Here is a 60,948-nt window from a genome sequence, read left to right as displayed (position 1 = left end):
TCTAGCAAACTTCAGACGGGCCTGGACATGTACTGGCTTAAGCAGGGGGACACGTCTGGCACTGCAGGATTTGAGTCCCTGGCGGCGTAGTGTGTTACTGATGGTAGGCTTTGTTACTTTGGTCCCAGCTCTCTGCAGGTCATTCACTAGGTCCCCCCGTGTGGTTCTGGGATTTTTGCTCACCGTTCTTGTGATCATTTTGATCATCTTGCGTGGAGCCCCAGATCGAGGGAGATTATCAGTGGTCTTGTATGTCTTCCATTTCCTAATAATTGCTCCCACAGTTGATTTATTCAAACCAAGCTGCTTACCTATTGCAGATTCAGTCTTCCCAGCCTGGTGCAGGTCTACAATTTTGTTTCTGGTGTCCTTTGACAGCTCTTTGGTCTTGGCCATAGTGGAGTTTGGAGTGTGACTGTTTGAGGTTGCGGACAGGTGTCTTTTATACTGATAACAAGTTCAAACAGGTGCCATTAATACAGGTAACAAGTGGAGGACAGAGGAGCCTCTTAAAGAAGAAGTTACAGGTCTGTGAGAGCCAGAATTCTTGCTTGTTTGTCGGTGACCAAATACTTATTTTCCACCATAATTTGCAAATAAATTCATTAAAAATCCTACAATGTGATTTTCTGGAATTTTTTTCTCTCAATTTGTCTGTCATAGTTGACGTGTACCTATGATGAAAATTACAGGCCTTTTTAAGTGGGAGAACTTGCACAATTGGTGGCTGACTAAATACTTTTTTCCCCCACTGTATGTATTAAGAATTCAATATTATTTTATAAATTAACCACAACAATTTGGTGCTGTGACCCAGATGAGAGCGACTTTACTTTTTGACCCGTTTCGCTTGGCTTGGACACAGACATCCCTCTGGCCACAATTAAGAAGGGAAGAGACATTCAAAAATATCTGTGAGGGACTGCCTGTTTTCCAGCCAAGCCTAAATGGTAAAATATCTCTTGTCCTCCTCATCCACAACATTTTGGGGTTCAATTTGGCAGAGCTATTTTCCTATAATACTGAATCTGGATGGTTAACATCGATCAATGGGAGCACAGTGGTGTCTCCAATAGTAGGGATTGGAATCACGTGAAATGTACTGGTAGACAAGAATATTAGCAGGAATTGGATAGCCTGCAAGTAGGAATTGGATAGCCTACATTTGAACACTGCGGTAGAAGGAACTAGATAACCTGCAAGTAGGAATTGGATAGCCTACAACTAAATAATTAAACATACAGTACCAGTCATAAGTTTGGACACACCTACTCATTCAAGGGTTTTTCTTTATTTTTATGATTTTCTACATTGTATAATAATAGTGAAGACATCCAAACTATGAAATAACACATATGGAATTATGTAGTAACCAAAAAAGTGTTAGACAAATCAAAATATATTTTATATTTGAGATTCTTCAAAGTAGCCACCCTTTGCCTTGATGACAGCTTTGCACACTCTTGGCATTCTCTCAACCAGCTTCATGAGGTAGTCACCTGGAATGCATTTCAATTAACAGGTTTGCCTTGTTAAAAGTTAATTTGTGGAATTTCTTTCACCGCCGTGTCTTTGTGAGACGCAGAGTAGGTGAATGGATGATCTCCGCATGTGTGGTTCCCACCGTGAAGCATGGAGGAGGAGGTGTGATGGTGTGGGGGTGCTTTGCTGGTGACACTGTCTGTGATTTATTCAGAATTCAAGGCTTTACACCATCCCATCTGGTTTGCGCTTAGTGGGACCATAATTTGTTTTTAAACAGGACAATGACCCAACATACCTCCAGGCTGTGTGAGGGCTATTTGACCAAGAAGGAGAGATGACCTGGCCTCCACAATCACCCGACCTCAACCCAATTGAGATGGTTTGGGATGAGTTAGACCGCAGAGTGAAGGAAAAGCAGCCAACAAGTGCTCAGCATATGTGGGAACTTCAGGACTGTTGGAAAAGCATTCCAAAGTTGTCATCAAGGCAAAGGTTGGCTACTTTGAAGAAACTAAAATATAAAATATAGTTTGATTTGTTTAACACTTTTTTTGGTTACTACATGATACCATATGTGTTATTTCATAGTTGTGATGTCTTCACTATTATTCTACAATGTAGATGATAGTAAAAATAAAGAAAAACCCTTGAATGAGGAGGTGTGTCCAAACTTTTGACTGGTACTGTATACATATATACACAGCGCAGTCTGAGGTCCTCAGCGCTCTGGAGCAGGTTTTCATCAAGGATCGCTCTGTACTTTGCTCCGTTCATCTTTCCCTCGGCCCTGACTAGTCTCCCAGTCCCTGCCGCTGAAAAACATCCCCACAGCATGATGCTGCCACCACCATGCTTCACCGTAGGGATGGTGCAAGGTTTCCTCCAGACGTGACGGTTGGCATTCAGGCCAAAGAGTTCAATCTTGGTTTCATCAGACCAGAGATTCTTGTTTCTTATGGTCTGAGAGTCTTTTAGGTGCTTTTTGGCAAACTCCAAGCGGGCTGTCATGTGCCTTTTACTGAGGAGTGGCTTCCGTCTGGCCACTCTACCATAAAGGCATGATTGGTTCTCCCATCTCCACAGAGGAACTCTGGAGCTCTGTCAAAGTGACCATCGGGTTCTTGGTCACCTCCCTGACCAAGGCCCTTCTCCCTCGATTGCTCAGTTTGGCTGGGCGGCCAGCTCTAGGAAGAGTCTTGGTGGTTCCAAACTTCTTCCATTGAAGAATGTTGGAGGCCGCTATGTTCTTCGGGACCTTCAATGCTGCAGAAATATTTTGGTACCCATCCCCAGATCTGTGTGTTCTTGGAGTCATAGGCAGCATTCCTCCTCCTCCAAACACGGCGAGTTGAGTTGATGCCAAAGAGCTCGATTTTGGTCTCATCTGACCACAACACTTTCACCCAGTTCTCCTCTGAATCATTCGGATGTTCAATGGCAAACTTCAGACGGGCCTGTATATGTGCTTTCTTGAGCAGGGGGACCTTGCGGGCGCTGCAGGATTTCAGTCCCTCACGGCATAATGTGTTACCAATTGTTTTCTTGGTGACTATGGTCCCAGCTGCCTTGAGATCATTGACAAGATCCTCCTGTGTAGTTCTGGGCTGATTCCTCACCGTTCTCATGATCATTGCAACTCCACGAGGTGAGATCTTGCATGGAGCCCCAGGCCGAGGGAGATTGACAGTTATTTTGTGTTTCTTCCATTTGCGAATAATCGCACCAACTGTTGTCACCTTCTCACCAAGCTGCTTGGCGATGGTCTTGTAGCCCATTCCAGCCTTGTGTAGGTCTACAATCTTGTCCCTGACATCCTTGGAGAGCTCTTTGGTCTTGGCCATGGTGGAAAGTTTGGAATCTGATTGATTGATTGCTTCTGTGGACAGGTGTCTTTTATACAGGTAACAAGCTGAGATTAGGAGCGCTCCCTTTAAGAGTGTGCTCCTAATCTCAGCTCGTTACCTGTATAAAAGACACCTGGGAGCCAGAAATCTTTCTGATTGAGAGGGGGTCAAATACTTATTTCCCTCATTAAAATGCAAATACATTTATAACATTTTTGACATGCGTTTTTCTGGATTTTTTTGTTGTTATTCTGTCTCTCACTGTTCAAATAAACCTACCATTAAAATTATAGACTGATAATTTCTTTGTCAGTGGGCAAACGTACAAAATCAGCAGGGGATCAAATACTTTTTTCCCTCACTGTATAGCGGACCACTAGATTGAGTACCCTAGCCTGTAGACTAATAGTACGTTACAGTGGGCAAGTGAAAGTAAATCATAGGCCTATCCAACAACGACTGCGGGAGGAATGAAGCAGGTATTTTACACAAACATGTCTATGGGAGGAGGCAACGCAAGAACCACTCCTGCATGCATAAAGCAGCTCATCTTAAGCGCTGTTTGAATATATTCATGGATGGATTCTCCCTTTTTAAAATAATAATTGATCTAAATATAGGCCTATTAGATCAATGATCATAGGAAATAATAAATAAATAATCACTGATCTGACATGACTTGGTTGGTAGCTTAGCGTAATATCGCCTTTCACTATCCATCTACCGGTAACGTCTTCAAGGATGGGAGGCATGAAGGAAGCATAATTTATCCCAAAACAATTATAGGCTATTTGACTCAGCTACCACTTGCTCACCTTATAGAGGCTAGTGGCTGGAGCTGTTAGGTCATAATAATGAACCGTATAATTGCTGTATCAGACGGGGCTTTAACCAAACCCCTGCCCCCCTGCCGTGGCTATGCAAGGTCAATGACAGGGGTTTTGGGGGCAGCCTTTGATCCCGACGGGGACACGCAATTCTTCTCCACACAATCCGTAATTTACATTCACAAGAAGCCTAGGCCTATGAGGCTACTTCATTGGAAGTGGCCGAACGGTTACTCTCTAAAATACTATGCAAGGTGTTGGCATATGCAGGGGATTGAGGATAACATTATTTGCGAATTTGAAGGGCACCAGGGACTGATGCACGCAACTCCATTTCTCTTCGCAGTCAGTGACTGCGAAGGTTAACTACTTTCAGTGTCCTGACAATGCACCATGGCCATTAGAATTGTATTGTTTTGGGGATACCGTGTGTGTGCGGGCGCAGCTTTATTGAAATATTGCCACTTTATTCACGAAATGTAATTTAGTCTTTATTCTCAACAGTACATTTAAACTTTATTCTCTAAGTATTTCAAGTAAAGGTATTATCTGTGCATAAAACATTCAAATTACCAACATCACTGTTTTATAATTTTTTCTCTTCACTTGGACCTAATACTCTTCCGTAGGTTTTAAGGTTCCATGGATTTAAACTAGCGAAAAAACATATATTCATAGAATTTAAATCAGAAAAATAGATTTCATACATACTGTACGTTTTATTTTGGCAATGACAAGTTTTGCCTGACACCTCAAATAACCTCAAATAACAAAAAGCCTAACATTAAACTATTTGAAAGGACAGCAAATAATTAACAATAATCAACATTGCTTGTCAATGAAGGCATAGCAACTGATCTAAACAAGGCAGACCAGTGTGAATGACTCGATTACCAGAACATCAGATAAGAGCATGTAACTAGGAGCAGAATGTAAAATCCATGTCTCTTGAAATATGCTCACATTATGTGATGAATCAATGACAATACATTCTACACTCCACAAATTTTTAGGCTGGTTCAGCGTTTTGCATAATACTGTATCAAATGGAGAGTGATTAATTATGTGTGTGAATCAATTATGTACAGTGCATTCGGAAAGTATTCAGACCCCTTGACCTTCTCCATATTTTGTTACGTTACAGCCTTATTCTAAAATGGATTAAATAAAACATTTTCCTCGATCTACACACAATACCCCAGGTTATTTTATTTTTTGCAAATGTATTAAAAATAAAAAAACGGAAATACCTTATCTACATAAGTATTCAGACCCTTTGCTATGAGACTCGAAATTGTGCTCAAGTGCATCCTGTTTCTATTGATCATCCTTGAGATGTTTCTACAACTTGATTGGAGTCCACCTGTGGTAAATTCAATTGATTGGACATGATTTGGAAAGGCACACACCTGTCTATACAAGGTCCCACAGTTGACACTGCATGTCAGAGCAGAAACCAAGCCATGAGGTGGAAGGAATTGTCCGTAGAGCTCCGAGACAGAATTGTGTCGAGGCACAGATCTGGGGAAGGGTACCAAAAAATGACTGCAGGTCCCCAAGAACACAGTGGCCTCCATCATTCTTAAATGGAAGAAATGTAGAACCACCAAGACTCTTCTTAGAGCTGGCCACCCGGCCAAACTGAGCAATCGGAAGGGCCTTGGTCAGGGAGGTGACCAAGAACCCAATGGTCACTCTGACAGAGCTCCAGAGTTCCTCTGTGGAGATGGGAGAACCTTCCAGAAGGACAACCATCTCTGCAGCACTCCACAAACAAGGCCTTTATGGTAGAGTGGCCAGATGGAAGCTACTCCTCAATAAAAGGCACATGACAGCCCGCTTGGAGTTTGCTTAAACTCCAATATTCGCAGACCAAGATTCTCTGGTCTGATGAAACCAAGATTGAACTCTTTGGCCTGAATGCCAAGCATCACGTCTGGAGGAAACCTGGCACCATACGGTGAAGCATGGTGGTGGCAGCATCATGCTGTGGGGATGTCAAGATCGAGGGAAAGATGAACGGAGCAAAGTACAGAGAGATCCTTGATGAAAACCTGCTCCAGAGCGCTCAGGACCTCAGACTGCGACGAAGGTTCCCCTTCCAACAGGACAACGACCGTAAGCACACAGCCAAATAACGCAGGAGTGGCTTCGGGACAATTCTCTGAATGTCCTTGAGTGGCCCAGCCAGAACCCGGACTTGAACCCGATCGAACATCTCTGGAGAGACCTGAAAATAGCTGTGCAGCGACGCTCCCCATACAACCTGACAGAGCTTGAGAGGATCTGCAGAGAATGGGAGAAACTCCCAAAATACAGGTGTGCCAAGCTTGTAGTGTCATACCCAAGAAGACTCTAGGCTGTAAACGCTGCCAAGGTGCTTCAACAAAGTACTGAGTAAAGGGTCTGAATACTAATGTAAATGTAATATTTCAGTGTTTTATTTTTTAATACATTTGCAAAAATATCTAAAAACCTGTTTTTGCTTTGTCATTATGGGGTATTGTGTGTAGATTGATGAGGGAAAAAAACAATTGAATCCATTTTAGAATAAGGCTGTAACGTAACAAAATGTAGAAAAAGTCAACGGGTCTGAATACTTTCCGAATGCACTGTATATAAACACATACAGTGTACAAAACATTAGGAACACCTGCTCTTTCCATGCCATAGACTGATCCCTTATTGATGTCACTTGTTAAATCCACTTCAATCAGTGTAGATGAAGGGGAGGAGACAGGTTAAAGAATACTTTTCAAGCCTTGAGACATGGATTGTGTATGTGTGCCATTCAGAGGATGAAAGGGCAAGACAAAATACTTAAGTACCTTTGAACGGGGTAGTAGGTGCAAGGCGCACCGGTTCGAGTGTGTCAAGAACTGCAACACTGCTGGGTTTTTCACGCTCAACAGTTTCCAGTGTGTATCAAGAATTGTCCACCACCCAAAGGATATCCAGCCAACTTGACACAACTGTGGGAGGCATTGGCGTCAACATGGGCCAGCATCCCTGTGGAACGCTTTCGATACCTTGTAGGGTCCATGCCCCAACGAAATATGGGGATTAGTTTGAACATTAAGAGTAGTCAACCGATTGCAAAAAGACATTCAGATCATGTCACAATTCAAGTGTATGCTGAGGGGTACAGTATCTCAAATAGGCTGGACATAGGCTGAGGTGTCCATCTGTAGCTAATCACTGATATGCTTCAGGACCCCCAAGGCTGGGGTCAATTCCAATTAAACTCCAGTCAAGTTAGAAAACACAATGACTTGGAAAAATCCTCACAGAAATTCTTGTTCAAGTTGTTCAAGTAATTTTCAAGTCAATTGTTTAAGTGCATTTTTAGCCTTCACTGAAACTGAAGTGGACTTGATCCAGGCTTTAAATGGGCCACAACTCAAATGAAATCAACATTGAGGTTGAATTAGGCCCTGGGAGGACCACTGGTCATCATGGGGAAGTGCTGTAAGACGCCTCCTCTCTTCTTCGCACTCCCTTTTGCCAGATAATCTGATGACACTCCAGGCTCTGCTGGCACCGGGAGGGGTGGGATGGGAGCACAGCTGGACATCTGTCTCTCTTACACAAGTGACTTAAGACACTCAGTCCTGGTCCAAGTCCAGCTTAAGCAGAGTGTCCTGAGGAGAAGATGGCAGTTTACTAAGCATAGAGATCACATTCACCACTTAAGCATTTTAACAGAGGGCAGTCTGTCAGGTGAGGCATGGTTATAAGACACTAGGGTCCTTGGAGTCAATGAGTACGGTTACATGCACACAATAATACATTTATTGTGAATAGTCCGATTCATATAATAGTTTGATTTAAACGTTTACATGCTTTGAAAGAAAAATGATTTCCCTAATAATCTGGTTTACATGGACACATCTGAAATCAGGCTAACTGATGGGATTTGACAAATGCAGAAAATGGCCAATCAAAGTATATTTGATTCTGAGTTCGGACATATACAGTGGGGAGAATAAGTATTTGATACACTGCCGATTTTGCAGGTTTTCCTACTTACAAAGCATGTAGAGGTCTGTAATTTTTTTCATAGGTACACTTCAACTGTGAGAGACGGAATCTAAAACAAAAATCCAAAAAATCACATTGTATGATTTTTAAGTTATTAATTTGCATTTTATTGCATGACATAAGTATTTGATCACCTACCAACCAGTAAGAATTCCGGCTCTCACAGACCTGTTAGTTTTTCTTTAAGAAGCCCTCCTGTTCTCCACTCATTACCTGTATTAACTGCACCTGTTTGAACTCGTTACCTGTATAAAATACACCTGTCCACACACTCAATCAAACAGACTCCAACCTCTCCACAATGGCCAAGACCAGAGAGCTGTGTAAGGACATCAGTGATAAAATTGTAGACCTGCACAAGGCTGGGATGGGCTACAGGACAATAGGCAAGCAGCTTGGTGAGAAGGCAACAACTGTTGGCGCAATTATTAGAAAATGGAAGAAGTTCAAGATGAAGGTCAATCATCCTCGGTCTGGGGCTCCATGCAAGATCTCACCTCGTGGGGCATCAATGATCATGAGGAAGGTGAGGGATCAGCCCAGAACTACACGGCAGGACCTGGTCAATGACCTGAAGAGAGCTGGGACCACAGTCTCAAAGAAAACCATTAGTAACACACTACGCCGTCATGGATTAAAATCCTGCAGCGCACGCAAGGTCCCCCTGCTCAAGCCAGCGCATGTCCAGGCCCATCTGAAGTTTGCCAATGACCATCTGGATGATCCAGAGGAGGAATGGGAGAAGGTCATGTGGTCTGATGAGACAAAAATAGAGCTTTTTGGTCTAAACTCCACTCGCCGTGTTTGGAAGAAGAAGGATGAGTACAACCCCAAGAACACCATCCCAACCGTGAAGCATGGAGGTGGAAACATCATTCTTTGGGGATGCTTTTCTGCAAAGGGGACAGGACAACTGCACCGTATTGAGGGGAGGATGGATGGGGCCATGTATCGCGGGATCTTGGCCAACAACCTCCTTCCCTCAGTAAGAGCATTGAAGATGGGTCGTGGCTGGGTCTTCCAGCATGACAACGACCCGAAACACACAGCCAGGGCAACTAAGGAGTGGCTCCGTAAGAAGCATCTCAAGGTCCTGGAGTGGCCTAGCCAGTCTCCAGACCTGAACCCAATAGAAAATCTTTGGCGGGAGCTGAAGGTCCGTATTGCCCAGCGACAGCCCCGAAACCTGAAGGATCTGGAGAAGGTCTGTATGGAGGAGTGGGCCAAAATCCCTGCTGCAGTGTGTGCAAACCTGGTCAAGACCTACAGGAAACGTATGATCTCTGTAATTGCAAACAAAGGTTTCTGTACCAAATATTAAGTTCTGCTTTTCTGATGTATCAAACACTTTTCTGATGTATCAAACACACAAATCATACAATGTGATTTTCTGGATTTTTGTTTTAGATTCCGTTTCTCACAGCTGAAGTGTACCTATGATAAAAATTACAGACCTCTACATGCTTTGTAAGTAGGAAAACCTGCAAAATCGGCAGTGTATCAAATACTTGTTCTCCCCACTGTATGCACACTCAAGTTTTCTGTTTTTTTGTCTTATTTCTTGTTTGTTTCACAATAAAAAATATTTTGCATCTTCAAAGTGGTAGGCATGTTGTGTAAATCAAATGATACAAACTCCCCCAAAATCCATTTTAATTCCAGGTTGTAAGGCAACAAAATAGGAAAAATGCCAACGGGGGTGAAATCTTTCGCAAGCCACTGTATCTTTCATTCTTATTGACATCTATATCCGTTTTACCAGGAATCCCTTGAAATAGGAGTTAAACTGAACCCTATTAGACGCGTCACTGAGGAAACTGTCCCCCTTCATACTGTTGTGAACAAAGCCCACACACTCGTCCTGCTCATTGGCAGGGCTTACCTTGACAGGACAAACCTCAGGGCCCCTGGCTGGTGCCTGGATGAGGGGGTCCTGGGACTCCTTCAGGGAGAAGTCTTGGAGGGTGAGTGTCCTGGAAGGCCTGAACTCCTCCCTCCACCACCACAACACCACCCCTGCCAATAGCACACTCAGGACCACTGGGCAGAACATATACAGTACCATTCAAAAGTTTGGACACACATACTCATTCCAAGGTTTTTCTTTATTTGTACTATTTTCTACATTGTATAATAATAGTGAAGACATCAAAACTATTAAATAACACACATGGAATCATGTAGTAACCAAATAAGTGTTAAACAAATCAAAATATATTTTATATTTGAGATTCTTCAAAGTAGCCACCCTTTGCCTTGATGAAAGCTTTGCACACTCTTGGCATTCTCTCAACCAGCTTCACCTGGAATGCTTTTCCAACAGTCTTGAAGGAGTTTCCACATATGCTGAGCACTTGTTGGCTGCTTTTCCTTCACTCTGCGGTCCAACTCATCCCAAACCATCTCAATTGGGTTGAGGCCAGGTGATTGTGGAGGCCAGGTCATCTGATGCAGCACTCCATCACTCTCCTTCTTGGTCAAATAGCCCTTACACAGCCTGGTGGTGTGTTGGGTCATTGTCCTGTTGAAAAACAAATGATATTCCCACTAAGCCCAAGCCAGATGGGATGGTGTATCGCTGCAGAATGCTGTGGCAGCCTTAGTGTGCCTTGAATTCTAAATAAATCAATGACTGTGTCACCAGCAAAAGCACCACCACACAATCACACCTCCTCCTCTATGCTTCACGGTGGGAACCACACATATGGAGATCATCCGTTCACCTACTCTGCATCTCACAAAGACACAGCGGTTGGAACCAAAAATCTCAAATTTGGACTCATCAGACCAAAGGACAGATTTCCACGGTCTAATGTCCATTGCTCGTGTTTCTTGGCCTAAGCAAGTCTCTTCTTCTTATTGGTGTCCTTTAGTAGTGGTTTCTTTGCAGCAATTCGACCATGAAGGCCTGATTCACACAGTCTCCTCTGAACAGTTGATGTTGAGATGTGTCTGTTACTTGAACTCTGTGAAGCATTTATTTGGGCTGCAATTTCTGAGGCTGGTAACTCTAATGAACTTATCCTCTGCAGCAGAGGTAACTCTGGGTCTTCCTTTCCTGTGGCGGTCCTCATGAGAGCCAGTTTCATCATTGTGCTTGATGTTTTTTGCGACTGCACTTGAAGAAACTTTCAAAGTTCTTTAAGTTTTCCGGATTGACTGACCTTCATGTCTTAAAGTAATGATGGACTGTCGTTTCTCTTTGCTTATTTGAGCTGTTCTTGCCATAATATGGACTTGGTCTTTTACCAAATAGGGCTATCTTCTGTATACCACCCCTACCTTGTCACAACACAACTGATTGGCTCAAATGCATTAAGAAGGAAATAATTTTCACAAATTAACTTTTAACAAGGCACACCTGTTAATTGAAATGCATTCCAGGTGACTACCTCATGAAGCTGGTTGAGAGAATGCCAAGAGTTTGCAAAGCTGTCATCAAGGCAAAGGGTGGCTATTTGAAGAATCTCAAATATAAAAAATATTTTGATTTGTTTAACACTTTTTGGTTACTACATGATTCCATATGTGTTATTTCATAGTTTTGATGTCTTCACTATTATTCTACAATGTAGAAAATAGTAAAAAAGAAAATAAAAACCCTGGAATGAGTAGGTGTGTTCAAACTTTTGACTGGTACTGTAGAGTGGTTAGTTTTGCACTTTATTTTAAAAGGTACACATACTACCCACTAATGTATAGTTTATAAGCATGTATATAAGTAAGGTAATAAGTAATATGTATGTCTTGTTAGCCATATATTAGGCCTTAATTAAGTGTATTCTTATTCAAAGTCATATGTTAAAAAGCCAATCCTTAATAACCTAATTGTTACTCATAATAAAGGTATTAGTATTTAAAGCCCCAGTGCAGTCAAAAACATGATTTTCCTGTGGTTTATGTACATTTCCACAAGGAGGTTTGAAATAATACTGTGAAATTGTGAAAATTATGATAATGCCCTTTTAGTGTAAGAGCTGTTTGAAATTATGGCCTGACATTTTAGCCTGTTTTGGTGGGATGGAGGTTTGGCCTGCTTGGTGGCATCACCAGGTGGTAAATTAGTTAATAGGACCAATAAGAAAGAGTTCCAAACCTCTTCCAATATCAGCTAGTTTTCAGTTTCCCCCTCCCCACTCAGATGACTCCCAGACAGTGCTAGCAAAATTCTTGCTTGAGAAATTGATCTTTGCTAACAAACTATTTTTGTTTCTTTTTGACCATTTTAATTGAAAACAGTCACAGTAAGATACTTAATTGTTACCCAGAAATGATTTGATATTGAGATAAAAATGGCTGCACTGGACCTTTAATAAAGAGCAATTTACACAGAAATCAGACTCTTGGTATTCTGTCTCAATGTGGAACTAACTGAGGCATAGTGCTTTAAGATGTGTTCCTTATACTAAAGTGTTACCTTATTCTTACTTAAAGAAATATTGTCCAGAAAGGACCACATTGGACAGAAAGGGGCACACCTTATAGGACTAATAATACATAATAAAGGCCTTACTGGCTACTTATATAGACACGTATAAACTACAAATTAGTGGCTATTATGTGTACCTTAAAATAAAGTGTTACCGTTTTTTGCATATAAACCATAAGCACTGACACTTATACCCATATTTACATAAAATGGTCATCATTTGAGTCTTTCTTTACATATCATCTCTCCAGTACAGTTCCATAAGATATTAAATATAATGGATTCATTTAAGTGATAATGCCCGAGAAGCCGGTGTTTGGAGGATATATTGTGTCACGATCGTCGGGTACAGAGGACCAAGGCGCAGTGTGGAAGGTGAACATATTTATTAAATAATGATAACACGAACAAAACAACAAACGATACGTGACGTCCAAAGGTGCAAAACACAAACCTACACAGGAACAAGATCCCACAAACACTGTGGGAAAACTGGCTGCTTAAGTATGGTTCCCAATCAGAGACAACAAGCAACAGCTGATACACGTTGCCTCTGATTGAGAACCACACTGGCCAACATAGAAACGAAAGAGCTAGATAAAACCTAGAATAAACAAAGAAAACTCACACCCTGGCTCGACATACAAGCGTCCCCAGAGCCAGGGCGTGACATATTGGCAAACTGTGCCAATATATCCTCCAAACACCGGCTTCTCGGGCATTATCACTTTTATACAACGGGTTACCAACATATTCAAATAATGTTTGACATATGTTCATTAAAAACGTTATTTTGATTAATTTATTCATACTATTTCATCCTTCCACAAGATATAGTCCCGACACAAATCTAGGGTTGCTAGACGCGACCCAGTCGTTCAGTCTTTTTGTTCTGTATCTATGTTTGCGACCCAGTCGTTCGTTCCATTGCCATACTGGCTGGCAACGTTCTTATCCCTTGCTTGCTAGCTAGCCAACTACGGCTAACTTAACAGTCAAGTCAAAAAGTGCAGCCAGAATAACAGCAAAGTAACTGCATTTGCATTTGTTTAAGCTGTTTTCTAGTGACATTTATTTGGATACATCCATAATGAGCTAATGAGATGCGATTTCGCCTGGCATAGAAAATGTGCTCATTTGTCAGGACACTGTTGTTCAGAGGAGCTAGCCAACAACACAGCTACTGTAACACAATCACTTCAAACTGAAGCTGGAAAGACTGCAAATTAGCTGCGTTTGTAGATCTCCATAAAAATGATGCCAGCTGATTCATGATTTCGCCTGGCTGAGAAATGCTGTCTTCCTCGTCCCGACTCGTTCATTAATATGGGACAGTAGGAGATCGAATTTGAATATTGAAACAATGTTGCAAATGTCGGAGAGACAGACAGCAAGGTTTAAAGAATTGTGAAATAATGTCTAGATGCTTTTTGGAGTGGAGATCAAGTTTAAGTTGCCTGGCTGATGAGACAGTGGATTGCGCAGTCAGATGGAACAGAGTAAATAGGCATTTAAATGTCATAGATTTAGCCGGTGGCAATTTGTGGAATAGACACTGGCTGGAATGCAATTTTAACCAATCAACATTCAGGATTAGTCCCACCCGTTGTATAACGCTAAATATACTACAAAACCTACCTATGAGCGAAAGGATTCCAGCATAGGTTGCATCAGACAGCGCTGGGGCTGGAAGAGTGTGAGAAACGACTGTATCTAAAAAAAGAAAAGAACAATTCTGCAATCAAGTAATCACAAAGAATACCAAATGGAAAATGTTTCACCAAATGCAATTTTCAAAGGTTATGCGACATCAGTTTTCCTGGATGAGAATAACTTTTGTATTGTTAATGTTTTTGCTATTGTTGCTAACCTTGCGAACAAGAGCCAATGGTAATACAGGAAGTTGTACACACAACAACTGGCCGCGCTAAAAAGCTACTTTGCATTTCTACTATTTCGTAACTGACATTTGGTGCTATTTGCAGGTGGAAATGTGACATGTTATTATCTTAAATGTTATACTACGTAATAGGTGTTAAAACGGCCAGCTTCAGTCAGCTGATTCTAGCCATCCCTTCTGGTTAGTTCTAGTCGGGCAGCTTAAGTCTCCCATTCAGAGGACCCCCACTTTTGTTCGTGTCTTATTGATCAAGGTCACACCAAATATTTATCAGCACATCTCGTTCAGCCTATGAGTGGCCTTGATTCCCGGAACTTCAGTTTCAGTTAGTCTATGACCCCAGCACGCTGTGTGGTCAGAAATGTGCTTTCCCCATCCTGATGAGCACGTCCACAGTTTTCCATCCTGCTGAACTTTCCGTCCTGTGGACTGAATCCCTGTATGTCTGATGTTTAATTGTGTGTGCATCTAAACGACCACATAGTTAATGTCAGTTCTCACTGAACATGATTCTCAGTTATCTGAGCCATCAGTGGTCAGATGTGTGTGTGATGTGTGTGTGAATGTGGACATTCATTAAACTCCCCTTAACCTGGACAACCGCCTTATCCTTGTTCTGACCGGACATTCTGTAGTGGTTGCTACCGGCCTTAAGCCAGCACCCAAGGTTTCTTATTATATTCATGGTCCTTCGATTCTCTACAACCCTACCCCTATTTTTCAATAGGGATTAACAACAGTAAACCGGGAGCCAAAAATATACCGTGCATTCGGAAAGTATTCAGACCCCTTGACTTTTTCCACATTTTGTTACGTTACAGCCTCATTCTAAAATTTATTAAATAAAAAAATGTCCACATCAATCTACGAACAATACCCCAAAATGACAAAGCGAAAACAGGTTTTTAGAAAAACAGAAATACCTTATTTACATAAGTATTCAGACCCTTTGCTATGAGACTCGGAATTGAGTTCAGGTGCATTCTGTTTCCATTGATCATCCTTGAGATGTATATACAACTTGATTGGAGTCTACCTGTGGTAAATTCAATTGATTGGACATGATTTGGAAAGGCACACACCTGACTATATAAGGTCCCACAGTTGAAAGTGCATATCAGAGCAAAAACCTAGCCATGAGGTCGAAGGATCTGGGGAAGGGTACCAAAAATTGACTGCAGCATTGAAGGTCCCCAAGAACACAGTGGCCTCCATCATTCTGAAATGGAAGAAGTTTGGAACCACCAAGACTTTTCCTAGAGCTGGCCGCCCGGCAAAACTGAGCAATCAGGGGAGAAGGGACTTGGTCAGGGAGGTGACCAAGAACCCGATGGTCACTCTGAAAGAGCTCCAGAGTTCCTCTGTGTGGAGATGAGAGAACCTTCCAGAAGGACAACCATCTCTGCAGCACTCCACCAATCAGGCCTTTATGTTAGTGGCCAGACAGAAGCCCTGCTTGGAGTTTGCCAAAAGGCACCTTAAGACTCTCAGACCATGAGAAACAAGATTCTCTGGTCTGATGAAACCAAGATTGAACTCTTTGGCCTGAATGCCAAGCGTCACGTCTGGAGGAAATATGGCACCATCCCTACGGTGAAGCATGGCAGCATCATGATGTGGGGATGTTTTTCAGCGGCAGGGACTGGGAGACTAGTCAGCATCGAGGGAAAGATGAACGGAGCAAAGTACAGAAAGATCCTTGAAGAAAACCTGCTCCAGAGCACTCAGGACCTCAGACTGGGGCGAAGGTTCACCTTCAAACAGGACAACAACACTAAGCACACTGCCAAGACAACGCAGGAGTGGCTTCGGGACAATTCTCTGAATGTCCTTGAGTGGCCCAGCTAGAGCCGAACTTGAACCCGATCGAACATCTCTGGAGAGACCTGAAAATAGCTGTGCAGCGAACCTCTCCATCCAACCTGACAGAGCTTGAGAGGATCTGCAGAGAAGAATGGGAGAAACTCCTCAAATACAGGTGTGCCAAGCTTGTAGTTTCATACCCAAGAAGATTCGAGGCTGTAATCGCTGCCAAAGGTGCTTCAACAAAGTACTGAGTAAAGGGTCTGGATACTTATGTAAATGTCATATTTCCGTTTTTGATTTTTAATACATTTGCAAACATTTCTAAAAACCAGTTTTTGCTTTGTCATTATGGGGTTTTGTGTGTAGATTGATGAGGGGAAAAAAACTATTTAATACATTTTAGAATAAGGCTGTAACGTAAGAAAATGTGGAAAAAGTCAAGGGGTCTAAATACTTTCTGAAAGCACTGTATATATCAGTGGAGGCTACTGAGGGGAGGACGGCTCATAATAATGGATGGAACGGAGCAAATGGAATGGCAACAAACATATGGAAACCATGTGTTTGATGTATTTGATACCATTCCACTTATTCCGCTCCAGCCATTACCACGAGGTGCCACCAACCTCCTGTGATAAATATATTTTTGCGGAATACAGGAAGTATTGAGTCGGAAAATGTATAATTAGTGAAGTACTGTGGATACCAATATCCCTGTGAGCCTCCCAGGGTTAACAACATAAATTGTAGATGGATAACATGACATTGTGTTGTATTACACACTTTAAATGTTATTCCACAGATCCCTTGGCCAAAAGTAATTTAATCTGTTTAAATGTTTAGTTTTTTTTGTTTGATATATTTTTAGATCTGGCTGCGGACCCCTGCAGTACCCCACTTTGAGAGCCCCTGCGCTAGCGTATGGAGGGAAGGTGTTGTGGGAGATGATTGGTTGGTAGATTAAGCTGACTAAGTAATGCCTTTGCACCGGGAGTTTCTCCCGGTTCTCTGTACTGGCTAATGAAGGCCACGTTTGACGCGTTGTTCCATCATATTCTTCGCGCATTTTGGTGGAAGTGTCTGGGAACAAGATTAACTATCATGAAACTGTAGCAGGCTACACGTGACCTCTCGACGCAGTTATGATAGGCAATCTCCATCTCACATTCACAAATGTCAACAGTGGCTCCAAAATATAAACTGTGGCTACTCACTATTAACAAAAGTCTGATACATTGTGTCCGCAAATGCCCTCAAGGAGATAGACATTTGCTAAATGTTTCCATGTTACACTAACAAAAGCGGGTTTGACTCACAGGGAATTGATCAACAATGGCGCTATTCATGGTGCTGAATCTCATGGCGCTGATCTCCGCTATTGCCCCTATTTGCTTATCGGTTTGTTTAGCGCAGCATCGGATACAGTATGTACCCTCTGGCAAAATCACCACAATAAGTGGGTTATCATAAAGTAAAACCAGCCAACCTTCCGAAATTCCCGATAGCCAGGTGCAATGGAAGAGGAAAGGACCACCACGCTGGCTGACATCTCAGTCAATGGAAGGCTAAATTCAATTTCATTTTCAGGCTGTAATAAACTGATAATATTTTACCAGTCGGCCAAACAGCACTTCATAGGCCTTCTTTAAAACTAGGCTACATCAACAAAATAGCGTGTTGACTTTGCAACAAATGCAACAAGAAACAGTTAGATTCTTGTGTATATTTCTCAATTTACAGTGGTATAATTATGTCAGATTTTTTTCACTGGTATTATATGCTTTTAAAATAGCATTTCCGGTTTGAACGGGAATCTCGGGATGCCTGGGAGGGCTTGCAATTTTTTCTGCAATAAATATGTTTAGATTTTCCAGAAAATATGAATCCCTACTGCATAATAACCACACTTCTTTCCACTTTCACATACTCACCATCATCATCAACATCACTACCCCCTTTTGGAGGAATGCAGGTGAAGCTGGGAGAGCTTGTTCCAGAGAAAAGGTCTGGCACACACTCATATAGACAAACTCTGCCACTATTTCCACACATAGCAGGGCCTGGGAACATCAGTAAGATAACATCAGTCAGATAACATAGACTAATTGACACAAACTAAGGTTGAATCCAAACCTTTGTGCCTTGGGCACATTATCAAAGTTTACTCGATGGGCTGACAGACCTTTTGGTTGAAGAACTGGGTGAACGAGAACCAAGCCGCCTGGGTCTGCGATATTGGGCAGGATGACTCTAAAGAGGCTGCCATTGTGCTTGTCAGCACTACAGATGGAGTGGGTGACCTGTTCACTCCAGTATACATGTCCCTGAGAGAGACGTGAGAGAGTAGTGAACATATGGCGACATCCAGAATACCACACTTTAGAGTGTATGAAACAATGGAATCATTAAATGGGGGCTGGATTCCAAACCAGAAACTTGCTCCCGTTCCATCTGCCCTTGATGCCATTTTATAGTAATTGGCGAGTATGCAAGGTGTATCATTTCCCCACACTTCAGTCTTCTGTGAAGACTTGGTGAACTTGTTCCAGAGAATAGAATCAACATGCATAAAATCAACAATGCAATATTATTTGAATGACACAAACTAGGATTTGCATCCCAAACATTGTACTTTGGACACATTTTCTGCGTTTTGAATATAGCATGTTGAGTATATTGAGTACAATACATTAAGTTCACTCCATGGGCTGACACATAACCTTTAGGTTGAAGAACTGTGTGAGCGAAAACCAAGCCAATATTGGGTAAAATGACTAAAAAGGCTGCCATTGTGCTTCTCAGCAATATACAGGTGTCCTGTTCGCTCTAGTAAACACAGAGAGAGAAGAGGGAAGTGAGGGAGCAGGGCGCAGCAGAGTGTATGGAACAGTAGCTTCTATCAAACTTTAGTGTTTGTGACTTTACAGGGCTGGATTCTAAACCAGAAACATTGCTCATTTCAGTATGCCCTTGAGGTGTAAGCCCCATTATAGTAATGGCGAGTAAGTCATTTGTACTATTTCCCCCCACTTCAGTCTTTCCAGATCTGTGATCATGAGTCTTCAAAGACTAAAGGAAAGGGAACAGGGGAAGGTCTACAGATTGGAATAAGGCCTTAGTGTCATTTGAATGTCTATACCTCAAACACTGCCAATCCGAAGGGCCTGTCCAGGTATCCATTGGACTCCACCACGGTCTTGCGATGCTCCCCGTCGAACCCAACCCTCGAGATGGTGCGCATCCTTGAGTCAACCCAGTACAGGAGTCGTCGAGGCATGTCTGTAGGAAAAACACACGCTATTAAACTCTGACTTTTTAGTGGTACTATCTTAGCAATTACTCGTTTCGATATCTCACAGTGGGATTCACCAGAATCTCTAGAAGCTCAAAGAACAAATCACACGTCTGTCGGAGACAGGAAGGTCGAGTGGCGAATGAGGTGAGCCTCTACCCTCATTATAAGGACACAAGGTCTCCTTAGCTAGAAGTGATTCCCGTTTCCTGCTTAAGGGTTCACAGGTTTCAAATCAAATCAAATCAAATTTTATTGGTCACATGCGCCGAATACAACAGGTGCAGACATTACAGTGAAATGCTTACTTACAGCCCTTAACCAACAGTGCATTTATTTTAAACAAAAAAAGTAAGAATAAAACAACAACAAAAAAAGTGTTGAGAAAAAAAGAGCAGAAGTAAAATAAAGTGACAGTAGGGAGGCTATATATACAGGGGGGTACCGTTGCAGAGTCAATGTGCCGCTTAGGTTATGTGGCTAAGAACAGGATTTAGAACTCTTCTCTTCTGTGTTGGGTAACAGACCGAAATGAACGTTTTTCGTGTCGGAAAATAATTTGCCTTTTCGCTTTTTCTACCCTTTGTCTCCTCTGATAGCTAGTGTCACACGGCTAGCTACTGAGACTTGGCTAGCTTCTGCCACAAGGCTTAGTTAAACGGGCTAGCTCGCTGCAAGCTAGCTATCCCACAACTAGCTTTACTACCTGGAAAGGTAGAATTGCTAGCTTTTATCTCTTGTTTTTAGTTCAACCCACATCCCTTCGTTCCTTGTAGACTAGACTGACCATCCTTCACAGATTATCAGTCGAGAGACACTTTTTTATTTGTTGAAAGACTAGAAAAGCGCTAGCTTCCTCCGGCTAGCATTGCGCTACCTAGCTAAGCTCCAAGCCCACGAGCAATGTTCCCTCTAATGTTTTTCAGCACTGACAAAATTTCAGGTCTGCTGAGCGCAAACTTGAATGTTGTGGAAATTCTGTGTAGCTAATTTTCCCCAAACATCAGACACCCCCTGATCTCGGACACTCTCTAGCGGTTGGAGGACTGAATCACCTCGAGCTCAACATTTAAATGGACTGAAAAATAACGGTACGTTTTGTGACTAACGACACCCTTTTAGCTAGCTGACCACCGATTTTCAGTGCAATTTATGTAAGTTAAGTTAGGTTTTGAGAGTTTTCAAAAAAGTTATATGTACACATTTTGTGGAACACGCTGCATATTGTAAAATTCGACTGCGCGACAGACCACACCTAATTTAATATCCAACTTTTTACCTCTGAAATATAGCTAACGGATGTTCTAATGTTGCTATCTTAGTTGCTAAATGTTGATAGAACTGCTAAGTAAGCAAAAAGGAAAGAAATTGTAAGTGTTAGATAATACATATCACGAAAACAGCTGCATGTTGTCAAGCTTTACCGTATCAAAATTGGAGTCCTCTGACGGAGGCGTTTTGCACAATCTGCAAAAATGTATTTGGAACTTTGAACCATGAACTTTTTGACACCTATCACTGTTGGCTATGTTTCATCTTACAACAGCTACATAGAGGCAGTATTTAGTTAAATGGTACAATGTATGCATCAATATTACACTAATTGGGACACTAATTTTCATTACAGATAACATCAAACAAAAAACGTAGGTACACTTTCAGTTATTGTGAAAACTTTCATCACCTTTCAATGCCTTAGCTTTGAAATGTAAATGTTTATACTATCTTTCTAAAATGTGTATAGTATGCCAAGTTATTTAGCTACATGTATTTACCACTGCAGCATGGAGAAAGTCAAGAGGAAGCAGTGGAGTGAGGTGGACATGTTCCATGCCATGGAGGACTGCAGGGCAGGGATGGCTATCCGCCAGGCTGCCAAGGTTAGGCATCTTTTGTTTTTAGGAGATTACCATGTGTATGTGAATTTTATCTGCTAGTAACAGTTTTCTTTTCTTATCTACCAAGGTGCATGGTGTACCTCGGCAGACCCTGGCGGACAGGCTGAGCGGCCGGGTGACCCATGGTTGTCGCAGTGGACCACCCACATTGCAGTACTGTATCTACTGCGCCAGCCATGGGTTCCCCTTCACCAGACAGAGGCTGATGAAATACGCCGACAAAATACGCAGGTATTTGGTGTTCTATGTGTTTATGTATGTAGAATGCTGGACTGACTGTTATCAATGTGTGTGATGTAAATGTGGATGTGTATGGTGATGCCAAAACAAACATTTTCATCCTGGATGGACAATTATATATTCTATTCTATTGTAGGTTTCGGCACCCAGGGGAAACAATCCCACCACTGGGGAAGAGGTGGTGGGAAATGTTCAGGAGGAGGCACAAGAACCTAAGCATGAGGAGGCCGGACACCCTGGATAGGGGGAGAGCTGAGTGTGCCACACGTCCGACGATGGACACCTTCTTCACTTCTTATGAGAAGCACTTGGAGGAGAGTGGGTTGAGGGAGAAACCCAGACAAATCTATAACTGCGATGAGTCTGGGTTTCGTAGCTACACAGAGCAGGCACAAAGTGCTGGCTCCCGGGCGCAAAACACGTGTACCAGCAGGCTCCGGGGACCAAGGAGCACATCACAGTGCTGGCCTGCTTCAACGCAACTGGGGAGGACATCCCCCCGTTTATCATCTACCCCAAGTGTTTCCCCGGTGGCCACTACACACTGGGAGGCCCCCCCCAAGCCTTGTACAGTGGGGGAAAAAAGTATTTAGTCAGCCACCAATTGTGCAAGTTCTCCCACTTAAAAAGATGAGAGAGGCCTGTAATTTTCATCATAGGTACACGTCAACTATGACAGACAAATTGAGGAAAAAAAATCCAGAAAATCACATTGTAGGATTTTTAAATGAATTTATTTGCAAATTATGGTGGAAAATAAGTATTTGGTCACCTACAAACAAGCAAGATTTCTGGCTCTCACAGACCTGTAACTTCTTCTTTAAGAGGCTCCTCTGTCCTCCACTCGTTACCTGTATTAATGGCACCTGTTTGAACTTGTTATCAGTATAAAAGACACCTGTCCACAACCTCAAACAGTCACACTGCAAACTCCACTATGGCCAAGACCAAAGAGCTGTCAAAGGACACCAGAAACAAAATTGTAGACCTGCACCAGGCTGGGAAGACTGAATCTGCAATAGGTAAGCAGCTTGGTTTGAAGAAATCAACTGTTGGAGCAATTATTAGGAAATGGAAGACATACAAGACCACTGATAATCTGGGCCTCCACGCAAGATCTCATCCTGTGGGGTCAAAATAATCACAAGAACGGTGAGAAAAAATCCCAGAACCACACGGGGGGACCTAGTGAATGACCTGCAGAGAGCTGGGACCAAAGTAACAAAGCCTACCATCAGTAACACACTACGCCGCCAGGGACTCAAATCCTGCAGTGCCAGACGTGTCCCCCTGCTTAAGCCAGTACATGTCCAGGCCCGTCTGAAGTTTTCTAGAGTGCATTTGGATGATCCAGAAGAGGATTGGGAGAATGTCATATGGTCAGATGAAACCAAAATATAACTTTTTGGTAAAAACTCAACTCGTCGCGTTTGGAGTTGCATCCAAAGAACACCATACCTACTGTGAAGCATGGGGGTGGAAACATCATGCTTTGGGGCTGTTTTTCTGCAAAGGGACCAGGACGACTGATCCGTGTAAAGGAAAGAATGAATGGGGCCATGTATCATGAGATTTTGAGTGAAAACCTCCTTCCATCAGCAAGGGCATTGAAGATGAAACTTGGCTGGGTCTTTCAGCATGACAATGATCCCAAACACACCGCCCGGGCAACGAAGGAGTGGCTTCGTAAGAAGCATTTCAAGGTCCTGGAGTGGCCTAGCCAGTCTCCAGATCTCAACCCCATAGAAAATCTTTGGAGGGGAGTTGAAAGTCCGTGTTGCTCAGCGACAGCCCCAAAACATCACTGCTCTAGAGGAGATCTGCATGGAGGAATGGGCCAAAATACCAGCAACAGTGTGTGAAAACCTTGTGAAGACTTACAGAAAACGTTTGACCTGTGTCATTGCCAACAAAGGGTATATAACAAAGTATTGAGAAACTTTTGTTATTGACCAAATACTTATTTTCCACCATAATTTGCAAATAAATTCATTAAAAATCCTACAATGTGATTTTCTGGATTTTTTTTTCTCATTTTGTCTGTTATAGTTGACTTGTACCTATGATGAAAATTACAGGCCTCTCTCATCTTTTTAGAGAACTTGCACAATTGGTGGCTGACTAAATACTTTTTTTCCCCACTGTATGGACGGTCAAGCAGTGGCTACATTGACGGGGACCTGTTCAGGAAGTGGTTTCAGCAGTTCATTAAGTATGCAGTGAAAGAGCGCCCTCTCCTTCTCCTCTTTGATGGGCACAAGAGCCACATGGACCCGGAAGTGCTCGCGGTGGCACTAAGGGAAGGGGTTATACTTCTTTGTCTTCCACCACACTGCACCCATGTCCTGCAGCCGCTGGACGTGGCATACTTTGGCCCTTTAAAGGCTGAGTTCTCCAAGGTAGCTGGAGACCTTAGCCATTTTGACCACTCCTACATGGTAAACAAATCAGAATTTGCCAGAGTATTCCGCTACCCGTACCAGCGATGCAAGGACATGCGCTATGTGGTGGAAGGGTTTAAGAAGTGTGGCCTCTTCCCTTTTGACCCTTCAGCCATTGAAGGGTCCCGTTTAATGCCGTCTCGAACCCTACCGGGTCCCAACACCGCCTCTACTGGAACCAGCAGCAATGTGCCATCCATCAGCACCTCCTCCCCAGCGACCACAGGAGGACCCTCAGCCCCTGCCCCAGTCCCAGCCGCTGCTCCAGTCCTATCCCTAGCTCTAGAAGAGCACCCCCTAATAGAGGGGGGGCTGATAGCGAAGGACCTGGGGCACATCCTTACTGTCCTGAAGTATCGGCTGGACCGATACAGAAGACTCCCTGTGGTCGCCACATGCCTCACCGGGGAGGAATACACGCGCCAGTGGCAGGAGAGGGGTGAGAAGGAGAGGGCCGGGGCAGAGGAGAAAGAGCGTCGGGCAGCCCTCAGAACACAGAGGGCACAGGAGAGGGCTGCCATGGATGAGACCATTGACGCCATCGCCTCTGCTGGACCCCCTGCTGGAACCACTCCTGACAGCTGCATCACCACTGCCAGTGCCTCCCAGTGTGCAACACCTGTAGGAGCCGCCGGAGTCCCCAGCTGCAGAAGAAGGCCACATGCCTACTCTCCCGGCCACACCACCACCCCAATGCACACCACCCCCCATGTCTGTCACCACCAACACGGCCTCCTCTGGACCAACTGCCTCCTCCGTCTCCCCTGGTCACACCCCCATAGCAGGCTCGTCTGGTGTCCCTGCCCCCTGCAATTTGAATACCACCACCTCCACAGGTAAACACATGTTAAATTACGAAAAAATGACTGTTTGTTATCTGTTTTATAAAACAGCAATGTAAAATATATATATATATATCTTTATATATCTACAGTAAATAGCACCAGCCCTCAAGTCATCTCCGCCTCCTCCAAAACCTCTGCAGCTTCCTCCAGAGGTATTGATGTAAAAAAGTTGAAAAGGGTTTTCATGCAACATGCTCTGTCTAACACCACTTTTTCTCAAACTGCAGCACAGAAAAGGAAGAGAAAAGCTACACCGGTCACATCTGTCACACCACCCATGGCACCACTCTCAGGTACTTCATAATCTGTTTTTCTCGCTCTCTCGGTTGTATCAATTACTATTGTTGTTGAAGAACTTCTACATTTTGCAAAACCATATTAATCAATTTGTATTATTATTTATTTTTTTATAAAAGAAGACACCACCTGCTGTCCTCGCTGCGGGGAGCGTGATCCGCCTGCAAGCTCCTCTCAGGAGTGTAGATCCGAGGTGCCATGGGTGTGCTGTGACTTTTGCCAGCACTGGTTCCACTGCAGGTGTGTGCAGTGGGATCAAGAGGTAGCGGTGGAGCTGGATTTTTATTGTGATTTTTGTGACAATATAGGGATGGAGGTCGAGATTTAATTGTTTGTTTTGTTTGTGTTCATATGAAATTATTTATTTGTTCAAAAAAATAAATGTCTAAAATATAATATATATATTTATTGAACCCATCTTGTGTATTTCTTCCTTTACTTTCCAAGTGCACCTCTGCAACACAAACTCCAACAGTGTTTTCATTGTTTTATGTTAATGCAAATAACTGAAATTAAAGTGTATTTGATGTAAATTATTAATACTCATATTTCATTTGGATACAACACTGAATATGTTGGTGAAGAACCATTTTTTAAGAGTCCACAAGAGGGCGCACCGGGCTACGCAATGAAAAGTTGACAGGCAAATCATTATTTTTTACCTGAAGACTAGCCAACTAGTCAACTATCTAGTAAACACTTCGGGTACGTGCTTGGTGTCTCTTTTTTCAACAAAATTAAACGGATATATCTTGTAATTGAACAAAATAGTAAGGTGCCCAATAACTGGGGGCCGTATACAGATAATAAGGGGACGTATTTTTTTGCTAAACCGCTTATCAAAAGCAGATAACAGTAATATTTTCAAATGAAATGTCAAACTTGCTAATTGCTAAACCGTTAGCTAACATTTTTACGACACCAATAATCACAAAACATTGAAGGCTTGATCACAAGATAACACTGTTGAAGGTAATATATTTCTTAAACGCTGTTGAATATGCCGATAATACGGGATTCTACGCACTTTCAGAGCGCGTTTACTGTGAACACTGAGGCTATACCCACTTTAAGTTACAGTTTTAACAGGGGTCAAGTAGGCTACTGTGGCTATTTGATCATAATATAGGCCTACCAGAGTGGCCTAACATAAAAAACAATGAAGAAAATTTATCCCATAACATTTTATCATGGAAATACCTTTTCTATCATTCAGCCTACAGTAGCAGGTGTTCAATGTAGGCCTACATTCCATGAGACTTTTTTTTTTAAACATGCAGGGCTTGACATTAACCTGTTTATCCACTTGTCCTTCGGACAAGGTGACTGAAAATGTTGTGTTGTTTGATGCAAGAAACCACTTTACAAAATAAAAATGCATTATTATTCCCATACCATTATTACAGAGAATCAGACAAATTATTCTACCCTCTGCCTATTGGCTACTTAGCTTATTCAAGCCTGTCTCAAAATACAACGCTGCCCCTTTAAGACAAAAAAAAGCTCTTTACCTGACTCGCTTTTCAAAGATGTCTAGAAATGTACACGTTTTGAGCTCTTGTAGGAAGCAATCACTCCCCCATTGCTGACTACAAATTATATATAACTGGGCTAATAACTCACAAACTAGCAAAGGATATGAACAAATGTGTACACGTGGCTACATGCAGCTCTGGCTTTGATCTCAAAACAACCGCATCAACTCCGCACCGCTCATGCTGTAAACACAGTCCAGTTCAAAGTAAATGGCATAGATCCATATTGGCAATGGTCTATTTGCATATAGGCCTACTGCAGCTCTGATTGGTTATGCTGCACAGGTCTGTGTACGTACGGGCTGAGTCGTGCGTGTCAATACAATAGAATCATACGCCGATGTGTTCTGCCTACAACAAAATATCTTGCATAGTTAGTTTTGTTTCGGTATGTTGCATTGAAAGTGGCTAATATTGCATTGATTAGATCACAATTCCCACAGTAAAGGGAAACGTTGATAGTGTTAACTAAGCGGGAAAACTTTAGAAAGTTGAGTAAAGTTAAATGTCATGCTTGTCTGTGCGGGCTGATATTTCTTCTGCGCGGCTGTCACGGGGGAACTGTGAGCCCATGCACGCGTGCAGCTTAGAGGGAACATTGCCCACAAGGCAAACGCCATCTATGTTTCACTTTCTTAGAGGATTAGCTATCTCTGGCTAGCACTGTGCTAACTAGCTAGGCTAGTAGCCCATGTGGCAAAAGCTAACTATGATTCACTTTGTTCTCGTACTAGCTACTTATTGGAGCCATGGAGCCTGCTACTCCTGCCCACAGACTGTAGCATTGACAGCTCCCTCGTGTAGTACAACCTATGTTCACTCGTTTGTGTTGACTAAACTGACATTACGGTCGTGGGGATTTTCTACCCAAAGACGAATAACCACACGGTTCCCCTCGGCTAGCACTGTGCTAGCTATAACAATCTTAGATAGCTAGCAACCAGCAGGTGGGCTAACGCCTACACTAGCCCACCACAGCTATAGCGTTTATACACAGTGCTTACCCCCAGCTAGCCATTAGCCGCGAGGCATCTAATAAGCTAGCTCACGCCTGTCAAGGCTAATTCGCAGCAGGCACTACACGGTTAGGATACTTTTTCCACGAAATAGGGACGTAGGAAGGGTAAGAATTGGCCGCCTCCAACATGACTCCCCGGTTAAACAAATGATGGCCACTGCTACCCCGCTATAGGCAGGCACTCGAGCTCCCCGAACTTTCAGCAAGTGTGTGGAGGCGGCTCTTACACCCCTGACAAACAAGGAGCTGAGTCTCTGCCTACATAGAGGATTACCTGCTTTGCTCCCCTTCAAGGTACACCCCTGTAACCCACCTCAATGAGTTAGGGTTCAAGATCAACCAGAAAAAGAGCTGTTTGGTGCCAACACAGAGAATACAATACCTAGGTGTAATGCTGGATTCTCTCTCTTTCTCTCTCCATCTTCTGTATCCCACCCCTACCTTGTCACAACACAACTGATTGGCTCAAATGCATTAAGAAGGAAAGAAATTCCACAAATTAACTTTTAACAAGGCACACCTGTTAATTGAAATGCATTCCAGGTGACTGCCTCATGAAGCTGGTTGAGAGAATGCCAAGAGTGTGCAAAGCTGTCATCAAGCCAAAGGGTGGCTACTTTGAAGAATCTCAAAAATAAAATACATTTGGCTTTGTTTAACACTTTTTTGGTTACTACATGATTTCATATGTGTTATTTCATAGTTTTGATGTCTTCACTATTATTCTACAATGTGGAAAATAGTAAAAATTAAGAAAAACCCTTGAATGAATAGGTACAGTGGGGAGAACAAGTATTTGATACACTGCCGATTTTGCAGGTTTTCCTACTTACAAAGCATGTAGAGGTCTGTCATTTTTATCATAGGTACACTTCAACTGTGAGAGACGGAATCTAAAACAAAAATCCAGAAAATCACATTGTATGATTTTTAAGTAATTCATTTGCATTTTATTGCATGACATAAGTATTTGATACATCAGAAAAGCATAACTTAATATTTGGTACAGAAACCTTTGTTTGCAATTACAGAGATCATACGTTTCCTGTAGGTCTTGAACAGGTTTGCACACACTGCAGCAGGGATTTTGGCCCATTCCTCCATACAGACCTTCTCCAGATCCTTCAGGTTTCGGGGCTGTCGCTGGGCAATACGGACTTTCAGCTCCCTCCAAAGATTTTCTATTCGGTTCAGGTCTGGAGACTGGCTAGGCCACTCCAGGACCTTGAAATGCTTCTTACGGAGCCACTCCTTAGTCCAGAAAACCACATTGTATGATTTTTAAGTAATTCATTTGCATTTTATTGCATGACATAAGTATTTGATACATCAGAAAAGCAGAAATTAATATTTGGTACAGAAACCTTTGTTTGCAATTACAGAGTTCATATGTTTCCTGTAGGTCTTGACCAGGTTTGCACACACTGCAGCAGGGATTTTGGCCCACTCCTCCATACAGACCTTCTCCAGATCCTTCAGGTTTCGGGGCTGTCGCTGGGCATACGGACTTTCAGCTCCCTCCAAAGATTTTCTATTGGGTTCAGGTCTGGAGACTGGCTAGGCAACTCCAGGACCTTGAGATGCTTCTTACGGAGCCACTCCTTAGTTGCCCTGGCTGTGTGTTTCGGGTCGTTGTCATGCTGGAAGACCCAGCCACGACCCATCTTCAATGCTCTTACTGAGGGAAGGAGGTTGTTGGCCAAGATCTCGCGATACATGGCCCCATCCATCCTCCCCTCAATGCGTTGCAGTCGTCCTGTCCCCTTTGCAGAAAAGCATCCCCAAAGAATGATGTTTCCACCTCCATGCTTCACGGTTGGGATGGTGTTCTTGGGGTTGTACTCATCCTTCTTCTTCCTCCAAACACGGCGAGTGGAGTTTAGACCAAAAAACTCTATTTTTGTCTCATCAGACCACATGACCTTCTCCCATTCCTCCTCTGGATCATCCAGATGGTCATTGGCAAACTTCAGACGGGCCTGGACATGCGCTGGCTTGAGCAGGGGGACCTTGCATGCGCTGCAGGATTTTAATCCATGACGGCGTAGTGTGTTACTAATGGTTTTCTTTGAGACTGTGGTCCCAGCTCTCTTCAGGTCATTGACCAGGTCCTGCCGTGTAGTTCTGGGCTGATCCCTCACCTTCCTCATGATCATTGATGCCCCACGAGGTGAGATCTTGCATGGAGCCCCGGACCGAGGGTGATTGACTGTCATCTTGAACTTCTTCCATTTTCTAATAATTGCGCCAACAGTTGTTGCCTTCTCACCAAGCTGCTTGCCTATTGTCCTGTAGCCCATCCCAGCCTTGTGCAGGTCTACCATTTTATCCCTGATGTCCTTACACAGCTCTCTGGTCTTGGCCATTGTGGAGAGGTTGGAGTCTGTTTGATTGAGTGTGTGGACAGGTGTCTTTTATACAGGTAACGAGTTCAAACAGGTGCAGTTAATACAGGTAATGAGTGGAGAACAGGAGGGCTTCTTAAAGACAAACTAACAGGTCTGTGAGAGCCGGAATTCTTACTGGTTGGTAGGTGATCAAATACTTATGTCATGCAATAAAATGCAAATTAATTACTTAAAAATCATACAATGTGATTTTCTGGATTTTTGTTTTAGATTCCGTCTCTCACAGTTGAAGTGTACCTATGATAAAAATTACAGACCTCTACATGCTTTGTAAGTAGGAAAACCTGCAAAATCGGCAGTGTATCAAATACTTGTTCTCCCCACTGTATGTCCAAACTTTTGACTGGTACTGTATATACATATAGAGAGAGAGACAGGGAGAGAAGTAGGAATACCTGGCCTGCTGCGTGCATACAGTGCATTCGGAAAGTATTCAAACCCCTCAACTTTTTTCACATTTTGTTACGTTACAGCCTTATTCTAAAATAGATTTAAAAAATAATAATCTCAATCTACACACAATACCTCATAATGACAAAGCAAAAACAGGTCTTTAGAAATTTCTGAAAAAAATAAATAAAGAAATACACTGCTCAAAAAAATAAAGGGAACACTTAAACAACACAATGTAACTCCAAGTCAATCACACTTCTGTGAAATCAAACTGTCCACTTAGGAAGCAACGCTGATTGACAATACATTTCACATGCTGTTGTGCAAATGGAATAGACAACAGGTGGAAATTATAGGCAATTAGCAAGACACCCCCAATAAAGGACTGGTTTTGCAGGTGGTGACCACAGACCACTTCTCAGTTCCTATGCTTCCTGGCTGATGTTTTGGTCACTTTTGAATGCTGGCGGTGCTTTCACTCTAGTGGTAGCATGAGACGGAGTCTACAACCCACACAAGTGGCTCAGGTAGTGCAGCTCATCCAGGATGGCACATCAATGCGAGCTGTGGCAAGAAGGTTTGCTGTGTCTGTCAGCGTAGTGTCCAGAGCATGGAGGCGCTACCAGGAGACAGGCCAGTACATCAGGAGACGTGGAGGAGGCCGTAGGAGGGCAACAACCCAGCAGCAGGACTGCTACCTCTGCCTTTGTGCAAGGAGGAGCAGGCGGAGCACTGCCAGAGCCCTGCAAAATGACCTCCAGCATGCCACAAATGTGCATGTGTCTGCTCAAATGGTCAGAAACAGACTCCATGAGGGTGGTATGAGGGCCCGAAGTCCACAGGTGGGGGTTGTACTTACAGCCGAACACCGTACAGGACGTTTGGCATTTGCCAGAGAACACCAAGATTGGCAAATTCGCCACTGGCTCCCTGTGCTCTTCACAGATGAAAGCTGGTTCACACTGAGCACGTGACAGACGTGACAGTCTGGAGACGCCGTGGAGAACGTTCTGCTGCCTGCAACATCCTCCAGCATGACCGGTTTGGCAGTGGGTCAGTCATGGTGTGGGGTGGCATTTCTTTGGGGGGCCGCACAGCCCTCCATGTGCTCGCCAGAGGTAGCCTGACCGCCATGAGGTACCGAGATGAGATCCTCAGACCCCTCGTGAGACCATATGCTGGTGCGGTTGGCCCTGGGTTCCTCCTAATGCAAGACAATGCTAGACCTCATGTGGCTGGAGTGTGTCAGCAGTTCCTGCAAGATGAAGGCATTGATGCTATGGACTGGCCCGCCCGTTCCCCAGACCTGAATCCAATTGAGCACATCTGGGACATCATGTCTCGCTCCATCCACCAACACCACGTTGCACCACAGACTGTCCAGGAGTTGGCGGATGCTTTAGTCCAGGTCTGGGAGGAGATCCCTCAGGAGACCATCCGCCACCTCATCAGGAGCATGCCCAGGCGTTGTAGGGAGGTCATACAGGCACGTTGAGGCCACACACACTACTGAGTCTCATTTTGACTTGTTTTAAGGACATTACATCAAAGTTGGATCAGCCTGTAGTGTGGTTTTCCACTTTAATTTTGAGGGTGACTCCAAATCCAGACCTCCATGGGTTGATACATTTGATTTACATTGATAATTTTTGTGTGATTTTGTTGTCAGCACATTCAACTATGTAAAGTATTTAATGAGATTATTTCATTCATTCTGATCTAGGATGTGTTATTTTAGTGTTCCCTTAATTTTTTTGAGCAGTGTACCTTATTTACATAAGTATTCAGACCCTTTGCTATGGGACTGGAAATTGAGCTCAGGTGTATCCTGTTTCCATTGATCATCCTTGAGATGTTTCTATAACTTGATTGGAGTCCATCTGTAGTAAATTCAATTAATTGGACATGTTGACATTGCATGTCAGTGCAAAATCCAAGTCATGAGGTGGAAGGAATTGTCCGTAGAGCTCCAAGACAGGATTGTGTCGAGGCACAGATCTGAGGAAGGGTACCAAAAAATGTCTGCAGCATTGAAGGTCCTCAAGAACACAGTGGCCTCCATCATTCTTAAATGGATGAAGTTTGGAACCACCAAGACTCTTCCTAGAGCTGGCCGCCCGTCCAAACTGAGCAATCGGGGGAGAAGGACCTTGGTCAGGGAGGTGACCAAGAACCCGATGGTCATTCTGACAGAGCTCCAGAGTTCCTCTGTGAAGATGGGAGAACCTTCCAGAAGGACACCCATCTCTGCAGCACTGTGTGGCCAGACGGAAGCCACTCCTCAGTAAAAGGCACATGACAGCCCACTTGGAGTTTGCCAAAAGGCACCTAAAGGACTCTCAGACCATGAGAAACAAGGTTCTCTGGTCTGATGAAACCAAGATTGAACTCTTTGGCCTGAATGCCAAGCGTCACGTCTGGAGGAAACCTGGCACCATCCCTACTGTGAAGCATGGTGGTGGCAGCATCATGCTGTGAGGATGTTTTTCAGCGGCAGGGACTGGGAGACTAGCCAGGATTGAGGGAAAGATGAACGGAGCAAAGTACAGAGAGATCCTTGATGACAACTTGCTGCAGAGCGCTCAGGACCTCAGACTGGGGTGAAGGTTCACCTTCAAACAGGACAACGACCCTAAGCACACAGCCAAGACAATGTAGGAGTGGCTTCGGGACAAGTCTCTGAATGTCCTTGAGTGGCCCACCAGAGCCCAGACTTGAACCCAATCGAACATCTCTGGAGAGACCTGAAAATAGCTGTGCAGCGACGCTCCCCATCCAACCTGACAGAGCTTGAGAGGATCTGCATAGAATGGGAGAAACTCCCCAAATACAGGTGTGCCAAGCTTGTAGCGTCATACCCAAGAAGACTTGAGGCTGTAATCGCTGCCAAAGGTGCTTCAACAAAGTGCTGAGTAAAGGGTCTGAATACTTGTTTAAATGTGATATTTAGATAAAGCACTCAAATGAAAATGTAGGCCTAATGTCAACATAACCACCCATTACATCACTAAAATGGATCAACGGCTGATAGGCTATGGACAGGTTCTGTGCATGTCAATTTAATCTTCAAATAACCTAGGCCTATATCACAGCTGTCTCCATCTTCCCCCTAAAACTTTCCTTGTCAATTTATATGATAGGCTACATTGATTTATCATTATCCTATAATGTAGTCTAGTTTTTGATATCCTACAGAAAGGATTTGAAGCTAAGGCAAGGTTTTTAATACGTTTTTGAGGAAAGGAGAAATGTGATTTGCTTATGCATCAGTGAGATGCGCTGCAGACGGCTTTAATTGATAGGTCCTTTTAGGTGGGTGGGTGTGAGTGTATGAGTTTACTAATTCTCTCTATGGCCATTCAGAAAGTTTCCTAAAATAGGCCTAGACTGTCTGGCCTTCATCTCTTTAATCAGATAGAAAAAAAACTGTAAGCAGCAAGCATCATGATGGTCAGCATGTGATTGAGGACTGATGACAGGTGCCAGTTTTGCATCTCCTCTCTTATTAAATGGCGTTCAAAGAATGAAACGTAGCCAAGCTCCTTTCATGATTATCATAATATTTTCAGTGGCATATCATTTTTCCAGTAGGCCTAGTATATGATTTTTGTCATTACTGCATCCTCTCTAGCCACTTTGAACAACAAAGTAAATTGCCAATGAGAATGACCGCAGCAGCCTAAACAAATCCGGCGTCGTTTTGCATACAGTCATCCGGAACAGCTGATGCTCTCATGCATGCTTCAGTGTTGCTTGCCTCGAAGCGAGCATAGAAGTGATTTAGCTCGTCTGGTAGGCTTGTGTCACTGGGCAGCTCGCGGCTGTGCTTCCCTTTGTAGTCTGTAATAGTTTTCAAGCCCTGCCACATCCGACGAGCATCAGAGCCGGTGTAGTACGATTCAATCTTAGTCCTGTATTGACGCGTTGCCTGTTTGATGGTTCGTCGGACGGCATAGCGGGATTTCTTATAAGCGTCCGGGTTAAGAGTCCCGCTCCTTGAAAGTGGCAGCTCTACCCTTTAGCTCAGTGCGGACGTTACCTGTAATCCATGGTTGGGGTATGTACGTACGGTCACTGTGGGGACGACGTCATCGATGCACTTATTGATGAAACCAGTGACTGATGTGGTGTACTCCTCAATGCTATCGGAAGATTCCCGGAACATATTCCAGTCTGTGCTAGCAAAACAGTCCTGTAGCTTAGCATCTGCGTCATCTGACCACTTTTTTATTAACCGAGTCACTGGTGCTTCTTGCTTTAGTTTTTGCTTATAAGCAGGAATCAGGAGGATAGAGTTATGGTCAGATTTGCCAAATGGAGGGCGAGGGAGAGCTTTGTATGCGTCTCTGTGTGTGGAGTAAAGGTGGTCTAGAGTTTTTTTTACCTCTGGTTGCACATTTAACATGCTGGTAGAAATTAGGTAGAACAGATTTAAATTTCCCTGCATTAAAGTCCCCGGCCGCTAGGAGAGCTGCCTCTGGATGAGCGTTTCCTGTTTACTTATGGCCTTATACAGCTCATTGAGTGCAATCTTAGTGCCAGCATCGGTTTGTGGTGGTAGGTAGATAGCTATGAAAAATATAGATGAAAACTCTCTTGGTAAATAGTGTGGTCTACAGCTTATCATGAGATACTCCATCTCCGGCGAGCAAAACCTCAACACTTCCTTAGTATTAGAGATTATGCACCAGCTGTTGTTTACAAATATACACAGACCGCCACCCCTTGTCTTACCGGAGTCAGCCGTTCTATCTTGAGTATATCCCGCCAGCTGTATGTTATCCATGTCGTCGTTCAGCCACGACTCGGTGAAACATAAGATATTACTCATTGAGCTTCTGGTGAATCCCACTGTGAGATATCTCACTCATAATTACAGATAACCTGGGTTACGAAAATAACCTTGAATCTTTGTAAATCCCAAATTAAACTACATTTGGCCAACTAGTAAGCCAAACACGTACACTTCAAGAAATATAAAACCAGTTTGGTGCTTATCTGTGTAATACACATGTATAAAAGAACACCCAAACATACCCAGAGAGATGGCGACTGGATTCCATATGGCTGAGGTGATTAGTGGCAGCCTGCCTTCTCCATCCAGGCCAGCACGCTCGATCCTGGGGGAGCTGCCACCTTCTGCCCAGAACAAGAGCCTGGGGAAACAGGAGCTCTCAATGACTACAGTCGATCTGGCTTTGACATCCAAATCTCTCCTGGGGGCATTCAAGACAGACTTTGAACAATCTAACTGAGTATCTATCTAAACCCTGTGAAACCATGTGCAAGCTGGAGACTGACCACAAATTAGAAAGGCCTACTAATTTACATTTTGGGTACAATTAACTGATAGATTTGTTTATAAGAGGCCAAGTTTGAGATAGAAAATCCTTAAAATCCTTTAAAAAAAAATATATATATATATATATCTTCATCGTAAAAATGAATATAAATCCAATATTTAGAATATGATTATGTAGTTGAGTTTTTTTTTTAAAGCTCAATGAGTTGAAACAAAAACCTGGGTGCATACAATAGGTCTCCACGACCAATATTGAGAACTTCCAATCCAGCCTACCCCAACAAGGGTTCCACAGCCACTCCAGTGGGCATGGCCAGCCCTCCTATCAGGAGGCGTTGTGCAGAGACGTCCAGACGGGCCACATCGATGGAGTGAGTATCAGCGTTGGTCCAGTAGAGAAGCTCATGGATCCAGTCCACAGCCAGACCCAGGACAGCACCATGGCCTTTCAACAGCAGGACAGGCTCCAGGGGCTTCCCATCCATGGAGATCCTAAAGTGCACGCAGGATAGATCAAATGTATGGGAACTAACATCTAGTAGTATTTCACAGAGCAAAAAAATAACTGTGGTCAACATTCATATTGATACTAAGGGCCAGATTCAGAAAGTGTTTAACTCTCTGAGGTGTACCTGTAGATGGAGCCTTGTCCTGGCCTTGCCCAGTAGACAGTGCGGTTTGCAGTCAGGGCAGCCATAGGCCCTGGTCCCAGTAAGTGAGCAGCCATCTCCCTGTACTCCATACCGGCAGTGTTGACCCGGCGCACCCCCTCAGAACTGCTCAACACTAGCTGAGCCACGTCTCCTGCAAGTACACTCAAATCAGTCCCAGACACTCAGGACTAACACAAATACATCAACAAGCACAATGACGGAAAGGGCAATAGTGATGAAAGTAAACAGATATGCACATCATATGGAAAAACCGCACGCTGCTCTTTCCAATATCACTTTTGTTTATTAGCTTAACCGTTTACACTCGTACCCATATACGGTAGGGATGGATAAAAAAAATCTTAGTATTTCATATTTTAAAATGCCATTTGTTGTATTGGTTTTCTGTTAAAACGCTACGAAAAATTCATAAACTTCCACGTCAGAACCGTGCACTAGGCCTATCTATTGGCAGTCTAGAGCTGTCACTCGCAATGGAATGCTGTATCTTCCAATTTCTTGGCTTGCAATGTCTCACACCTTAACTAAAGCAGGGACTATCACCAATGAATAGGCTAGGATACTCTACACGCAACAGACTGAAGACTGAACACACACTGGCATCATCAGCGAAGAGAAAGAGCAGGGATGTAATCATTAGTCCAAACAGAATCTTTTGCAACTAAAACTATATTTATATTGGACAAATTCAGATAGGTCCTTCCCCGTTTCGTTCCGTTTGCTTCTGTTTAAAGGTCCCGAACAGTGACCCAAGTATGAATAATTCCTGTAGCTGGTACATTGACAAAGTTGATCATAAAGTTACTGGTCCCCTCCCCCCATGTCAAATGCTTGGATTCAGGAGGCAGGCATTACTTCCAGCTTTATGCAACGTCACCTAAGGCCGGAAATATTACACCCCAATGGTAGCATCATAGAATTTTTACTAATTTAAATAAGTAATGCAGTAAAACCATCATCACGTGCATATCATATGGCTTTGTTTACAAACTGGAGAAAGGTGCAACTGCAGCCCTCAATTCGGGGCTTTCCTGCATCTGCAGGAACCCCTCTTTATACTTCTATGGTACATTTTTAAGTTATGACTCCAGTACATAGGCGGGAGACAGGCGCGCTCTATTACAGTAGATGGCGGTAACGCACTATAGCGTTGGATGCCAACCGCTGATAAACCCCTCCAGTACACAGCAGGTGGGAGGAGGGGCGACACTGTGTGCTAGTTAGCTAACTAGCAAGCTAGCACACGGTGTCGTTAACTAGCAAGCTAGTCAGCTAGTTAGCACACAGTGTTGCTCCAGCCTCCCGCTTGCTGTACTAGCGGGAGGCGGGGGTAACCCGTAGACAGTGTCCTTTGCCCGCACCTGTCGTGCACTGTTTTCCCGCAGGGCTGTAAACAATGGTGAGGGCAGGTGTTCGGCAGGCAGGAGAAACCGGTAAATTATAATACATTATTTATATGAACAGCATGGCGTGAAATGGAACTGTTAAATGACATGCAGTCTAAATATTGCTTCTCTACAGCATTCTCTCTGCATGATCAATCATCAACGCTCAGGGTGGCGACATTCCGTCTCAGTATGGAACGCAGTTCACAATGCATGTAGACCTATCATCTCATCATGGTAACTTTTTTATTGTGACAGGTAGGCCTGCATTTGCTGCAGCACAGCCTATGCTACAGTAATATAAAGACAGAATGCGCGTCTAATTTATCCATCTCCATCTGGCTTTCGGGGTCACCTTTTTTTTTTATTGTAAAGATTATCATTTTTTAAATTGCAGCTGCAGAGTTTTAAAAACAGTCAATCACTCGAAAATCGTTGCTTTAAATCAGCGCACGCGCGAGCACTCTCGCAGTCTTGCTCCATCAACTCCATTCAAATTGCATCCAAAATAGATAATCTTGTTCTACATTGAATATATATATATATATATATATATATATATATATATCCTCGACTACCTCTTTCAGGTAATACATTCAATGCAGTATTAGCCTTATATTTAGGTAATTAATTATGGGGTATGCATAATAAGCTTCTAACTTATAGCCACTCTCTTGCGCAATACGCACGCACCCGTGTTTCGCTGGCCTCTCCTTAAAAAACGCTCCTTAGCCTTTGGTCTAGAATAGCTTAATGGACATTTTTTTTTGCATTTCTTATACCAATAGACTATTCAAAGACGGCCGCAAGCTCATTTTTGCTGAATGTTAAATACAGCAGCCAATAGAACTCACAGGTAGTTTGAAAGAAGAGCGAACGCGCGATGGTCGGTAAGCTATAACAATTAGTTATTAAGACCCATAACCATTCAATCTTCGTGAAGAGAAGTGAAAGCCTTCTGCATCTAATTCTAGTCCTATATTATTCAAGGATGTCATTAGACTGATGAATAAGGACAACGAAACTTATTTAATTTAACTGTTGAAAGCGAGGAAGGAATGAAGCAACAATAGAGTAAGTGGAGGTAGGCTAATAACATGAAGGAACATATTATCAAGGGGTCGGAAAGTATTCAGACCTCTTGACATTTTCAACATTTTGTTACATTACAGCCTTATTCTAGAATTGAATAAATAGTTTTTGTCCCTTAGCAATCTACACACAATACCCCATAATGGCAAAGCAAAAACTGGTTTTTAGTAATGTTTGCTTATTTATACACTGCTCAAAAAAATAAAGGGAACACTAAAATAACACATCCTAGATCTGAATGAATGAAATAATCTTATTAAATACTTTTCTCTTTACATAGTTGAATGTGCTGACAACAAAATCATTATCAATGGAAATCAAATTTATCAACCCATGGAGGTCTGGATTTGGAGTCACCCTCAAAATTAAAGTGGAAAACCACACTACAGGCTGATCCAACTTTGATGTAATGTCCTTAAAACAAGTCAAAATGAGGCTCAGTAGTGTGTGTGGCCTCAACGTGCCTGTATGACCTCCCTACAACGCCTGGGCATGCTTCTGATGAGGTGGCGGATGGTCTCCTGAGGGATCTCCTCCCAGACCTGGACTAAAGCATCCGCCAACTCTGTGGTGCAACGTGGCGTTGGTGGATGGAGCGAGACATGATGTCCCAGATGTGCTCAATTGGATTCAGGTCTGGGGAACGGGCGGGCCAGTCCATAGCATCAATGCCTTCCTCTTGCAGGAACTGCTGACACACTCCAGCCACATGAGGTCTAGCATTGTCTTGCATTAGGAGGAACCCAGGGCCAACCGCACCAGCATATGGTCTCACAAGGGGTCTGCACATGGAGGGCTGTGCGGCCCCCCAAAGAAATACCACCCCACACCATGACTGACCCACCGCCAAACCGGTCATGCTGGAGGATGTTGCAGGCAGCAGAACGTTCTCCACGGCGTCTCCAGACTCTGTCACGTCTGTCACATGTGCTCAGTGTGAACCTGCTTTCATCTGTGAAGCGCTCAGGGCGCCAGTGGCGAATTTGCCAATCTTGGTGTTCTCTGGCAAATGCCAAACGTCCTGCATGGTGTTGGGCTGTAAGCACAACCCCCACCTGTGGACGTCGGGCCCTCATACCACCCTCATGGAGTCTGTTTCTGACCGTTTGAGCAGACACATGCACATTTGTGGCCTGCTGGAGGTCATTTTGCAGGGCTCTGGCAGTGCTCCTCCTGCTCCTCCTTGCACAAAGGCGGAGGTAGCGGTCCTGCTGCTGGGTTGTTGCCCTCCTACGGCCTCCTCCACGTCTCCTGATGTACTGGCCTGTCTCCTGGTAGCGCCTCCATGCTCTGGACACTACGCTGACAGACACAGCAAACCTTCTTGCCACAGCTCGCATTGATGTGCCATCCTGGATGAGCTGCACTACCTGAGCCACTTGTGTGTGTTGTAGACTCCGTCTCATGCTACCACTAGAGTGAAAGCACCGCCAGCATTCAAAAGTCACCAAAACATCAGCCAGGAAGCATAGGAACTGAGAAGTGGTCTGTGGTCACCACCTGCAAAACCAGTCCTTTATTGGGGGTGTCTTGCTAATTGCCTATAATTTCCACCTGTTGTCTATTCCGTTTGCACAACAGCATGTGAAATGTATTGTCAATCAGTGTTGCTTCCTAAGTGGACAGTTTGATTTCACAGAAGTGTGATTGACTTGGAGTTAAACAACACAATGTAAGTGTTCCCTTTATTTTTTTGAGCAGTGTATACAGTGAGGGAAAAAAGTAATCGCTGCCAAAGGTGCTTCAAGAAAGTACTGAGTAAAGGGTCTGAATATGTATGTAAATGTGATATTTCATTTTTTCTATATACAGTGAGGGAAAAAAGTATTTGATCCCCTGCTGATTTGGTACATTTGCCCACTGACAAAGAAATTATCAGTCTATAATTTTAATGGTAGGTTTATTTGAACAGTGAGAGACAGAATAACAACAACAAAATCCAGAAAAACGCATGTCAAAAATGTTATAAATTGATTTGCATTTTAATGAGGGAAATAAGTATTTGACCCCCTCTCAATCAGAAAGATTTCTGGCTCCCAGGTGTCTTTTATACAGGTAACGAGCTGAGATTATGAGCATCTCAGCTTGTTACCTGTATAAAAGACACCTGTCCACAGAAGCAATCAATAAATCAATCAATCATATTCCAAACTCTCCACCATGGCCAAGACCAAAGAGCTCTCCAAGGATGTCAGGGACAAAATTGTAGACCTACACAAGGCTGGAATGGGCTACAAGACCATCGCCAAGCAGCTTGGTGAGAAGGTTACAACAGTTGGTGCGATTATTCACAAATGGAAGAAACACAAAAGAACTGTCAATCTCCCTCGGCCTGGGGCTCCATGCAAGATCGCACCTCGTGGAGTTGCAATGATCATGAGAACGGTGAGGAATCAGCCCAGAACTACACAGGAGGATCTTGTCAATGATCTCAAGGCAGCTGGGACCATAGTCAATTGGTAACACACTATGCCGTGAAGGACTGAAATCTTGCCAAACGTCAGCCTCGAAACCTTAATGACTTGGAGAAGATCTGCAAAGAGGAGTGGGACAAAATCCCTCCTGAGATGTGTGGAAACCTGGTGGCCAACTACAAGAAACGTCTGACCTCTGATTGCCAACAAGGGTTTTGCCACCAAGTACTAAGTCATGTTTTGCAGAGGGGTCAAATACTTATTTCCCTCATTAAAATGCAAATCAATTTATAAGATTTTTGACATGCGTTTTTCTGGATTTCTTTGTTGTTATTCTGTCTCTCACTGTTCAAATAAACCTACCATTAAAATTATACACTGATCATGTCTTTGTCAGTGGGCAAACGTACAAAATCAGCAGGGGATCAAATACTTTTTTCCCTCACTGTATATAGAAAAAATGAAAATAACACATTTACATACATATTCAGACCCTTTACTCAGTACTTTTTTGAAGCACCTTTGGCAGCGATTACGGCCTCAAGTCTTCTTGGGTATGACACTACAAGCTTGGCACACCTATATTTGGCGAGTTTCTCCCATTCTTCTCTGCAGATCCTCTCAAGCTCTGTCAGGTTGGATGGGGAGCGTAGCTGCTTAGATGTTAGATCGGGTTCAAGTACGGGCCACTCAAGGACATTCAGAGAATTGTCCCAAAGTCACTCCTGCATTGTCTTGGCTGTGTGCTTAGGGTCGTTGTCCTGTTGGAAGGTGAACTTTCACCCCAGTCTGAGGTCCTGAGCACTCTGGAGCAAGTTTTCATCAAGGACCTCGCTGTACATCACACCATTCGTCTTTGTCTCGATCCTGACTATCTCCCAGTCCCTGCCGCTGAAATACATCCCCACAGCATGATGCTGCCACCACCATGCTATACTGTAAGGATGGTGCCAGGTTTACTCCAGATGTGACGCTTGGCATTCAGGCAAAAGAGTTCAATCTTGGTTTCATCAGACCAGATAATCTTGTTTTTCATGGTCTGAGAGTCTTTAGGTGCCTTTTGCCAAACTCCAAGCGGGCTGTCATGTGCCATTTACTGAGGAGTGGCTTCCATCTGGCCACTCTACCAAAAAGGCCTGATTGGTGGAGTGCTGCAGAGATGGTTGTCCTTCTGGAAGGTTCTCCCATCTCCACAGAGGAACTCTGGACCTCTGTCAGAGTGACCATTGGGTTCTTGGTCACCTCCCTGACCAAGGCCCTTCTCCCCCGATTGCTCAGTTTGGCCGGGCCGCCAGCTCTAGCAAGAGTCTTGGTGGTTCCAAACTTCTTCCATTTAAGAATGATGGAGGCCACTGTGTTCTTGGGGACCTTCAATGCTGCAGAAATGTTTTGGTACCCTTCCCCAGATCTGTGCTTCGACACAATCCTGTCTTGGAGCTCTGCGGACAATTCCTTCCACCTCATGACTTGGTTTTTGCACTGACATGCAATGTCAACATGTCCAATTAATTGAATTTACCACAGGTGGACTCCAACCAAGTTGTAGAAACATCTCAAGGATGATGAATGGAAACAGGATGCACCTGAGCTCAATTTCGAGTCTCAAAGCAAAGGCTCTGAATACTTATGTAAATAAGGTATTTCTGTTTTTAAATTTGCAAACATTTCTAATAACCTGTTTTCGCTTTTCATTATGGGGTATTGTGTGTAGATTGCTGATAGATTTTATTTAATCCATTTTAGATTAAGGCTGTAACATAACAAAATGTTGAAAAAGTCAAGGCGACTGAATACTTTCCGAAGGCACTGTAGGCCTATTTATATGCTTTATAATGCTTTTCAATGACGCTTCCGATTTTGGCGGGAAATACTAGGTTACCTGGGAGAAAAGTGATTTATTCTGGGGATGGAACATTTGTAAAATACCGGGTAAATATTCAACCCTAGTGTGTATAGTATTTGCAATTTACCCCTGGGGGGAGGTGTATTATCATTTCACTTTCCAATGCCTTTCCACTATTCCAAGGCAACCACCCCGCAGCAATGCTGTGACACAAAATCAGCTTTCCCAAGGCAAAGCCTGTGAAGAAAGACCCAACATAATGTAAGTCATATTTATTCATTTCAAGACAATTGAGCATTTCAGGCACACAAGTCCTAATACAAACATTGAAAGTTTTCACAAAAAGTGCACAACCAAATATTGCATATTTCAAATTAAGTTCTACAAAAACAACAGAAAACACATTGTAGAAAGATCACTACATAAACAAATAGATAGCATCATAACTCAGAACAGTAAATAAAAGTTAATTAAATTCACTACCCATTTAACAAACATTTCCCTTTCCAAAAACATTACAGGCTACGTAGTCAGGCTCCTGGGTCTCCTCTTCAACGAGGTCACCCTTGATCCAGCACCGTATGTGGGGAAGCTGGGTAAGCTGTCCATCCCAGGACCCGTCTGCCCAGTGTGAGAGGCCTGACAAGGAGGAGGCCAAAGCTGGATTTGTCTCCCGCTTCAATCTTGGGGGTGACTGAAGCCTGCTTGATTGAAGCAGGGTACACGGGTCCCCCTCCTCTCCCGCTCCCCATCAATCTCTGTAGTTGGTTGCATTTCCTAAAGCCTAAGTAATTCACCTTTACATGATATATCATATTTTGTTACTTTGCATAGTTTTTTTCAAGCATTCGGACGTAGGATGAGTGTTACAAATTGTACGAATCAGTGGGCGGCCGGATGCCTATATTAGGCTTATGGAGCTAATATATTTTTTCTGTCAAATGATGTCTCACCATAATTCATGGCAACAACCACAAGGGTGTTTCAAAGATCTGTCAGTCAAGGCGAGCTCATGAATATAAGCTACCCGCCCACTCAGCCTGTTATTTTAGGCTTCCTGGTAGTTAGAGATGAGAAGAATGGGATGTAGCTCAGTTGGTAGAGCATGGCGTTTGCAACGCCAGGGTTGTGGGTTCGTTTCCCAAGGGAGGTATGAAAAATAAATAAAATAATGTATGCACTCACTAACTGTAAGTCGCTCTGGATAAGAGCGTCTGCTAAATGACTAAAATGTAAATGTAAGAAAAGCACAATTTCTTCAATTCTGAACATTTTAATAGCAAAATAAATATTTTGGGGGATGTTTTGGTCATTCAAAGGCTATTTCTACTTGGGAAATAGGATGACTGTGCGGGAAATGCTTTGCAACAGAATCGGCGGAATACACCCCAGGCGACCCAGCATGACGGAGAGAGGGGAGGAGCCAGGCAAAAAAGAAATGTGGTGTGCACATCTCTTGCAAATTTACCAAAGCAGCCTAAAGTTTGCCTCTTCCTCTCTGGTTTTATTTAAATTATACAACTTTCCCCAGGCCTTTGTAGCCTACCGTCTAGTTAGGCTATAACATAGAGAATAATATGTTTTGTGATAACTGCGCTGCGATTACAATTTTGTGTGGGTGTGGGGGGTGGGGGGCGGGGGGGACGACAAAAAAAAGTTATTATTAACATTCAAAATCCCAATAAATGTTACCGTTTAAAATATTCACACTAGTAAAATTTGAGCACTGACAAACGGCTAAATTGGAACGCAGTGGCTGTACAGTAACATGATATTCTGTACATGACATCAGAGCTCTGGCTCTGTGCTTCACAGAGCTGTTTTGACTGGCAGCTGTTCTGAACTTGAGCACCTCGAACGAGAAGACATTGCCCCCATCTCTCCTGCTAATTGGGCAACCTTTGCACATTTTTTGTTGTTGAGTGAGGAAAATGCTGTAAATTAAGATGATTTGATGTATTTTGACAGATGAGACGTTGAGGATTATAATAAATACCGCTTTGATGTCATACAAGCAAGCCCCGACGAATTGAAGCTGTTCTGAGGGCAAAGGGGGGTGCTCCTAATGTTTGGTATACTCAGTGTACAATATTAACATTTATGATCACTGTTTGATGTACAGCTACAAGATGACATGGCATCATACCCTGGGTTGTTCTGAACAGAATGAGCCTGTTAGTCTATTTTGAATTAAGTTTGCCGCGGCACACACACCTGAATGCACTCATGACTCCTTTCTATGCACATCAAAATTATGATCCGTTTCCCTGAACCGCATTGTGAAAGCCTGACACTAATATCGTAGAAGCTTTCAAATGATGTCCACCTGACCCAGATTGCGATTTATTATGGAACGTTTTTGGATTGTGTAAACAACAACAGTAAATGTGCGATGGCGGGTATACAGGGTTGTGTTCCAAACAAAACAACTACAAGTGTGCTTGCTCTAGTTCCTCAATGGCACAGCTAGGACAGCAACAAAAAAAAGTTGAAGGCTTTCCGAGTTATAAAAATGCATTGAAATGACTTAGGAACTGTGCACACTTTGGAGAGGTGTGTGGCCACTTGTAGACAGACACCAGTTAGTCCTCTCACTCAAACCCTTGTAACATTGTATTTTGTTGCACCTAACCCATATTTTCCAGGAATATTCTTATCATGTTACTGAATGTATCCAGAGTATCCAGAGTTATCAACAAATGTGGCGAAAAGCACAGTAAATGTAAAATGCACATAAAACTAAACAGTGCAATGTTTGGATTCAGTCTTGTGTCAGGTGAACTGTTATGTCCTCACCTTTGGTCTAATAATTTTCCCATAATCTCCAAACTGTTCCCTTTCAATCACTACCATGATTATGCATTTCTCTTCTGTAAGAAACATTTCAATAGCCCTATCCATATTGGCCAAATTCCCACGAGTGTAAAGGGTTAAGGTACTGGCAAGCGCAGTAACATGTTTTTCTTTTCTTTCAAGATATCATCGAAGATATCAAAAGTGATACTGGCAAGGGCAGTCTGCGGGTTCTTTTCTTTTAAGATATTATCCAATCATCATAGAATTATTCGGACACACCTGCAACAAGCACACTCAGATGTGTGAGTGCTTTTCCTATTTAGATATGCACATCAACAAAGTTAGCTATAGATAGTTCATTAATCTCTTGAATTAAATCAATCTCAGATCAAACTTGAGGAAATACTTGATTCTCATTGCCAGGGTACTGGACTGACTTGCATGGTCTGGTGTTGGAAAACAACAATACATTTGGTTTTTAATACTGGCTGATGTAATTATCCTTCCTATTCACTAGAGCAATGAAAAGCTCCATCATTAATTACTCTGATGATCATAAAAAAAGCTGCTTGCTCAAGCCCTCTGTCCCGAACACATTCAGAAGGTCAGGTATGTGTTGAGATACTTGTAAGTCATTGACATTCATATAAAATACAGTAAGGAAGCTGTCAAGTGGTGCAAATTCCCCACATTGGGCGGTAGGGATGGCAACATTGCTATCTGTCTAAAGTAAATAATGATGACAAAGTTGTTTCCTACAATTTATCTGCCTACTTTAGCAATGTCATCGGATATCCAAGACACTATAGTGTAATTTACACAGCAATCAGTAGCCCCCGTTATGACTGGGCACAGCTCGACTTTCGGGAGTCACTATGGCTGAAACGTCTTTAGAACGTTCGTAACAATGGCGTGCTGCGGCCGAGTGATGGAGGCGCAACCAACCCATGATACATTTGGATTCAAATACTGGCTGTAATTATCCTTCCTATTCACTAGACTAGAGAAATAGAAAGCGCCATCATTTATTAATTACTCTGATGATCACAAAACAAATGCTGTTCGCTCAACACACCCCTTGTTCAAGCCCTCTGTCCTGCACACATTCAGAAGGTCAGGTTTGTATTGAGATACTTGCAGTAAATCATTGACCTTCATAGAAAATCCTGTTAGGTAAAGGCAGCTGTCAAGTGGTGCAAATTCCTCCACCTTGGGCGGGTGGGTTGATAAATATTTGCACTGGCTTACATTGTGACAGGAAAATATTAGAACATCTAATTGTATCGAAGTCTTGGTACAAACAAGCATACCATTGTGTGTGTGTGTGCGGGGGGGGGCTGGGGGCTGGATGTACAAGGTGTTCTTTGGACAGTGTAGCGTTCTGTTATTCATATTCTTACAATACATTTTACAACAAAAACAGTGCATTTTGTCAAAAATGACATCTGCCCTACGCATTTGCCTTTTCAACTATCTCGGGTCATAAAGTAGTCACGTCAATCATATCAGCGTGAACAAAATTCCAAACATCGTGAGCAAACATATGCTATCAGTAACTTGCTGTAGCAGCTCACTCATTCAGTAGAATTTGCCCTCACCTTTAGCTTTACACTCCCCTGTCCTTGGGCTCATCAGGTAGCCCTCATGGCAGTCGCAGGAGAAAGTCCCGTTGACATGTACACATAGCTGATTGCAGACGTCAGTGTCGAGGCACGTGTCAATTTCTGAGAAAAAAGGGGGTACTTCATTATTTCAAGAGGATATCTACTCTATGTGAATTGGAGTCTACCATAAGTTTAATTTGAGTCATCTAATCAACCAATTATCACAGATGCATTGTAGTGCGCTGGTGTGACCAATTACTTGGGCAATTAGTTATCCTGACCATATGACCTGGGACCGACTGTTGATCACATGGTCCGGAAAAATCTGGGCCCCATCAATGTCTCTCGAAGATGCCACTCACCCTCACACTGGGAGTCGTGCACCAGCCTCATGCCAGCAGGGCAGTCACAGAGGAAGCCCATTGGCTGGTCCACACACAGGTGAGAACAACCACCATTGTTCACCAGACACTCATTCTGATCTACACAGGGAGAGATACAGGGTCAGTGACAGGAAAGAGTGAATACAGGACCAAAACAGTTCAATAGAACATTGAGCAATCATTCTGTAGCATTGTCGTAAACAAGTTGGAGAACATTTGTCCATTGTCATTACTTAAGAAATGTGCCTGCATCATTCAAATTAGTCAACCAACATAGTCTGCCTTTAAATGTCAATATTTTAGCCAAGCAGAGTGTACCGTGCCAAACAAAACAGAAGCATAGACACACACATAATTAAAGATATCATTGTGATAAGGGACATTACCTATCCAAACAATGTGACACTATGTAGGCTATCAGGGAATGCATTACAGAATGTGAAACAAAGCTCGTTTGTACTTTTATAGCGCACAGACCAAAAATATATATTCTCTAAAATTCCAGAATGTTCTGCCAGTTTCTTAAGCCTACTCCTGGACTAAAAGCATGCTCAATAGAAAATTGAAAGTGCTTTTTAGTCAAGGGCTAGACTATTTTGCCATCTGCTGGTCTATAAGGATGAGAGCAGCAGTGCATGGTTGTGTTCAAATTAGACAAGTCCAGGTGGTCCCCGTTTCAGTACATATTCTTCTATTTTCTACCTAATGATCTAGATGTAATGTTTTAAAGTGACAAAAGTTATATCTCACCACAGTCATCCTCATCACTCGCGTCAGCACAGTCAGGCGAGTGGTCACATCTCCAGGAGTGAGGCATACACTGGCCGTCCCCACAACTGAACTCAGAGTTGGAGCAGGTGTGAGGGGCAGAGGGCTGGCCGGAGGGACATGCGTCAGCGCCCTCGTCCTGCCCATCAGGGCAGTCGGGCCGTCCGTCACACAGCTTGACCCTGGCAACACATCTCCCTGTCCGCTCACAGAGGAAGGAGTCGGCTGTACAGTTCTGACAGGAGGCTTCGTCACTGCCGTTGCCACAGTCATCAGTGCCATCACAGCGGAAGCGGAGGGATACACATCGCCTACTGCCGCAGGCAAACTCATCCTTCTTACATTGGAGAACACCTGGGAAAGATTAGAGCCCATAGAGAGGAATTAGTGGTCATGTACTTTAAATCAATTCCTAAACTTTTAAATGCAAAGTTTGCACCTATTATTATTATCTATTATTATAGTAAACTGACCGACTTTTCCATTTGGTATAGAATAGGATAGAATTAACCTTAAAATGTCCTCAAGGGGAAAATTGTCTAAGAAAAAAGGACACTGTACATTACACACTCAACAACATAATACATACACTGTACGTTACCCATGTCATACATATTCTACACATCACGTACAACCACATACATATTACATATTGCACACTGCCCTTACACATTCTGTCATTGGTGTACTAACACAGCTCAGCTTTATTTATTGCTGTTTAGGTATTTTTATTTTGTAAACCTGGATTTGCTGGTTACTGTTATGCTTTAATCCCTCTGGAATTTAAAGGGGCAATCTGTAGTTGCTTCATCCATTGTTGGACTTCTGAATTAAAGAAATGTACCCATTGATTCTTGAAGAATATAACTGAAATGCCTCCTCAGCTTTGTTCAACTGTCGTACCGCAAAATATATGCTAGTTTCACTCCAATGTTTGTAAACAAAGTAAATGTAAACAAACCCTATATAACCTCAAAACATGGTTAAAACTATATTTTTTATATAATGGATGGTCAGTCCTTGCATCCATAGTTATGCCTATGAATTTGAAAGTAGTTTAATTTCTCCAGCCCTCAACCTTTTACCGAAACAGGGGAGAACGCTTTGTTATTGTTTCAACTACTGATTGCCGCTTTAAGCAAAGTTTGCATTTGTGCAAAGGCTTAGTGAATGTGCCCCCCCGTGTTTAAGATTATGAAAGAGGCTGTGAGGAAATCGGATGGATAAAGAAATGTGCACTTCACACACTGACTTTCAGAGCAATTTGTTCCATGTGTTACTTGAGCCCAACCCTGGTGGCAGAGGTGTCATCTTTCCCATAGCTCTTACCACAGAGGTCTTCTAACTCGTCAGAGCCATCACGGCAGTCTGTGGTGCCATCACAGAGAGCACTCTGGACAATGCAGCCTCCATCTTTACACAGAAACCCTGGGCAGGTCCGCTCCCCTGAAACACAGCCAAAATGAAAGTCTCTTTTCACAAATGACAAAATTGTCATATGCAATTAATCCCTTATATCAATATATTTTATGTACATGTGATCTGGATCATATTCATAGTGCACTGTAGCAAAAATAGCATTTCTTATTGGACAAGTTCAAGCAGTCTCTCCCCGTTTGTTAGTTTTCTTATATTTGGTGTCACAGGTCGGCAGGGTGTTTCCTATAATGCATACAAATGGAGAAATACATTTGGAATTTTCTTATAGACTATCCAAGCCCATTCATAGATGATAACTACCTTCAGCGATTATTGATTAACGATACTTTTGTTAAGAGCCCCGACTCTTGCTCTAAACGTGAACACGCATCGCTTGCGATACGGTTTTGGAAACATAAGGAACGGATCTTTAATATCAGCAATAAATAATTTTCAAAAAACAAAAAAAGGTTAAATTACTGCACACCTATATAAGGCTAGGATTTGTGCTGAAAACCCTGCAGAGAGAAGGTTTTTCGAGCGCTAAGCCTATACCTACTCTACAGCAAGAGATATGAAAACACAAAGTGGCTACAGAAACTTTGAATGAATTACTTCGATTTGGTGTAGTCCCAAAGGTGCAGTCGCAAGTCAATAAACATTTTAAAGCAAGTATTTTCATAACATGCGCTATCAAGTGCAGGTATATAATAAATGTTGGCTACACGTCATAAAACAGCTGCGAATCAGGCGATGGAAATATTGTGAACCTCCGAGGAAACGTTACACGCGCCACCACCGCAAAATGACAAATACCAATAAAACACGTGCAAATATGTAACATGCAAGTTTATCTTACCCCAAATATGATGTAAGGTTAGCAACTGAGCAAGAAGGACTATTCTACCAAGATGTCCCATGCTCTGCCCTCAGTTGTCTGCAGTTAGAGGCGCATGGGAATGACGTAATGTTGCACCAGCTAATAAAACGAGCAGCGTTAAAAACTGTTGTGTTGCAATGTGTTCCGAAATCTGAACTGACCACGCCTGTGAAGCTAAAGCCCTTTCTTGGTGCTGAGTGGCATGCAGTAACGTAAATACCTTGCCACTGCCATGCATTGCCGAAAGTAGGCAGCCTAGATATCATGGTCAGTGATGGAGAAAGGACCTGCTTCAGGGGGAATAACACAGTTTATGAAACTGTCCTTGACATAAATCAGTGATTTTTCTCCCCAAATTATGTTTTCCCAAATTATGTTCTCCCAAATTATGTTCTCAGTTTCCTTTTTCCTGGTTTTAGAATTGTTTTTCACTCTTAAAATTACAATTGTTCGTAGAGAAACAACGAAATTTGAGGTTCTGAGTCCATGTCAATGCTTAAATCACATCAGAAGAAAAACATGTTTAGTCTGGAAGAAAACGAACACATTTTGATTTGAGTGTTATTCCCCTTTAATTGCGCATCTGGCACTTTAATTGCGCATCTAGTGAGTGAGAATTGTGCAGTCTATGTGCATATGTGGTGAGATCACTCGATCCGTTGGAATACTGCGTTACGAGCTTTTATTTCAGAGCGCTCCGTAAGCCACGCCCCAGTGGGCAGAGTTAGGCATGTTGCACTGGGTGGGGCACGTTTTAATATGAAGAAAAAGCATCTCAATTTACGTTGGGTCCGCCGTGGTTCTTTGTAGGCTAGTTATGCTAATATATTTGAGACCAGTGTATTGCAGTTAATTTCGTATTTGACTTAATAAGTCAAACAGGGAAACGATGAGTCCCAGACAGTTCGCAATAGAACATACCAGAAGGGTGCATCGTTTACTAAGCTACCTAAATTATTGGGATGATGGTTCAACCCCTGTTTGGAATAAATTGAGTTCGTTGACAACAGACAGTGGCGACCCGTCATTCAGGCCATTCCTGTTTTGAGCCCGACCTGTTTAGCAAAAAAATTAAGTGTGTACTGTATATACAGTGGTGTGAAAAAGTGTTTGCCCCCTTCCTGATTTGTTATTTGTTTGCATGTTTGTCACACTTAAATGTTTCAGATCATCAAACAAATTTAAATATTAGTCAAAGATAACACAAGTAAACACAAAATGCAGTTTTGAAATGAAGGTTGTTATTATTAAGGGAAAACAAAATCCAAACCTACATGGCCCTGTGTGAAAAAGTGTTTGCCCCCCCTGTTATAACACAACTCAACTGTGGTTTATCACACCTGAGTTCAATTCCTCTAGCCACACCCAGGCCTAATTACTGCCACACCTGTTCTCAATCAAGGAATCACTTAAATAGGACCTGCCTGACAAAGTGAAGTAGACCAAAAGATCCTCAAAAGCTAGACATCATGCCGAGATCCAAAGAAATTCAGGAACAAATGAGAAAGAAAGGAATTGAGATCCAGCAGTCTGGAAAAGGTTATAAAGCCATTTCTAAACCTTTGGGACTCCTTCCCAGGAGTGGCCAGCCAACCAAAATTACCCTAAGAACGCAGCGACGACTCATCCAAGAGGTCACAAAAGACCCCACAACAACATCCAAAGAGCTGCAGGCCTCACTTGCCTCAGTTAAGGTCAGTGTTCAGACTGGGCAAAAATGGCCTGCATGGCAGAGTTCCAAGACGAAAACCACTGCTGAGCAAAAATAACATTAAGGCTCGTCTCATTTTTGCCAGAAAACATCTTGATGATCCCCAAGACCTTTGGGAAAATACTCTGTGGACTGACGAGACAACTTTTTGGAAGGTGTGTGTCCCATTACATCTGGCGTAAAGGTAACACCGCATTTCAGAAAAAGAACATCATACCAACAGTAAAATATGGTGGTAGTAGTGTGATGGTCTGGACCTGTTTTGCTGTTTTAGGACCTGGAAGACTTGCTGTGATAAATGGAACCATGAATTCTGCTGTCTGTCTACCAAAAAAATCCTGAAGGAGAATGTCCGGCCATCAGTTCATGACTTCAAGCTGAAGCAAACTTTGGTTCTGCAGCAGGACAATGATCCAAAACACACCAGCAAGTCCACCTCTGAATGGCTGAAGAAAAACAAAATGAATACTTTGGTGTGGCCTAGTCAAAGTCCTGACCTGAATCCTATTGAGATGCTGTGGCATGACCTTAAAAAGGAAGTTAATGCTCGAAAACCCTCCAATGTGGCTGAATTACAACAATTCTGCAAAGATGAGTGGGCCAAAATTCCACCACAGCGCTGTAAAAGACTCATTGCAAGTTATCGTAAACGCTCGATTGCAGTTGTTGTTGCTAAGGGTGGCCCAACCAGTTATTAGGTTGTAGGGGGCAATCACTTTTTCACATAGGACCATGTGGGTTTGGATTTTGTTTTCCCTTAATAACAACCTTCATTTCAAAACTGCATTTTGTGTTATCTTTTTGACTAATATTTTAAATTTGTTTGATCTGAAACATTTAAGTGTGGCAAATAAGAAATCAGGAAGGGGGAAAACACTTTTTTTCACACCACTGTATATACACACTACCTGTCAAATTTGCCAACACCTACTCATTCAAGGGTTTTTCTTTATTTTTACTGTTTTTTTTACATTAAAGAATAATAGTGAAGACATCAAAACTATGAAATACCACATATGGAATCATGTAGTAACCAAAAAAGTGTTAAACAAATCATAATATAGTTTATATTTGAGATTCTTCAAATAGCCACCCTTTGCCTTGATGACAGCTTTGCACACTCTTGGCATTCTCTCAACCAGCTTCATGAGGTAGTCACCTGGAATACATTTCAATTAACAGGTGTGCCTTCTTAAAAGTTAATTTGTGGGATTTCTTTCCTTCTTAATTCCTTTGAGCCAATCAGTTGTGTTGTGACAAGGTAAGGGGGGTATACAGAAGATAGCCCCATTTGGTAAAAGACCAAGTCCATATTACGGCAAGAAGAGCTAAAATAAGCAAAGAGAAACGACAGTCCATCATTACTTTAAGACAGGAACATTTCAATAACTTTTAAAGTTTCTTCAAGTACAGTCACAAAAACCATCAAGCGCTATGAAGAAACTGTCTCTCATGAGGACCACCACAGGAAAGGAAGACCCAGAGTTACCTCTGCTGCAGAGAATAAGTTCATTAGAGTTACCAGCCTCAGAAATTGCAGCCCAAATAAATGCTTCACAGAGTTCAAGTAACAGACACATCTCAACATCAACTGTTCAGAGGAGACTGTGTGAATCAGGCCTTCATGGTCGAATTGCTGCAAAGAAACCACTACTAAAGGACACCAATAAGAAGAAGAGACTTGCTTAGGCCAAGAAACACGAGCAATGGACATTAGACCGGTGGAAATCTGTCCTTTGGTCTGGAGTCCAAATTTGAGATTTTTGGTTCCAACCGCCGTGTCTTTGTGAGACGCGGTGTGGGTGAACGGATGATCTCCGCACGTGTAGTTCCCACCGTAAAGCATGGAGGAGGAGGTGTTATGGTGTGGGGGTGCTTTGCTGATGACACTGTCTGTGTTTTATTTAGAATTCAAGGCACACTTAACCAGCATGGCTACCACAGCATTCTGCAACGATACGCCATCTCATCAGGTTTTGGCTTAGTGGGATTATCATTTGTTTTTCAACAGGACAATGACCCAATACACCTCCAGGTTGTGTAAGGAGAGTGATTGAGTGCTGCATCAGATGACCTGGCCTCCACAATCCCCCGACCTCAACCCAACTGAGATGGTTTGGGATGAGTCGGACGGCAGAGTGAAGGAAAAGCAGCCAAGAAGTGCTCAGCATATGTGGGAACTCCTTCAAGACTGTTGGAAAAGCATTCCAGGTGAAGCTGGTTGAGAGAATGCCAAGAGTGTGAAAAGCTGTCATCAGGCAAAGGGTGGCTATTTGAAGAATCTCAAATATAAAATATACTTTGATTTGTTTAACACTTTTTTGGTTACAACATGATTCCATATGTGTTAATTCATAGGTTTGATGTCTTCACTATTATTCTACAATGTAGAAATAGTAAAAATAAAGAAAAACCCTTGAATGAGTAGGTATGTCCAAACTTTTGACTGGTACTGTATATTTGTGCCTGTTTTGCATGTTATTTTGGCATTAATATATGTCATATCAGTTTGCAAACAATCATTGAGTAAAAAAAGCAGCATACAAACATGGTCTCTTTTTTTGCTTGCTTGAGTAAGGCAGCTCCAAAATGCAGGTGTTTCAGCCTAGCTCAGTGCTTTCTGTGGTGGTGGGCAGCCAGCTGAAAATATGGAGCGTAGGGGTTGGTAATGTTCTCTAGTTGCGCCGTGATTGGCTCAGTGTTCTGTCATTAATGGGGACACTACGTCACCGCAAAATCTACTGGGAGCTCTAAAATTCAAGCCCCTTGGGTGCTGCCATAGAGTTACATTGCCCATCCAAGAAGGCTCAAGGTCATTGGCAACAGATAAAATGACGACAAATCACATTATATCTACCGTAGCTTTGATTGGACAGATCATGTCAAGCATGACTTATGCCGCGTTCAAAACAACTGGAAACTCGGAACTGGGAAATCTCAGACTTCAGTGAGTTCAAGACATCTTTGAACGGTCATGCAACTCAGAATTCCAAGTCGGGAACTCGGGCCTCTTTCTAGAGCTCCGACCTGAAGATCACTGATGTCATGATTCGACCTTGTTTTTATCCTAGTTCCCAGTTGTCTTGAAAGCACCATAAAACCAGAGAATGCCAGACTTTGATGACAAAATTTGATGACAAAATTTGCCCACAAGAAGGACCGCAGCGCCACCTTCCTGTTCAAGTGAGCACAGCACAACAAGGTGAGTCCAAAAATGTCTGCTGCATAAATTATGTAATATGCAAGGGAGATATGTGTACTGTAGCTAAGAAAGTAATACTAAATGTATGTTGTATAGTAAGCTGTCAGTAGCCCATGTGCCTTACTCTAATAATTTGGTCCCTTCCTTTCCCCTTCATAACTTAGCCTACTGTTCTGACTTGGTGGTGCACATGTAGCCTCTAGCCTGTTTTAGAGAAATGTAACCATCGAATATTGTAAGAGCTTTCATTGTCTGCTTATATGCCCACTTTATTTATCCTACGGTTCTGACTTGGTGTACAAGGAGAATACTGTAAGAACGGCCCATGTTCTGAATTTTGTTGCTGTACATTTCAAAAGTGCTGAACTAATAGTTATATTGACTACGTCCGACCTAGCTCGCTCATTAATGTCTTAATCGAAATTACAGATTGCCTCTTATCCGCTCATCGTCCCCTTATGCCATTGTTTGTACGTCTCAATTGTCAGTAGAAACCACATTTGTTTCAGCAAGTCAGCCATATCAGCTATGTTTTTTTTAAAAGGCAATGAATGAGGCTGAATGAACTGTTTCGCTGCCAGACAAGGCTCCGCTGATAGCCAGGTGTAGCAGTGGTAAGGATTCACTCCATGGTGGTGAAAAGAAAGCTCTGCTGTTCGGACAGCTTTATGTAGGCCCTAACAGTTTGTGGGCACCGTTTGTCACCGTTATAGTGCAATTAATGTATTGTTTAGTGTTGTGTAGTGGCTTTGCTGGCATGCATATTATTATAATTTTTTTTGTTTAGTTTGCCCCACCAAGATTTACATGCTAAAATGTCCACTGAAAACAGACCATGGTATGCCTTTTCACATGGTGGGTCGGTGTAAACTATGCGACTATATTGGAGACAGGTTTATAGCAGTGAACGTCATCTAATTTACTGTTATAGTATTTCTAAGTAGCAGCCATATCACTCAGGGAAACTAATTGTTCTCACTTTATGATGGAACATTCCGATTTTTCTGCCTGACTGTGGTGCTCTTTACCTGAATTGTTAGGATTTTCGGTAACACTTAATTTAAAGGGGTCCTTATTACATTTGTAATTCTATTAACGAGTAGTTAGTTGTAATAACTCAGTTACACTGTAATAACATGTAACTGGTGGTAATTGCAGTCTTATTACAGAGGTGTAACAACAAACGCTTGTTACCATGTTTGTAACAAATGGGCAAGTTTCCACTAAATTCACCAATTTAGTGTTTAGTTTCTTCTCAGCTGCATCTGATTCAGTAATAACTGTCTCAAGGTTGTAATATCTTGTGGACAGATGTGCTAGGTGTCTGAGATTACAAAGGTTGGAGGCTCAATAGGCTCTAATTGCCTACCAGTGAATGCACTCTTCAAAATCTCCACTCAATGTTGTCGCTAGCAGTTGCCCCCCAAAAGTGTATCATCTGGGTTAACTTGGTTTTAGTTTACAAAAACAGATCAGATATAGGTCAACCTCCCTGACTGGGGTTTACCATATGGGTGTCATCCCAGATTATAATTGTAAAAAATACACATTAATTATAAGTATGTTACCCATTGACAACCTGAACCTCCTTGCCATCCAAGTGAGAGGATAAACCCACAGAGTACATGTAATATCTGCAGAAGTACAATGTAATTACTAGGTGTTACACAGGATTTAGCTACTTAAAATTAAGTGTATCTTGAGGGGTACTTGTAATTAATGTGTACTTACATAGTACATTAACCATCCTGACAACCTGGCCCTCATTTTAAGGCTTCTGGAAGCGCCATCCAAGTGGGAGGATAAACACACTAGTACACCACAGAGTACATGTAATATCTGCCTAAATACAATGTAATTACTAGGTGTGACACAGGATTTAGCTATTTAAAATGAAGTGTATCTTGAGATGTACTTACTTGTGTATCTACAAAGTACATTACCTATTCTGACAATCTAATCGTCAGCTTCCGAAAGCGCCATCCAAGTGAGAAAATAAACACAGAAATACTCCACACAGTACATATCTGTAATATCTGCATAAATACAAGGTTGTCGCTAGTTGTTACACAGGATTTAGCTACAGTATTTAAAGTGAAGTGTAACTTTAGTTATTACCGATGAGCAATTTCTATATAAATACTTATAACTCATTACCAAGTGAAAATACCTACAAACAAAAGATGAGCTTCTATTTCAATCAACTTTATTGCAACCTTACATTTCTTACAAAATAATAACGATTTTTATTGTTAGGTTAATAATTTGATTAATTACATTAAACATAGAAGGGCCTACTCACTAACATAACAATAACTATTACTGTGGTGACTCAAATCTGTAGCCTATAGTATGAGTAGGCTAAATAGCTAGATAATTTAGAAAAATGGGATTGTCTTTTTCTTCCCTTTTTAACATTAACAAGTAACAATGGAAACTGACAACTCTGTCTCCGACTCTGCCTTCATCTGTTCCTTTCTTGTACAGTGCCTTGCAAAAGTATTCATCCCTCTTGGCATTTTTCCTATTTTGTTGCATTACAACCTGTAATTTAAATGGATTTTTATTTGGATTTCATGTCATGGACATACACAAAATAGTCCAAATTGGTGAAGTGAAATGAAAAAAAATAACTTGTTTCAAAAAATTCAAAAAAATAAATAATGGAAAAGTGGTGCGTGCATATGTATTCACCCCCTTTGCTATGAAGCCCCTAAATAAGATCTGGTGCAACCAATTACCTTCAGAAGTCACATACAGTGGGGAAAAAAGTATTTAGTCAGCCACCAATTGTGCAAGTTCTCCCACTTAAAAAGATGAGAGAGGCCTGTAATTTTCATCATAGGTACACGTCAACTATGACAGACAAATTGAGAATTCTTTTTCCAGAAAATCACATTGTAGGATTTTTAATGAATTTATTTGCAAATTATGGTGGAAAATAAGTATTTGGTCACCTACAAACAAGCAAGATTTCTGGCTCTCACAGACCTGTAACTTCTTCTTTAAGAGGCTCCTCTGTCCTCCACTCGTTACCTGTATTAATGGCACCTGTTTGAACTTGTTATCAGTATAAAAGACACCTGTCCACAACCTCAAACAGTCACACTCCAAACTCCACTATGGCCAAGACCAAATAGCTGTCAAAGGACACCAGAAACAAAATTGTAGACCTGCACCAGGCTAGGAAGACTGAATCTGCAATAGGTAAGCAGCTTGGTTTGAAGAAATCAACTGTGGGAGCAATTATTAGGAAATGGAAGACATACAAGACCACTGATAATCTCCCTCGATCTGGGGCTCCACGCAAGATCTCACCCCGTGGGGTCAAAATGATCACAAGAACGGTGAGCAAAAATCCCAGAACCACACGGGGGGACCTAGTGAATGACCTGCAGAGAGCTGGGACCAAAGTAACAAAGCCTACCATCAGTAACACACTACGCCGCCAGGGACTCAAATCCTGCAGTGCCAGACGTGTCCCCCTGCTTAAGCCAGTACATGTCCCGGCCCGTCTGAAGTTTGCTAGAGTGCATTTGGATGATCCAGAAGAGGATTGGGAGAATGTCATATGGTCAGATGAAACCAAAATAGAAATTTTTGGTAAAAACTCAACTCGTCGTGTTTGGAGGACAAAGAATGCTGAGTTGCATCCAAAGAACACCATACCTACTGTGAAGCATGGGGGTGGAAACATCATGCTTTGGGGGTGTTTTTCTGCAAAGGGACCAGGACGACTGATCCGTGTAAAGGAAAGAATTAATGGGGCCATGTATCGTGAGATTTTGAGTGAAAACCTCCTTCCATCAGCAAGGGCATTGAAGATGAAACGTGGCTGGGTCTTTCAGCATGACAATGATCCCAAACACACCGCCCGGGCAACGAAGGAGTGGCTTCGTAAGAAACATTTCAAGGTCCTGGAGTGGCCTAGCCAGTCTCCAGATCTCAACCCCATAGAAAATCTTTGAAGGGAGTTGAAAGTCCATGTTGCCCAGCGACAGCCCCAAAACATCACTGCTCTAGAGGAGATCTGCATGGAGGAATGGGCCAAAATATCAGCAACAGTGTGTGAAAACCTTGTGAAGACTTACAGAAAACGTTTGACCTGTGTCATTGCCAACAAAGGGTATATAACAAAGTATTGAGAAACTTTTGTTATTGACCAAATACTTATTTTCCACCATAATTTGCAAATAAATTCATTAAAAATCCTACAATGTGATTTTCTGGAGAAAAAAATTCTCGCATTTTGTCTGTCATAGTTGACGTGTACCTATGGTGAAAATTACAGGCCTCTCTCATCTTTCTAAGTGGGAGAACTTGCACAATTGGTGGCTGACTAAATACTTTTTTCCCCCACTGTAATTAGTTAAATAAAGTCCACCTGTGTGCAATCTAAGTGTCACATGATCTGTCACATGATCTCAGTATATATACACCTGTTCTGAAAGGCCCCAGAGTCTGCAACACCACTAAGCAAGGGGCACCACCAAGAAAGCAGCCCCATGAAGACCAAGGAGCTCTCCAAACAGGTCAGGGACAAAGTTGTGAAGAAGTACAGATCAGGGTTGGGTTATAAAAAAATATCAGAAACTTTGAACATCCCACAGAGCACCATTAAATCCATTATTAAAAAATTGAAAGAATATGGCACCACAACAAGCCCACCAAAACTCACGGACCAGGCAAGGAGGGCATTAATCAGAGAGGCAACAAAGAGACCAAAGATAATCCTGAAGGAGCTGCATAGCTCTACAGCGGAGATTGGAGTATCTG

The 60,948-nt window shown here is 42.7% G+C and overlaps 1 protein-coding gene and 1 long non-coding RNA gene across 2 annotated transcripts; one reads left to right on the top strand and one right to left on the bottom strand.

Moving 5' to 3' along the window:
- Nucleotides 1-7,136: 7,136 nt before the first annotated feature.
- Nucleotides 7,137-51,465, bottom strand: LOC121533640 (low-density lipoprotein receptor). The gene is made up of 14 exons (XM_041839762.2): nt 51,239-51,465; nt 50,290-50,406; nt 48,943-49,314; nt 48,172-48,291; nt 47,804-47,929; nt 36,634-36,805; nt 36,278-36,493; nt 35,737-35,855; nt 19,472-19,611; nt 18,515-18,656; nt 18,264-18,392; nt 14,265-14,339; nt 10,080-10,237; nt 7,137-7,797 (listed from the first exon to the last, which is right to left on the bottom strand). The coding sequence occupies exons 1-14, from the start codon at nt 51,297-51,299 to the stop codon at nt 7,762-7,764; spliced, it is 1,983 nt and encodes a 660-aa protein (XP_041695696.1). The 5' UTR covers nt 51,300-51,465; the 3' UTR covers nt 7,137-7,761.
- LOC121533641 lies at nt 37,891-44,019 on the top strand. Its single transcript, XR_005994480.2, has 3 exons — nt 37,891-38,108; nt 43,593-43,670; nt 43,931-44,019. It is a non-coding gene; the product is annotated as an uncharacterized LOC121533641 (long non-coding RNA).
- Nucleotides 51,466-60,948: the final 9,483 nt, after the last annotated feature.

Source organism: Coregonus clupeaformis, chromosome 20 (assembly GCF_020615455.1).
Source record: "Coregonus clupeaformis isolate EN_2021a chromosome 20, ASM2061545v1, whole genome shotgun sequence".
NCBI lineage: Eukaryota > Metazoa > Chordata > Actinopteri > Salmoniformes > Salmonidae > Coregonus > Coregonus clupeaformis.
The sequence above is the reverse complement of the archived record's forward strand: the minus strand, read 5'-3'. Positions and strand labels throughout refer to the sequence as shown.

What these genes read in the sequence shown, in the direction of transcription:
- LOC121533640 (XM_041839762.2), bottom strand. Translation starts at nt 51,299, where the DNA reads ATGGGACATCTTGGTAGAATAGTCCTTCTTGCTCAGTTGCTAACCTTA. An exon ending in GCACGACTCCCAGTGTGAGG is followed by an intron (nt 47,930 to 48,171) that starts GTGAGTGGCATC and finishes CTTTTTTCTCAG; the next exon opens with AAATTGACACGTGCCTCGAC. An exon ending in GCTGTGGAACCCTTGTTGGG is followed by an intron (nt 35,856 to 36,277) that starts GTAGGCTGGATT and finishes CTGTTTCCCCAG; the next exon opens with GCTCTTGTTCTGGGCAGAAG.